This window comes from Lichenostomus cassidix, chromosome 1Aa, assembly GCF_008360975.1.
Source record: "Lichenostomus cassidix isolate B80296 chromosome 1Aa, HeHo_3.0, whole genome shotgun sequence".
Taxonomy (NCBI): domain Eukaryota; kingdom Metazoa; phylum Chordata; class Aves; order Passeriformes; family Meliphagidae; genus Lichenostomus; species Lichenostomus cassidix.
Window position 1 is genome coordinate 5961100 of NC_139480.1, and position 61299 is coordinate 6022398.

The window sequence follows — 61299 nt, forward strand, 5'->3', positions numbered from 1 at the left end:
CCTGCACAAGAGCAGAGAATCCACAGGATCTTCAGGCTTCACAACACAAACTTCATTACCGTGGAACATTTCCTGCCTCCTAAATGGATTTTAGTTTGCCTGATCAGGTTTAATTTTTATTTATGGCATGAGATTTGCAGTGAGCTCAAGCCCAGGAAATAGGCATCGTGTGCCCAGCATGGCAATTCCTGGTGCTTCCTGTAACAAACCCCTTGGCTCCATGCTGGCCATGCCAAGAGCAGAGACTTTCCTATGCAGTTTGTCACCCTGCAGCACCAGGGAGGCCTCCTCTGAACCCAAAAGCTGCTCTGATTTTATGTTAGCTAAGACTCAAAACCCCTGGTTTTCATGGGTGTGGGATTTGGGAGCAACGTGAAAAATGAACCTCAGACAATTGCACCTCTCAGGCATTACAGTTTCTGCTGCGTCCATCTTTCTACTCAAAAAGAAAGTCTGCCACAGGAGGGATGAGGAACCAGAGTCTGCCTGGAAGAGCTCAGCTGAATTCCCGGAGAGAAGTGGACTGAAGCTGTGTCTTCCTCCCAGGAAAAGGCTCTTCCTGCCCTGAGCCCAAGGAGGAAGCCAGAGCTCCCCTCACCACTTGAAAAGCTGCTCAGAGCAGTGAAAAGAACAGCCACAGCTGCCTCTGAGCTCCCTCTCACTGCTTGGTTATCTTCATTTCCATCACTCCAGGGATGCAACTTCCAGCAATTTGTAGCAATTTAATAACCATTTATGGGATTAATCTCCCTCCAGGTGGGTTCTGAAAGCCTCACTGACACATCCAAGTCTTGCTTCTCAGAAGAGAACTGACCTTTAGCTCAGCATGAACAGATACATGTGTGTGCATATGTATATAATGCATATAGTGTTAATAATTAAAAAATTTTAAAAACCATCCCCAAAACAATTAAGGGGTAAACACAGCAAAGTTTTCAAGCTCTTGGGCTGTAAACTATGACTTTCAGCAGCAAACATCACTCCCCTTTATTCCCTGCACAACAGAAGTATTTTTCCTGCAGGTAAATGTCAAAGAACAAATAAACATCAGCAATAGCTAAATGTTTTCCTCCTTCCTAAGTGTCTCAACCACTTTTTTATTTGCCTGATGGCTTGGATCCAGCTAATGGAGGGAAAAAAGGAAGGGGGAAGGGATGAAGAAAAGCTCTTTTACAGAGCGCTGTTTGCTCTTCTAATGAGGATCATAAACACCAAGTGTTTGAATGGCACAATCACACCCCGACAATAATGATTTAAAAGCAAAGTTTATAGTTCAAACAATGCAAGTAAATATTTTGACATTTGCTCATTTGTTTGATTCCTGCTGAAGTAGTTTCCTACTCCCAGTGCACTGGGATTTCCTTAGGAGTAGCTGGAAAAAACCTATTTATCGTGGACTTCTGAGAAGAGACAGCAAAGTGTCATCTCAGAGGAGTACCTTCAGCAGGGCAGAGCAGTGTGTGGCTGAGGAAAACCTCAGCGTGGAGCAAATTAGTGATGAAGCTCAAAGAAGGGAAAAAATAAGGGAAAAAAGATCTATCAAGGGGCAACAGCAGGCTCCTGGCATCATTACTGATGGATTGATTTTGAAAATATTCACTCACTTGGCAACGACACACAGTCCATATACTACAGCACCACTTTTGGGGGACAACAGTAATTAGTTCGTTTGTTAACTCAGTTTTTTATTTATCCACCTTCATTTATACTTCCTGACCCACCTGGTCCTGCCAGGTCGAACACACAGGCAGTGTCCATTGCTCATCCTTGGCACTGTGGATCCCACGTGGATCTGCTGGGTTGGGAATGCCCAGCCAGGGCTGTTCCCCACTTCTGCACAGCTCTGCATTTACTGGAGTCAAATACTCCCCCCATAAAGCAGAGACAACAGCGTCAGCAAAGTCCCCAAGCAGGACACGGCAGCTCCTCACAGCTCATCCTGCAGCCCTGCCAAGCACAGTGACTGCTCTGCTGGAACAGGCAAAGGGAAAAATGCTGAGAGCTTGAGGAAATCAGGCAGACTCCACAATAGAGGTGGTTTTCTAAGTCTGCATATACATAAAATTATGTGCACTGTGGCACATGTGCAGCAATGTGCTTTATTTGTATCTACAGAACAGACACAGCCCAATGGATTTCTCTCTCTGAAGGCCTGGGAAGTTGAGATTACAGCAGGTCTGCAGACTCAGCAATTCACTGAAGAAAGATTTATACCTTTTTTTTCTTTTATCACATTATATCTTTGTGGGTAGAGAAAGATGCCTGATAGTGCCAGGTGGAGTTCAAGGTGCTGCCTGTGAGCACTGCTATTCCTGGGTCAAATTCCAATTTCAGAGCTTCCCAGCCACTTTGGCTCCATCCTGGAGCAATAGCCAACACAGCACCTCAGCTCCAGCAGGCTGTAAAGTGCTGCACCATAATCATGGGATGGTTTGGGTCAGAAGGGACCTTAAAGCTCATCCAGTTCCATCCCTTGCCCTGGGCAGGGACTCCTTCCACTAGACCAGCTTGCTCAGAGCTCCCTCACAGGAGCCTGGGATGGCCTCAGACCCCTCTGGTTGGGTCACAGGGACTCAGGCACATTCAGGTTCCTCAGGTGGTCACAAACTTGTCTCCTGTGATGGGAAGGACTTCTCTCAAGTCCCTACAACTCAAGGCAAGGACTTGGGAGAATGATGTGGAAATTACCATCAAAAACTGAGGCACAGTTGTTGAGTACAAACTTACAACACACTTTCTGAGCTCGAGGAGCCTCACATCAGTGAAGACAACTCTGAATGCCAAGGTCTGACTTTAGCCCAAATTCTTTCCACAGTGATAACAGAAATCTTTTACGTAATCAAGGACATGAAACAGTTTCTCCTTCATCTACATATGTTTTCCCAGATTTAACTCCTTCCTTGTAGGCTCAGGAACACTGCTGCAGAAATGCTCTTTGCAAGGGCACCTTCAACCAGCATGCCATGAGAAAGGCTCCTCAGGGAGCCATCCAGCAGTGCCACAGGTTGAATTTGGAATGGCTTCCCTAGTGACCTGAAACACCTGTGGGCCACTGCACTGCAGGGAAAGAGAAGCAATGACATTGAATATATTTTCATTACTTAAAATAAACATCATGTAATCTGGATAAAGCAGCAATATTCATAGGTAACAGACACTGACCAAAACAGAGGCTATTCCCCTGTTCCTGTACCAATGCCAGGCTGCACACCCAACCATTTTAAACACCTTTCAAGGGAAGGCAAAGGATTCTAATGATATGAGAGGGAGCCAAGCAATCCCTGCAGCAACAACTTGCATGTGGATCAGGTGGTGAAACTGCTGTGCAAGAAGCATCCAGCCACACAAGATGTGGGGTCAGCAAATGGGAAGGCAAAGAATAAATAGGATGCAAATTAGGTTTTTTTCTGTATATCAAGGAATGGTTTGCGTTGGAAGTAACTTCTGAAAGTCACCCAGTTCAACACCCCTGCACCGAGCAGGGACAGCTTCAACTGCATCAGGTTGAAATCCTACATGTTTGCAGGTATGGGGTACCCACCACCTCTCTGGGAAACCTGTGCCAGTGTCTCATCACCCTCACTGTAAAAATTTTCTTCCTTATACCTCCTCAATCCTCTTTTAGTTTACAACCATCACCCCTTGCCCTGCTGCAACAGGCCCTACAAAGTTTGTTCCCATACATTGAACCTTGATTATTTCACTCACAATGATATTTGAGGTTTTTATCCAGCACAATATTAGAAGAATTATATTTAAAATTAAACTTCAGAAGGTTTCACTGAACTGTGTTTTGATTTCAGCCTGAAGTCAGGAAAATCCCCAGGTGACCTGAAACTATTTTTAGCAAATAATTTTATAAAGACATTTCCATTGATCCCAATTCCATCCAAGGCATTGGATTGACACATACAAAATAGAACTAATGTTTTATTTCTATGCAGTTACTCAACCTGGGTAAATTAAACGCTTTGGAAACTAAGCAGCATGTTGAGAAAAGGAAGCTGACTCTAGGCTGAACCACAATTAGATGCTTAATTTGCTATTAGGAATTGCTAGACATTGTTCTTCAGGGAAGTGGGAATTACATCTGACCAGTGGATATGTTCATACTGGTGTAGGAGACATTCCTGGAGGAGCTCAGAGTTACAAATGTGATTAATAAATGAACCCATTAATTTCATGTGGAAAGAAAACAGTATGAAAAAAAATGACAGAAGACTTGAATCAAAGACCTGGAATTCCTGTCCAAACTGCAGCCCACAATACACCACAAACCCTTCAAAACATAATTTCCAAAGAAAAAACTGAATGTCAAGAGGCAGACACCAACTCTAAATTACAACACTTTATTGCAGCATTGGCAAAGGTCAGATTTCTGAAGCTGGTGAAGATCGGGCGGCATTTCTGTATGAAATGTTACAATTTTACAAGTCTCTCTTCCTACATGCAGAAACCAAAACCAGTGGTAAAAAGGATTTTAAAAGAGCTAGAAAAAAGAATTAGTAGTAACATACAGATGGGATCCTTAACTCAATGAACTACCTCTACCTGAAAGCAAACAAAATCCTATGCTAATAAATAACAGATTGTCAGAAACAGACCAAGAAACCTCATTTCTACTTAGAAAAAAATAAAAATTCTACTTGTTTCCAGACTTAAATTTATTTTTTTTTAATTTTTATTTGTTTCAATAGACATAGAGGCTTATCAACCCATGAAGATCAACAAAATATTTGGATCCACTCCTTGACATCCTCCTGTTATGCTGACTGGCACGTTTTGGTTTTCAATGATACATACAATGGGCTCAACTATATCCCTGTCCTTAGGCTGGTGTCAGGCTGTTCCAAGCACTACGAGTCAACACCCTGTGTTCATCCACTTCACTTTCTATTTTAAACCTTAACAGACATTTTACCTCCTTGGCTCTTCAGTTTTTCACCCCTCCCCACCCCCTTTCTGGCACATCTGGCAGCAAAAGGCTCTTCTTTAACCAAGAACATCCTCACTGAGGAGTGTTCGAGAAGTTATCCTACTCGGCAGGGTTTTCTTCTGGATTTTGCTGTTTGCTCTATGTTTTCCTACTGTAGATTTGCAGCCCCCAAAGCACATCCTTCCAACACCAAGTGCTCCAGTCGGAGACGACGTAACTTGAGTTCAGAGCTTTGTTTCCCTGCACGCTGTGCTGCCAAAGGCCTTTCCCTTTCCAGTGTCATCGTCTGAACTCCAGGCTGATCGCGGCTCTCACCGAGCTGCTCGCCGCTCAAGTTCCCCATCTCGTTCGTTTGCTTCTGCTCCCATGAGAAGATTAACCCTCAACGCCGTTCCCATAACAAAAAGCTTTTTTTTGGGGGGTGGGGGGGGAGAGGGGAGGCTGCTCTTCATGCCCCACGGCCCCAGCCTGTCCCAGGTTTCGGTTCTGAACGCTCTAGACTGACATGCTGAGATGTGTCCACTGCTCTCGTTTAATCGCTGGAGGACTCCACAACACCAGAGATACAGGACCTAATGAAATGACACTGGCGGCTGGATCAACGTCTCCTGTGGGAAGAGAGCAGTGGGGAATCAGTTCAGTCTGAGGTACATGAAGTTCTGCAGGTGAGCAGCCCCTGAAAGCAGCTGCTGCTCATTCTGATACTCTTTCACCCTCTAACAGAAAGTCACATATTTCTGTTTTCTGCAAGACATTTCAAAAGGCCACATCAGACAAAAGGGGGATAATCTGCACCCTATCATCCCAGATGAGACGCTGAACTACTGAAGCACAGAGCTGAGCTGCAAATGTGTTGAAAAAACAAGTTATGGTAAACAGTTTTTATCTTTCTGTGCAGTTTCTTAATGCTTAGAAGTTCTGCAGAAATGTTACAAAGGGCTTTCTACAGGCAAATTATTAGTTAGAACCTTTTTTAGAATCAACAGTTGCATAAAAATCTTCCACCATCCCTTGTTCATTAAACACATCCCTACCCACAAAAAGTCACATTTCAGTCTCTTAAGAACATACAAATGCATTGAAGAATGACACCAGTTTGCAAGCAGGGGATTTAACAAGACCAGGGCAATTCAGAGTAATGCTCCCCCAGTGTCACTAACTTCAGAACAACTGCAGTTACTGTACCTGGGCTTGTTTTCAGCTGATTACTAGGCTGCAAATTAAAATTAATAATACACAGCAAAATAAAACTTCAACATTTACAATTCCAAGAAAGCTCCAGGGCTAAACACTCAGGTTTTTTTTACCATATAAACACAACAGCTCATGTTTCTTTACATCAGTACATAAACCTCCAGTGTTTGTTGGACAGTCATTTCATCTAAACCTGTTTTTACTGAAGATCTTCTGAGAATAATGTTACAGACATGTTAACTGGACATGGTAACTTCTGCATCTCTTGTACCAGATGAAGCTTTCACACTAATTTTGTGTGTGTTGCTTTGTTTTGATATCCAGCATTTCTGTGTTTTAAACACACTGTGTATTTTTGCCAGGAAGTCACAGGCTGATGCTTCACTAGAACTCACTGCAGCTCTGTTCTGTTATTCAGTTTTAACCACCTTTTCATGTTCCATAATGTAATATTCTTTGTGGCACACTTGATATCAGGAACACTGGCAATGTGTTTTCAATAGAAAGGAACTTAAATTTTGATTTATTTAGTAGACTTACATCTCACTTGCAGAATGTTACAACTGAAGAGAGACATCACTGAATTGCAGGATCATGCTTTTATCTGTCCATCTTCCCTTAAAAATAATTCTACTGCTGACTGGGGAGGGAAGGAATAGGGCTGGGACTGGCTGCACATCTCTAACTTGGTCAAAATGACTCTCACCCAAACCAGCAGCTGCCAGGGGATCTGGTGGCAGATCCCTGTTTCAGTAGACTACAGCAAGGTGCTGCTGCCAAAACTAGTAGTAGCAGTTTTCCCAAACCAGGCATTTCACACTTGTGTCCAAACTAGTAAACTTGATCCAAACCTGTATTTAGCAAGGTCAAACTCAGTACACAGATGTAATTAAAACCATCTTGAGCTCTATGTGTAAAATGAATCAGTTCTTTGCAGTCTCCTCCCTCACTCCCCTTCCTGCCACTTCCTGACACAGTTACTAATTTGTGTAACATTCATAGTTGGCTTCTCAGACCACTGCTGAACATTAACACTGCCTACCTATGATGGGGAAATACACAGAACCTCTGCCACCAAACCATGGCTGGAGTAGAAAACTGGAAGCCATGAAAACACAGAAACCTCACTGCATTGACTATGAAATAATCACAGATCCATGGCACTTGTGAAACTGGGAGAGCTCAATCAGCAAGACAACATTACAGCTTAAACTGAGAAGTGCCCAGGAGAATATCAATAATCAACTCCTTGCTGCATGTTGCTGACCTCACAAGATCACAAAAATCACTTTATTTCTTAATATGTGAGACCTTTGAAGTTGGATTTCACACTTCTCCCTAATCCCCTTGTGTCCTCCACTCCACAACACTGCATTTCTGCAGTGCTGCTTTTCTTCATAAGTCTCACAAACTTCCAGTTCCAAACACCTCCTCTCCCAACTCACTTGCTGATTTGCTTTTCTCAACCAACTGCAGCTTCAATGCTCTTTGTTCTCTCTCCCCCCTAATCACATTAACCAAAACTAGGAACATGGAACAGAAAACACCAAGGTGCCCATTAAAAACCAATCAACTCTGACTTATTACCTTCCATACTGTAAACATGACAAATTCAAATAAACCACAAAAGCTGGACTCACTTAAGTAAGAGAATCTTAACTTCTACAAGTTGTATTATAGTCTCATCTATTCATCAAAACTAAAATGCTCTGACAAAGTGAAATCAAAGTCAGTGTGCAGAGTGGGCTGGGAGCAGGAAGGTGTTTTGGGGATTGACCTGTCCATAAGGCCAGGAAGCTGCAGGGGTTTTTGGTAGGTAATTGTTACTATTTATATTAAAAGAAGTTTTTCAAACACAGGAATCTAATAGACATGGCTAATAAATATAATTTTGCCTTCCATTCCCTCTAAACTAAACTGTGATCAGGTTCTCTCCAACTTTGCTGTCTGATTAGACTCACACCTAGCTTGCAGAGCTCAACAAGCACCCTCCTGCCAAGGCAAACGCCTTGAGGCTTTTCTTATTCCTTTCTGTTGAGCTCCAGTGCAGTCCACCAGAAGCAGCTGCAGGATTTGGGCTCCCTTCCCATATTCCTCCTTTTGCTTTCCTCCCATGAAACAGCTGAAAAGGGGGGTAGGAATTCCTTTGCTGCGTTTCAAAGGCTCATCTCAATAAGAGGTGAATTCAAAGCTTCATAAAACAGTATTGTCAATGCATCAATTTCAAGACAGGTGATGTATGAATTGTGTGAGTCCAGTAGCTGAAACAGGAAATCATGTTAAATTCACATTTTTCCTTATTATACAAACTCTGATTTTTCAGCATTAATGCAGTATTCTTTATGACAAGAATATTTAGCTAATAAAATCCCAGCATCCTGTTATTACTGTTATGCTTCATTTTTCTTTATTAAATGGATTAAAGAGAAATAAGAGTCAGATGTAAACAGGAGACCTAAAATCACAATTTAACTTAAATATGATTTGGTTTGCCAGCCTATACCTGCATCCCCAGGGGAACTGTGGACACAGGCAGGCTCCACTTTACTATACTTTCAAAACAGCAACGAATTTTGAGGTTACTGCTTTTAATAAGGAGAGGTTTAACAAGATAAAATCCTTGTTAAGGCCCTGCTTCTCAATTGAAGAAATAATTACAGGAAGAAATTTTACTTTCTTGGTAATCAATGTTTTAAAATAGATTTTATATAATGTGGTTATTTTCATTTCACTTTTAAAACCAAGACATTTAATGGACCTCAATCCTCTTAAACAAAGGAAAGCCACTTTATTTTTAAGAAGCTGTTCATAACTGTAAAAGTCTATTTTTATGATAATCCCATCACCAAAAAAATTACTTTAGTAAATTTTGTGTTTCCTGAAGGTAGCAGTTTAATAGCCTGAGAGCCTAAGGCATCTCCTAACACACAAATGCTACAGAACTGGAGGCAAGAGAGAAAATTGTTTTCTTCCCAGTTCTGCTGAAGCAAATCAAGAAACCCTACTTTTACTGGAGTCACAGTAAATTATCTTTAAGGCCAGTCAGTCTTAAATGTACAAGTCCCAGAAAGAATCTCCTCCTCACAGGATCTGCAGGTCTCAAAACCTGAGGCAATACAAGCAGTCAATTCCAAACAAATGAGAATAAACTCAAATTTTTGAACCAGCACTTTGCACCTACTAAATAATTTGAAATCTGGCAAAGCTTGTGCATCTCACTGCATTTACTTTAGTACAGAACAATGACATTAATAGAGGAGAAATAAAGTAAAAACTGAAGAATTGCAAAATACTCCTCTGTTTTAAAAAACATATATAGGGCTAATTGCTTAGTGAGATCCAGCTGTTCAAGGCCAACAACATATGGAAGAACCCAATGCTGCCTTCACTAATTTCTGAAATTAACTGTTACAATATGTAGAATTGGATTTAACTTCCTAAAAGGTGTCTGAAACAGTGCCTAGAACATGTTTAGCAACACAAAAGCAAAGGTAAAAACAACAATTCAATTTACCTATTCTTAACACTACCTGAGATGTAAGAAAGGCCTCATCCCTACCTCAGCTATCAGAACCTGTCACCTTGTGCATTCCAGTGGAATCAGCCAGGAGATTTATTTGCTCCCATTATCCCTAACCTCAAGAAATTTAAAATAAAAAGTTGCATACCTTAGAGAAAGCAGCAAACTATTGTTTCCAGTAAATGTGAGATATTTTGCAAGAAAATAACTTACCAGTCATGTTCATGCACAAGAGAAGCAGCAACACAACACAGTGTACTCATGGAAGTGATAACATCTGTGTTATACACGTTGGTTCTGCCATGGAGGAATGTGAAATCTTCTCTAAACAGATATTAAATTTAGCAGCTCGGTTCCTATCTGCTCTCAGCAGGATATTCTAGTGTCCTCAGAATCCACAGGGTAACCTCTTAACAAAGCACCAGGGGGGTCTGGGCAGAGACTGCAGTCACCCTTCAAAGTCACAAGACAGTTTTCATCACATCCTATAAATCAGAGGCTCTAAAAACGCAGGCAACAGACAATCTGTGCCAGTGGCAAGTCATTGGTGGACCCACAGTCTCCAATAAATAAATGGAGTTAAGAAAAATACTATTCCCTTACTGCAGGCTGAGATGGCTCAACCAATGCAAGACTGCCAGGCAGAGCATTGCAGTACACAACAAATAAAATGTATCTGCTAAAACAAACTTCCTGGTCTCTGTTCCAAAAAGCTTATGGATTAAAAGGAACAAAGAGTAAATTTCATCATACAAAACTACATCAGAATTGCAAGTGCATGGCACTTGAACAAGCAAACAGTACTCAAGCTTCCCAGTGAAGTCCTAAATTATATTTTCCCTATAACGTCTGAATATAAAAGGTTTTCTAAAGAAATGCATTTAAAAGAAATCTACAGATATCACATCTACTGGTCTGGCTGCTGTATTTGAAGAATAACTGCAGCATGCTCCTCGTGCCTGCAAGAACAGAAGACTGCAGCCATTTATGAAACACCTGCAAGTATTGTGGCAATTCAGTGTAACTGAACACTTTGTATTCCTAAAACAGCATGAGGTCACAGTGATGTGAAAAAACTAAATGGAAAGCACTGCTCATTTTATTGAGTTATATCTGGTTCATTTTTTAAATGCATTTATTTGAAACCTCCATATTTTAAAAAAATTTTTCAAGCAGTGTCTGGATGAGGTCTCATCGGAGTAAGTGATCATCAGGACATTATAAAATGATCATAAATATGTACCACGAAGAAATTGGAAATGCTACTGGAACACAAGAATAGTACATTACATTAACTTATTTGCAAAGTACAAAGACATTAGGAGGCAAACTGTCGCTTCCCAGCTGCTGCTCCTATCAAACCACCTTCAAAATGAACTTGCAAAAAAAAAGAGAAACATGAAAGCAAGTCTGCATCTCACCCGAAACTCTGTCTATCCAAATCTGTGCTGCAGGGCTAATTTAATGGTTTATTTGCCAGCTCACTCTGAGTGAGAAAAGACATACTAAAGCCTCAGAACATCTATTAAGCAATCGGGAATGACTCTTTTCATGTTAATGCTGGTTTTGGTATGCTCTTGCATACCATAAATTAAAAGTTCTCCTCCCCCTTCCCCACCTTTACTATATTTACTTTCCATTCAGAATGTCAAATACAGAGGAACAGGTGACAAATTCACCACATAGTAGGAGCATAATGGGAATTTCTGCACATGCTAAAAAAGAAAACCCTCTCCCCCTCTCACTGAGAAAGCAAACTTGCATCTTTTCCCCTACAAAAAGAGGCTCAGATTCTACCAGCCATTTCACAACTGAAAAATAATCGTTTGGCTTCCAAGCTGTCAAGGAGGTACAGACACTGTGTTAGAAGCAAAAAACACTGCTTGGCGTTTTAAGAGAATGCTTCAGAATGAAAACAACTGCCCAGCACACTCACTAAAGAGATCATTATCTGTTTCCATTATGAAGGTAATTACTTGCCTAGAACCAGAATTACCACATTTAAAGGAAGATTGTCCTACCTCCCACCGGTTTTAAAGATTAGATCTGCATTAGGTGCTCCCTTCGGATGCTGGTAACGAGGCCGCCGCTCACGATTAGTATTTGCTGGAGCTGGACGCTGTGCCAGAGACTGCAACATTTCTGGGATTTTAGGCAAAAGAAAGTTAAATAGAAGAAAGTTAAATACATTTTCTATGCATCATTTTACATAGGAATTTACACAAGCATATTTCACTGCCATTTATACTTACACTTTGCTACAGAGTTAACACTCCTTAAGTTATTCCACAAGTTAATTACAAAAAGTTACTAAATTGCATCGACAGCTTTGATAAACCCAAGCTACCCCACAATATGAACTTGCATTTCCAGATGTTCCTGCAGAAGGAACTGCCAGCAATGGTTCTCATCACAGGTGCTCAAGAAAGGGCCCGTGACCTTTTCTTTCTGAACACATCAGCCACCACCTTCTTCATCAATGATCGGGAAAACAAAGACTCGCAGCAGCATGAGGGGCCTCAATATTAAACCTCCCGGGAATAGTAACAACTGGACAATGCTGCTGCCAATTAAAGACTCAGCAAGAAACCTGATCTAAAATTAGGCATTGCCAGTCAGGTATTTAAACCTAAGCTTGGCATAATTGGATCCTTTTCCAGGGAAGACAGAGACCTGAAGAAGGTGACTCAGCTGACCTACATTGCACCAGCTGTCCCATGGAATAATTTGGTGGGTACAGAAAGCAGTCCACATCACCTAGTTTAAACCCTGGACAGGCAACTTTTGGACAATTTAAACTAGGATAGTATTGTATTTTGACATTTGGTAAAACTTAATTGCTAACATTTTATTTCATTTCTTTCATGATAAAAAAGTCTCTTTACCAGGCTAAATTAATAGTTACTAAGTAGTCAATATGATTACAGCTATATCACAGGAACTGCCAGGTAACCTCTGCCCATCTGTTAATGCATCTAATGGAAAGTATTCCTGACAGTCCACCTGAGCAAGGATCTACATTACTCAGCAAACAGACATATGGGATAAATGAAGGGGAAAAGTGGAATAAGCTGTTAAACAGATTATGTTTGAAAGTCCACTCTGTCTGGTTCTCTAATCTCTGGTAATCTCATTGGAGACACACACCCATCACCTGCTACACACACACTTCCACTGCTCAGTGACTTGCACAGGGCAAAAACCTGACACTCTAAGGAGATTCCTTCACCATTTACAAAATGCGGGTGAAGCTTTCAGTGAAGTTAGCCAAAAGTCCTTGAGAAACTGGGAAACTGTGACTGATTTAATATACAATATCTGTGTCAACTGAATAAACCCCTGTGTTCATGTTCTGTACACGAATTCAGCACCTGGCAAAGGCAGCCACTGAACACACTGACAGTCCATGTTTGTAAACACCATGAAACATCATCCTTCCCAACACTCCTGTGTGTCAAGAGAGATCTCTGGGGGCAATGAGGAGACCCAGGAGGAAAACCAGATTAGGGTAGGCTGCCAGCCAGGTGTGAGCAGCAAGCAGTGAGTGAACAAATATGTGCACATCTGCCTCTTCTCTTTTCCACACAGCAGGTGAAAGGAAAAACAGGACTGGGAAGTTCAGTACTGGAGAAGGTAACAGAAGGCAGAGATGGCAGGAGAGCACACAGTGTGTTTTCTAGGCTGAAGGCACATCATCAAACCTCCTTAGTTTTTTAGTGAAGGAAAAAAATAATCTGCACAGGAAAGTACCAATCTAAACTAGAGAGCCATCCAAGTTCCTAATAGTTCTTTAAATAAAAAAATGTTTGTAATATAATAAGGTTTGCTGAAACATTGAATCATTATCTGATACTACTTTGAAGTACATTGGTGAATTTCCATCTTTAGCTACCCTGTGCAGATGAAAAGAACAAGTACATGGGCGAACGTTGGGACAGCCCTGAGGCATTCTTCCAGAAACTGAGAATTCTTCCTCCCTCGGTAACTTCAAAGCTTGAAACAGAAATTTAAACCCAACACTTTTGCTCAATGGGTAGGTACCAACTTGTTACAGACAGGATGACTCTTCAAAAGTAACAATCAACTGCAGAAAATCTAAATAAAAAGTAGTTCCAAAGGCAAATGTAATTTGGCATGTTTAATTTAACCCAATTAAAAGGCCCTTTTTAGTTTGGTTTTACTTTGTATATTACCCAGGTTAATAAGATGGATCAACAGCTATTTTAAAAAGGGATGTCAATTATGAAAAAACATTTTTCTCTTGTGTTGATTTCCTTCCTGTATTAAAGCTTTATACATAGCAACTAAATAAAAATCTATGAGAAAATTATTTTTAAAAAATGCCTATTACCAGCTATCAGTTGGTGTCAGTTGTCCAATTTTATCCAATAGAAGTTAATCAATGTGATCCTTTTTTTGGATACAATTGCTCACAATAAAATCCTCAATTAAACGGGTTAATCTTAAAGATATCAACATAGTCTTACAATAGGGCATAAAACCCAAATGCCTTGACCAGAAGAAATATCAGAAGTATCTAATGAGGAAAAACCCAGAAAAACTCTGAGGCAAGCACTAAAATGTCTTATTCTAGGGTCTACTCTTTCTCTTCCTTTTTCACAAGCAGGCTTTTTAAGAGCAGTGTCACAGAAAATAAGTTTTTGAGCCAATTACTTAACACCAAGAATATATTCTGTTACCATTTCAGAGCTCTGCAGACACTCACTTTGGAAGATACTCCTTTTTGCAAGTACCAGTTTGGTTCTGGTACTATCAAAGTTCTGCAAGGAGCACTGGATTCCATAGTGTTATAAAATTAGAACTGCTTTAATTTAATTATTTCCCACTTTTTGATGAACAATGACCTTTCACTAAATACCTTAAATGAGATTTCCTGCTAATTAACTACTTACACAGTGATTAGCACCAAACTAGAAAATCTTTACCAAAAAAATAGAGCAAAAACTTTTGAGATGTTTAATGGAAACACTAACATAACACATCGGTTTTACTGGGCTGGCTTTGTTTACTATCTGAGTAAGCCAAGGGAAGTTGATTCTGGAAAAAAAAAAAACCAACCCAAAACAAACCATGCAACACCTAAACACCATCACATGTACCTGTCTGGGGACTGCAGGATCTGCTGTATTAACTGTTTGCTTCAATCTGTCCAGGCTGCAAATTGACTGACTTGCATGTCCTCAAAAAACAAATTAATTACGAAATCTGTATGAAACCTTCATTTTGTTAATATATGCTTATGTTCCAGATTTGAGGACTCCTAGAACCTTTACAATATGAAGCTGAGGTAACATTTTGTATTTCTCTGGTGAAGGTTATCTGAGTATTTGCAACTCTCAGCAAGACTAATGAAGAGTCTAAATACTATTGATATCTAAAACATCTATTAATAGCTTAAAAGCAGAGTTTAAATTGAACAGAATTCATCTTGTACCCAACTCAACTGTCTTGCAGTAAACATCAGATTAACCTGGTATTACCTTAATTTTAAAAGAACAATCTCAGTTCTTCCCCTTTCCCAAAATAAAAGGAAAAGCTGAAATTTGAGACCCACTTGAAAACTCCCATTCATGGAACAGCTACAAAAACTTCTTCAAGTGTAAAGATCAGGGAGTAAAATGAATGTAGAATGACTAAAAGTAGAATGACTAAAACCCCAAATACAGGTTCCCTTTAAGTAATGCAAATTAATATTTAGAACTTCAGCTGCTAACTATCACAAATACTACTTTCTGCAGATTTTCTTACCCTGATAGTCCTCTTGTTCCTGCCGTTCATTGATATCCAAAGTGAGCTTTTTCATCCTCATTCTCTCTTCCTGTTCTGCTTGCTGTTGGTTCCAATGGTTTGCAGCAAGTTGGGAAGACATCGGTACATTTAGGATCTTAAACTGCAAAAGAAAATAAGACTTTAGGTGTCCATCAGAGAAAAAACCCCCAACAATACAAAACAATTCAAAATACAGAAATGCCATGGTTATTTCTAGGTCATTTCAGTAAGATACTTTCTACAGAAGTTTCTACTGTGAAGTGTGGTGTTGCTTTGTTTTTAAGCACTTTTTCACATGAAGCAGCAAAGGAAAATGCAAGACCTGCTAAAGACACAGAACACACAAAAAGGGCTGAGGCCAAAACCTATTACACACAGTATTCATGGGGACAAAACTGACTGACTTTCCCTAAGAAGGCACATCCATAGGTATTATTTCTTATTTTCATACCAGCTGATATGCCCACAGAGAATTGCACTGGTCTTGAGATAAAAGCACCACAGCTGGCTCAGAAAGCTGCATCTCCCTCTTCAGGTCTCTTCCTTCCAAAGAGATGAAGCCCCCTGAGCAGAATTTCTCCTACTATCCCTTGTGATAACAGAGGAAAAACATTTCAAGCATTTCAGATACTCCCTGGCATTCCTTGGCCAGTACTTTTTAAGAATAATTCTGGCTTCCTAGTGCTTCTTATTAGTCTGGAGACAACCATGGTGTCAAATCAATCTTTTCCTCCCACACCACAACCAAACATGCCCACCACACATTCAACCCATTATCTGATTTGCCACAAGGTATACCAGGTAAGCTTGGCACTCCTACAGAAGCACCCTCTCTCTGGAAATCCAGCTTGTACTTTCAGGAAGGTGTAGGGAAGGTGATTTCTTTCTCCCCAGACTCAGAAAATCCAAGTTGCTACTTCTACATATTTATTTTTTTTTTACAATTGTTCCAGAACACAGAAGTAATTCTTAAACTTATGCACAACAGAAAAAAATAGTTCTCAGAAAACCCTTAATTCTAAAGTTTGCAAACATTTAGAAAAATCTCACTTGCTCCTTCAACTCTATGCCCATTAGAAATAACTATTTCTGTGCCTTAAGAAGGGTAATGCATTCAAGGATAATCACGCTCAATATTCCATGAAGTACCCTGAATCCTGCTGCTTGTTCTCCTCATGGGAGTTCTATTTCCAAATAAACAGAAGTAAATTTCTAAGTGTTCTTTTCTGTTACACTGTCAAAAGCTGCGGAGAGATAAATTATCAAAACCTCTTTTGAGAAGGTTTAGAGTAAAAGCAAAATCCCCACCACCTGCAGTTCACATTTAATGCAATAATCACTAAACAATCTCAAGGTATCTCAGACACTAATGCCCCACTAGCAGCAGAGTGATCAATGTGAGAAAACTCTGTGTACTCAAACAAAGCATTTGAAAAGTATGTGTTTGAAACAGCTAAGACAGACTCTTGAAAAGACCTGAGGAAAATCTGGGTACAGTAAATCCTTTATCCCTACAAACTTGAAGATGTATTTAGGTGAGATCTTTTGGGGATGGGAGGGAGGGTAATAGCATATTATATTGATTATAAATATGAGTTTGTTATGAAGGTGTGCAGGGAAGAATAAAAATTGAAGTTGAAATTCCAAAAGCAATGTAAGCTCTGGTTACTAATTGCTGAGCAAGCTGCACGTGTTCCCAGGTATCATCAAATGAACTTTATGTAAACTACGCAAATAACTAATCCATTAGCAGCATTTCATGATAAAAATCATTCCTCAGCTTCACCATTAAGCTCCTCATCCATTTTAATATGTCCTTTATATTTTTTCTGCTCTAAGGATTTATCAGCTTAATGGGATTGGTGTTTTCAGACAGGATGCTTAAAGTAGAAAAAGAAAACTGAATTATAGAAGGGTGTAAATGAGAGAAACAGATACAGAAAAACAACAGCCTGGCAATTAACAAAACATCACTGAGTCACTACCTGAAGGCAATCAGCTGCCACCTGAAATCAAGTCACTGATGACAATTATTACAGGATATGATGATTACTGAGCAACTGAAACATTTCCGATTTGCAAAGAGTGAAGAGGTGTATCAAAAACCTCTTATCAAATCTGTGAGGTGGGGGCAGAACAAAAGATTTCACTTAAAAGATGGTAAACTGAAGGAGGATCAAAAATGACTATTCAGAAGACTAGACTACACATTTTATAAAAATGCCATGAGATAAAGATATGATGATATAAATGAGATACAGAATTTCACATTCAAGGAGAGATTTTACCATTCCATGAATATTATCATTCTTTTATGGAGCCTTGCTAAAATTCTTTCAAAGGAAAGGAAATCTTTTGTCTTGGGTATTAACCTAATTTCTTGACTTTCTTTTTACTGTCTATATCTCATTTTAGTTCACACCTACCTAGCATAAAACTTCTTGGCTCAGAAACACCAAACAGTATTACGTAAGCTCAGCTCTGATCCCTTATGATGACAACATTATTTCCCCTTGCCCTCTCATGGCTTATGGATAAATCACAAGGCCATCATCTAATTACAAATAATCATGCTAGGTTCTACTGCTACTAGTTTTCTAAGTTTTGAGGATAAAATATGGTCACTATCAGCCTGCAAGGACTATTAATTCAGGTATATGCAGCTGGTAAATGCCAGTCAGTTGTTCTTGCATGACTTCAAAAAAACTACTTGTCAATGCTGCACTAAAATCTGGGTGGACACTGACATGTGAGCAGAGTATTTGGCAACTGGATCTCCACTACCAGTGTTACCCTGGGAAGGGAAGCACAGCACAATCCATTTTTCTAACAGATTTCCAGTTTAAGCTGCACTGCTGACAAAGAACACAGAGACTGAAACCTTTACTAACAGAGTAAGCAATTAGGCTGATGTCATTTATCACTTGGGTGACTGTGCAGATGAAGTTACTTACAGCCTCCCAGGCTGCTGCAAACTTCTTTTGGCTGTTTTTAAAAGCTGAAAGTTTACAGCTCTAACAAAGTGAAGTACACATCCATCACTTCAAACTGCACATGCACATTCTGCTCACACAGATTTAAAATAAAGCACCATAAGAAGGAATAATTATTTTCTTTTCAACTCCACCTCTTCTTTCCTGCTTGTTTTTCTATTAAAACTGACTATTAAAACACTTTTTTTTTTTCTGAATACAGAACTATGGACAAAGAAGCCTTTCACTAACTCAGGAGCTGAAGTAGTCTATAAAGCAACTGTTTTCTACATTTCTAGAAACACCGAGAGGAGTTTTGGCAGGAAGAGCCTACTCCCAAAACCAAATATTGGGGGAGGAGCAGGGGAAACTCCTGAACAAGTTCTGCTTTCTTTTTGAGCCACATATCTGCAATATTTTCCCTTTTACATGGAATATGAAGATCCCAAAATTCCCTGTAACTACAGATATTCCTAGTAGATTATCCTGAAAAAGTTAAACATTGTTTGAAAAATGGAGTTCTCTTAAACCCCTTCTCAGACCAATGACCCCAGTTAAAAATCTCCCACTCAAAGCTTTTGTAGAACTTTGAATACCACATTCAAGTTCCAGGAAAACAGAATAACCACTTCCTACACAGATTTTTGAAGTGTGTTTCTTGTGAAGGAAGAGAAAGAGCCTACTTCAGGTTTATACACATCAACTGCTACACTACTGTCACAATTCAGGTAACGAAAAACAAGTAATGACACAGATCTAAACACTTGAAAGGCTTGGATATATGGCATGAAACAATTCCTTGGGTTTGCTTTCCATAGAAAATCAGTACAATTTTTCATCATCAAATTACACAACCAAAATGAAAAGGTTTCTTTAAAAGACCTAAACCATTACAAGAAATACATGTGGAATGTGTTAGGTACAGATTTGTGTACTATGCATTTGCTGAGCTAGGAAAATTCAAACATACACTGGAAAAAAGAGCCAAGACTAACATACAGCTTTAGCTGCATGAAGCAAGGAGTTTGTTTTATCAACCTGATTTCCATTTAAGTTTCTCCATGAGATTCACTCAGTGCATTCTGGAATAGTCCCCTAAAAATGTCTTCAGAGACAATGACCTATTTTTTTCTTTTTTGCAAGTTGAATAAATTCAGCCAAGTGGCAGCTACTTAGGAAATGGAATTTAGCAATGACCATATATCTCAATTTGAAGCAGAAAGTGTTTTCAGAAAAACTTGTTGAATCTTGAAGATTCTGGAATATTCTTTTTTTTTGCCTATTCCTTTCAATGTTCAGTGGCAGTCCACCAACCACATCTCTTATCTTCCACAACTGTATCTAAAATACACACAAGACATACCACTGTCCTACTGGTATAATCACCAAATGTAATTAGTAAAGGTACACTCTGACCATAGAATTTTTCTTCATCATTTCTAGTAACAAACAGGAATTTCAATGAATTATAAATGGAATTTTCTATTTGTCAAAATTAAGTTGTCTGTATCCGATTTAGAGAAATGAAAGAAGAAATAAAAAATTCTGTGTCAGTTTTTTTGAAGTGAAAGGCCTTTCTTTATTTAAATAGTATCTATACCTTACATAAAATCTTACCTGCTGTTTGTTGCCTTTCCGTGTTAACATGACAAATGGCATTGTGTCCCCAGACTCTGACTCTCCTTCCCCACCTCCAAGAGGGGGACCCTTCTTCAGCTGACTTTTGAGATGCAGAGGAATAGCAACATCCAACTGATGTACTTTAACAGATTCACCACTCCGTTGCTATTGAAAAAAAAGTGAATTCTATAAATGATCAGATGCTGACATGGTGAGTCAGGCTGGCAACAATCAGATTTTTATGACTGAGAAAAGGTTTAACCTTCCAGGAAAGTGAAGTAATATATAAATACATTAATTAGGCTTTATTACATTATCCTTTGGTTTTCTGTGCTTGTGAAGAAGAAAGTTACAGGGACAGAACAATGCAAATTATAAAGGAATTTGGATAATCTCTCTCAGAAAGAAATCTAGGGACCTGATGATACACTGTAGAATGTCCATTCTTCAAGATTTTTTGGTTTTGGTACTTCTTAATATATTTATTATACAGGGCTTGCTATACTCAATACTTAAATACTTACCAGCTGTGACTCGAAAAAAAAGGTACTCAAAGGTTTTGTAAATTTAAACACACCTCCATTTTAAGCTATTGAAACCTAGGATAAAGTCAGAAGCATTGCACAGTATTGCTGCAGTTATTAATTCTGTAAAATATATGTCAGCATGTCATATATTCATGGGGCAAACAACACAATTAACAGCTATTTTACTAAAAGCCAAACATGTCAACTGCAGAGAAGAGGCCAAAAGGAAAAAAAAAAAATCTTCATGTCCTTTAGTATGGTAAGCTAAGCATGAATCATTATTTACTTTAAGAAAAAAATTACAGTTAACTGTACATTAAATTAAGAAAATGACTGTTTATACCTGAAGATTTTCCAGCATCATTTTATCCAAGGCCTGAATGAAGTCCTCATCCTCTGCACAGGGGACATGCTTCAGTCCTCCTCCTTTAATCATTACTTCCTATTGCAATGGGAAAAATAATTTATTAAATTCGTTTCAGAAATATGAATATTCAGTCTAGAAATGAGTGAAAAATATCCTTATTGCTGCTATATCATACACAGCCAAAAGGTTTAAAAAACCAAACTGCTCAAGAAAGTAGTTTTCAGCCTTGATTATTTTCTTGAAAGGCATATTTCCTGATTTATGGTCATTCATAATATTCTGACCAAGTTGTATGTGTGTGTGTGTGCAGGTGGATACATTCAAGATGGCCACAAAGAAAAGTCTCTATCCTTAACACACCTGTTTTAACTCAATTTTCCATTAAGTCCATGAAGTTAGATGGTATTTTCAAGACAAAGGCTACCCTTCAATTATTTGGAAAACACAACATGACAACAAAAATGTCTGAAGTTAATATCCCATCACATTGTTCTATAATGTTCTTTATTTCCTTACTGTGTAACTGCAATTCAGGCTCAACCAGGTATGTTCTTTAGCTGCAAATGTTATAATCTAACATCAAATTTGTATTTTAGGAATTTTGCACTTCTTAGCTTGTATCTTTTTCTGTTTTGAGATCTAGTAGGGTGTAATTAGTTTACCTTTTTGTATTCTATCAGTTTGCTACTATTGCTGGCATTGCAAAACTATCATTTACACAGTGTTTTCCAGTCTAGCTACCTGTGAAAGTTCAGAGTCTTGTGAAAACAGCTTGTAATAAAGTTGACAGCATAATATTTTCAGAAGGTAATAACCAAAGTTTGCAAATATGCAAATAAGCTGCAAAATGTATTTGAAAGAATAACAGGAAGTGTCCTTGCTGTATTCTCCCAGGTATGTTATGTGCAGCATTAGCAAAAAACATTCAGTAAAGAAAACCAAAGATGCAAATTCAATTCACTTATTTACAGCTCAATACATACTGTATTCTCCTCATCAGTTTCATTTTCCTTATTGGAGTCTGTAAGATAATCTGTGTTTTCTTCCTCCTCTTCTTCACCCTCTTCTTCCTCATTGTCAGAGCCCTCCTGAAATATTTATAATATATATTTTATAACTGCTGACTATTTTAAAACAAGAAGGACAGCTGGCTCTTCAAACATTTTCCACATCATTTCTAAACTCTTCCAATCCAAGCTTATTTAGTTCAGTTCAGTTTTGGTAAATTTGTTTGTTATGGTTTTTATTTAATGTTTCAGTCTGAACTCACTCAGCTTTACCTGCCAATTTCAGGAATGTGCACCAGAAAATGGGGTGGTGGCTGATACATCAGATGGTTGTGCTGCTACTCAGAGGGAATCCCATGAGATGGAGGAACGGATTGGCAAGAAATGATGAAGTTCAAAGAAGGGAAATACAAATATCTCCAGAGGTGCCCTCCACACCCCTCAACTGTTTATGATTCTAATGGTACTAATTTATGGGTGAAGGCACAAACCCAGCCAAACTTCAGGACCTTTAATGCTGAGAGACATCTACTGAAAGAATGCTTACTAGTAAACCAACCAATCCAAGCATATGAAGAAAAAGCGTTCCCTATTTCCTTGATGAAGTAATTTTCTTGTAACAATACCATTATCATGTCAACTTTGCTGTGTCATAGTGACAAACCAGAATTTCTGTGTACTTGTGGTTTTTTTATTGGCTCCACCATTTTTTATTCAAAATATTATTAGCACAGTAAACAAGGAAGTTTTTTATGTTCCATAAATCTTTAATTTATTCATATTGCACAGGCATACCCTGAACACCTGTTATTTTTCCTAATGACTGCTTTGACATTTAGTCAATACTTTTGCTTCTACAACAGATAAAGAAAGTCGTCTGAAAGTGGTTTGTTTTTTTTTTAATGGGAAAAGCTGAAGGTATCTTTTTGTTGAGAAGCAGCACATACCCTGAGCAAAGTTGTCAGGTTCAAGTTTCTGCCAAAATAAGGAGTAAGTCTCAGATACTCAGTTTTCTACATACACAACACTGGGATGGGAATATCCTCACAGTACTAACTGGGTTATGCACACCCACATTTCACCTGCTAACTGTGACTTAAAGGGCTTCAGAAAGCAATAAGCAATCAAAATCACTTCTTTTACATGAGGCAAGGTAAATTATTAAGTTCACCTCTTCTTCTGGCTCATTTACTTCACTTTCATTTCCAGATTGTTCCTCTGTCTCTGCTCCACCTTCCTCCTCTTCTTCATCCTCTTCCAGATTTTCTCCTTCTGTAATGGAATCCTTGGAATCTTTGTCATTCACAATTCCTGAAATTTGGAAAAAGAGAAAGATTTAAAACATTGGGACACATAACCACTTAAGTTATATGTGGAAGATCACTTCAAAAGTCCACTCTTACTGAGCACTAAAACTTCCCCTTGGTCGTGATATTTGACTTCTGAATGAAATATCTCTTACCTAGTTAACTTACTCAAAAAGGGATGTAATGTCCTGTCAGAAAAGGAGGAAACACTAGAGAGAAATTTAAAGTCTCCCAGAGAACAGAAGAAGCTGTGCAAATTGCTTCAAACTAAATGTGGACCCTACTGAAACACACACCAAAACCTGAATACCAAACTACAGAGACTTTCCAAAACCAGCAGAACCCAGAGACATGAAGCCCCTGCAGTCTTCTCTGCCGTACTTCCCACAACTGTCAATTAACAGTTTTGAAACAATTTTCTCAGCCTGTAATAAACCTTTATGACTCTCTCCTAATGCTCTGGGGCTGCACTTGAGACTATGAGGATGTAGGTGCCTATATAAATTCTCTGGGAAAGCAGAGTCTCTTCCACAAGTACTATCTGGTGTGTTCATCCTCCTTGTCAGACAGGCCTGACAATTCTTACAGTGTTTTTAGCTCATCTTGCAGTTTTTCTTGCTGACCTGCTTGCCCTTCTGTCCCTCCAAATGTTTTAGGTTATTCTGTGTGTAAAATATCAAACATAAATACCTCCTTTTTTTCAGCAAGGCATCCTTCAATGTAATACCATTGCCTGTATCATTTCCACAGAAATGAAAAATAAGCTTTAGCTTTTTTCACTGTTTTAGTGCCCAATTTAGTCTTAGATAGAGATTTCAGTCAGAATGCTTTTAAGAATTGAGCATGGTTATGATTCAGGAAAAAAATGAAGGTCTGATTTTAGAATAGGATCATTGCAATATTTAAATCATCCAGTGCAAAAACCCCAAATTTCCAGCATATACTATTGTTCTCATACATTCTTTTCTTGTCTTTCATTAATTTACAAAGCCACTTAATCCTCCAGAGGATCATGGTTACTGATGCCAGCCTTCTACGCCAGTAATTTTTCTAGGAATTTACTAAGGATAGTAAATTAGTTACTATGCAGTTTGTCATTCCTTTTTTGACATTTCACCAACCACACTTAGGGTCATCTGTCAGTGTAAAGTTTTGTGAAGCTCCTATTATTTGTAGGAAGGAAGTGCTGAGTAACTTTCAATAGAATATTACAGTTTATATAACTAGTTGTATATTTCTTCTTGGTTATCATTTTGAGAGCATAAAAGTCATGAATTTAGATCATACCATAGGGGAATTCTAATCTGCTTTTCCCTACATAAGGAATTTCAAGGCATGTCAATTAAATGAACAGCACATTAAAAAAAAAGTTCCTCCTAAAACAGAAGTTGCAACATTTTACATGTCCATTAGACATATTAGTCCCATTGAATTAAAGGATTATTCTTAAAAATTGAATTTGTCCAAGTAGATGAAGCGTTACTAAGGCTCTAATTAACACTTAAAAAGTGTAAAATTTACATATAAAATCTTTCCATGAACAAGCTTGTTTTCAAATAAAAATGGAAAACTGGAAAACAACTCCATTTAACAAGTAATGAGCACAATAGTATCCAGTATTTTCTATGAACGGATATGTACAAGAGGTTTAAACAAGGGGTTAATATGATAACAGTTTTAGATACTCACTAATCAGTATATTTTCAATTGAGCTGTGCTGCCAGCCCAACTTTTTCTCCTGAAATTAGTGTGCTTCCTACATTTTTCTGATTAAATTAATAATTTTCTTCCTGATCATTTGCACCACGTGACTCCATGAATTAATACACACACACACACACACTTCTGCTCTCCAAATACTATTACAGTAAGAGTATGCATACTGACTATATTTTACAGTATCTATTACATTAGAGTTATGGAGATTCTGTATATCTATGGTGATTAGAAACACACAAAGAAGCTACAAAAATATTTCTATCAGGAGAATAAAACGATCATAATAACAATAGTTACCTATTACCTTCGTAAAGACACAATTTTAACAACTAGAGGAATTCTCAAAAATACCTAACTTCCCTTGCACATTTTCTTACCCAATTTTATTAAGAATTCTCGTTCCAAGTCTTGCACCTGTCTGACAGCTTCTTCCAGAGAATTGCAGAGTTTTATCTTTGGTCTCAGCAGTTCCAGAGTATCACTGATCATATAGTCTATGTCTATAGGAAATGGGTGGTCTTTTGTCCACACATCCAGACTTTTTTTCCACCACACATACCGCTAGAATACAAAATATTCAAATCAGTTATATGCACACTGACATTTATAAACCATTTAAGCTATGAAGTTTAAAATGCCATGTTTGTACAGTAAAAATTACAACAGATTTACATCACTCTTCCCATATTTCCTGCAATTAATTAGATATTCTGGTATCACAAAAACTGTTTGGTAACACTGGATACCACAAACATTAAGAATATGCTCCTTCTGTCATAACTACTACAAATATGAAGACTGAGCAAAAAAAGCCCTGACAAGAAAGTGCCTTCTCAGAGTAGATTCTTTCTAAAAGAGATGAGCACTTAACCAGCCAGCTTTCAATTCCCTCCCCAAGTATTTTCAAGAAAATTAATTCCCCCCAGAGCATATTATTGGGAGAAGGGGGGGGGGAAACACCACCAAAAAAAAAAAAAATCTTTAGACTGCAGCCAGCTTCAGGTGACTTATCCAGTTTACTTTACAACAAATTCACATATACTTCTTATAGTGACATCCCAAAAAACAAATGCTGATTTTAAGTGAACCTAACAGTAGAACCTGAGAACAAACGTACTGCAAAAACTGCATCTGAAAATGAAGTATGAGGACAGAATCTTACCTAAAAGGTAACATGGTCAAAAGGAGGGCTAGCTGAAATTATTAGGTGTAACAGAAATATAAAGATTTCTTCCCCAAAACATTTTATTTTTGCATTTAAAAATCAGACCATATCATACTGTGAGCAGCCTAGTCTAGTGGGAGGTGTCCCTGCCCATGGCAGGGGGTTTGAACAAGATGATTCTTGAGGTCCCTTCCAGCCCAAACCATTCTGAGATTCTATACTTCAAAACATTTTACACCTTGCATACAGATGAAGGATTTGATTCCTGAAGGTATGAAATATGTCATTATCATCTTAATTTTTAATAACCTTATTTTAGTATAAATTATGGAAAAAAGCAGAAAAAGAAATTAAATCCAATGTACTTTAGCATGAATTCCACGGTTTGGAATTCCCCATTTCAGTGTTTAAACACTCTTATAATGAAATCTTTTTCTTACTTCATTGCATCTATTGAGTCAGAACCTTCTTTGCTGCAACTTGCACCCATTACCTCTCATCCTTCCACCATGCATGCCTGAGAAGTATCTGACTCCTCTTTCTCTACAAAAGCCATTAGCTGAGGACAGCAACCTAAGTAATTTTCTCTTCAAGTTCAGCAAACTCACAATGTGAGCACTGAGAGCCTCCTGATCATTTTGGTATAACTCAACATACACATCACTTGAAAATAAAACTGCTACCAGACAGATAAAATTCTAAAAATTATAGCGTTAGAAAACAATGAGAGAAATATGTATCAGACTGACTTACATAAGCTTGCTAAAGAATTCCACAAAACTGTATAAAATTTAGAATACCTGAAAATATACAAGGAAGCAATCAAGTTTTCGTTTGCTGGATCCTCTGTCAAAATACTGCCCACAGGTATCAAGGATAGTACAGACAAGTCTGATTCTGAAAAGATGCTCTGGAGGGTCCAGTGGACTAGGACTACCATCAGGGTTCACACCAAATGAGGTGAAGGAATACAGAGTTCTAAATATTACAGCTGACTCCACCATTCGATAATTGTAAAGCTCCCCCAAAAACTTGGCACTGCTGATCCGCCGTTGGTTAAACTTTGGTTGATTAACCTTTATCAAAAAAGAACAAGAAAATTCACTCAATCACACAGACACAAGAGAATGTTAAAAAACCCAAACCCAACCAACCTTTTACAGAGAAAAAAGGTGTATAAAAGATTGATGGAATTTCTTATAGTAAAACATGGTTATTTATTGCTACATACATTACACAAAGGTAAACATAGAAAAGTAATTATGAAAGCCGGTCAGCTTGTACTAAAGTTCCAATACGTTTAGCATATATTCCATATAAAATCTATGATGACTTTTCATCACCCAGAGAATTCTTGTAATTATAACATCTATTAAAATATGGACTCGTCTCCAAAGTTACTTGAAGTTGCATAAATCTGTCTACACTGTAAAAGACTAAATTCTATGCCCTTACTATGACAAGGGGACCAAAATAACTGTCTTAAGCAATGTTGTGAGTTTGGTTTCGTCAGGTTTTTTTTGAGGGGGGTATTCTATTAATTTAAAGAAACCTATATAAAGCAAATAACGGAGGTAGAAATGTCATCAGACAAAAAAAAAAAAAAGCCATGTTATTTTAGTTTTCCTTTCAACATGGGTAGGTGAGTATAGCTTAACAAGAGTACTGATTGCTTACCTCCATTCCTAGTCGAATATCCTCTAGCACTCCATCCACAACATGAATTCCGACATCTTCCTGGTAAAGGACCAACCCTGCTAAGAGGTTGGCTACACAGTGAATACTATTATATTTCACATTCCAGATGTTGATCATACAGCATATAACATAGTCCTTAACTTCTGCATCCTGCCAAGGCAGCTTGCGCATCTGTCTCAGGACCTAAACCAAATTTTAAGACAAGCTTCACATTTTAGCATGTAAAATATCAAGGTGCTCCCTGTCATCCCTGTCTCTCCTGGTTGGGATGAAATCCCTGTAAGCACCTGCAAATAACCTCGTTCTCCTACAAACAACATCCTCTAGACCTACAGTGGCCATGGAAGACTTTATGTGCATAACCCAACTGCTGTCCTCAAGCCACTATCAAGCTGTCCAAGGGTATTCCACAATTTCCTTGCTCTTACAGTCTGTATTTAACTTGAAGCCTTTTGTCTCTTACTCTCCCAACACAATGTATAGAACCCAATGATTCTCATCTCACTCTCCCTTTGTTCAGCACTTGATGCTGTTGAGAACACAAGTCCACAACTGGAGCTTCTGTGTGTTCCAGCAAAAGATGTGAAACTATCCCAATCAGGGATACAAAAATCTCTTCCTTTCAACTGAAAAACCTATAACCCTCCCCAAACCTTTTGGAAGTTACTACTACACCATTTTCAGTAAAAACTACATTAAAGATTTTGAAAGGATTTACCTTCTCGGTGGTGACCTTGGAGAGGTCCTTGTAAAGAAGCTTACGGATATATTCCTGCAAAGGAGGACGTTTTTTCTTCACAGTTTTTTCAGCTGGAGGGGGATTACAGTAGTAATAGGCATTTTCTACCATTGTAACATAGCGTGCATCAAGATGCATTGCTTGTTTTTTCCTCATCATTTGTTCCTGGAAACAAATGTAAATGACCAGTTAGAGATGCTGACATACTACATTTTCAAGCCAAAGGCTTTTAGAGTTACATTTGGGATACAGTAAACATGAAAGGTTGCAGAAAAGGAAGTTAAAAGCTTGGGTAGAGAGAAAACGGACAAAGTACATATATACGGTTTTGTGTTGCTCTTTCTGTGGTCATTTTCTTTTATGATCCCTATTTTTATAATGGTTCACCTGTGGCAAAAAAGGTTTCAGAAAGGTATTTAAATTTTAATTCAAAATCTAAATGCTACTGTTCAGATAAATGGTTGATAAGATTACTAGCAACTCTGTTCAAAACATTATTTAACTAGATTTTATTAGCTGAAATACTGATGTCTTGGCACAAACACAATGAATCACCATAAGCCTGGCAATCTACTTTTTACATCAGCATGTAACGCCAGAGAGTTTTTGATGGTTTCATGTGAATTTCCAAAGGTTTAGACAACAGAATTTTCCTTATTCCATGCTCCATTGCTGGTGTTTACCCAAGCAGAATCAACTGCAAGAAAAACAGTATCTATCACAAAGTAAATACTTCAGGAAAAATCAGACAAGGAAGAGTCAACACTAATTACTGTGCTTAATTGTCAGGATTGTCCTGATATTCCTCATTGAATACAATCTCTTCTCCATACTTCATTTTAGATATGTAAGTTAAGGTTTATTTTGTGGGGTTTAAAATTTTCTTTTATCTAAAAATTCTGTACAAGAACTAAAATAGCAGTTCTAAGCTGCTGATTTTTACAGTTGTGGATGAGCTTAATTCCATTATTAAATACTTTTTAATATGCATCTGTGTATTAATATGTATATAGGTGTAATGCTACAAGTGATCCTATATATTCTAAATCACTCTATGGTGGTTCACCAGGAAACTGGACTTGTGTAAACTTTATTATTTATTAGAGGTTGGCTACACAGTAATTTACAACTTTAAGCAGACAAACAAAATTAACATGTAAGTACTGTTTTGGTCCCACACAAATGTCAGTATATACATTTATGCAGTTCAGTAAACCACCCAAGAGTTTAAACCTTTTTTGAATATTGGTGAAGAAGCATTATTGTTCATGCTGGTGGCCTTTCCACTAAACCTGAATAATTTAAAATTTCTTTTACAAGGCAGTGATTCAGTTCAGCTGAAATGTCAATGTACTCAAACAGCTCCTTAACCTCGAGTTTCAGCGGCTAATTCAATGAGAAAGAGTAGCTTTGTGTAACGTAGTAACCCAACAAATAATGTAATTTTCCTCCTGGATTTTAGTCATCTATCACCAGGAAGGTCTCCAACTGACACCAACCCTAAGGCATTTCATTCTTAACCTTTTCCACGACACAAATGGTCTTTCCTTTGATTCCCTGAGACTGTTCCTTTCCAAAAGGGAATTTCTGTCAAGTAGCAGCACATTTTCCTACAGGCACCTAACAGATGCACAGCACTTAACAACTGAGTACATAAATTGTTTTACGTGGGGAAAAACACTTAGAGTAGAAAATTCCCAAACCTTACCATGTCATATATGTTAATGTTACCATTGAAAATTTTTCACCTTTTCTAGATATATCTGGAGAAAATACACCTTTGCTACCTTAAAGGCATTTTTCATGCTATGCTTTAAACTGAAAAATTAAGTGGGGCAAAATGAAGCATAACAGAGAAAATGGCAGAAAGGCTTGAAAATAACATTTTAAAACCCCTAAACCCACATAATTTGCATATTTTGCTGTTTTAAGAAGTCACACATTATACTGTAAATAATAGATTATAATTAAAATGCTTCTTCCCAGAAGAGACAATATGCACTACCCAAAGTCCCAAAATCACTGTAATTTATTGGTTTTGGAGCAGTCCTGAGTATGCATTCTAACTGTAGGTGGACTGTATTAGTCTTAATCTCTACTCTACTAAAGATGTTTAGCATTTCAAGAAACTGTTTCAGTCACTTTTCAGTAAAGGCATCAGATGGACAGGCAGGCAAGAGAAATCATAACACCCCACTGTTTGTAGTAACAAAAATCTTGACATAATTCAGAAGTAAAAAGCAAGGTCTGCAGTCTAAAGTGTTTTAAGCTCATCAGCTACTTTGGGTCTTCATTTTACTAGGCTAAATGAAGAGCTACACAGGTAAAGCATTACATTTGAAGATCAGGTTTCTGTTTTTCCTTTGATAAAAACAGACCACAAACAACATCAAAGTATCCAGATTAAAATATTTAAACTGTTTGGGTTTTTCTTCTTGGTGAGTAATAAAATCTCTCTGCATGTAGCATATATTGCAGATGCATTTCAAAAGAAAATCTGGTGACCATTAGGAAGAAAAAAAAAAGGAAGAAGTAACTAATCAAAACCTAAGCATCAAGAAAATTCCAATTTAGGAAAGTATTTCAGCAGGACTGACATTTAAACATCAGATTATAGTAAGATACTGAAACTGTTCTGCTTGTCCTTCCCTTTATTGCCTGCACTGCTCTTCCCTGCTACTCATTCTGATAGTTCAAAATGAAAAATTTTAATTTCCTGAAACCCATTATTGTTACAGTGAATTAACACAGTCTACGTGACTGCATCTACTTTGCCACAGCCTCTGCATGTACAAACATCTCTCACAGTTTTAACACCACCTATAAAAGGAGTCCCACCAAGAAAGAAGCCACCATGTAGCTTAAGTTCTGTACATTTATCAACACAAGTTCTCTTGCTCTAAAGTTTAAGAGCATTGTCTAAGTTAAATGATTAAAAATGCATGAGGAGGCTTTTAATACCAAAATTTCAAATATTCTTTTAGCAAGACCACAACAGCATGATACAAGACTTTGTCATTTTAACTTGATTATGTTATATAAACATAGATTAAGATGAAGCTGATCTTCCTTTCAAAGCTCCAATTCAAATAATCCAATTTAAATAATTCATTTATCAACAGACCAATCCTAAAGCCAATCTAGTTTTACATTAGTATTTTAAATTACATAAAGGACACTGAATTTGAAAGATTTGCCCAGAAGACAATTACCAGAAATAAACACTGTCCTAATAAAAGAATCTCTAAATAATTTGCAGAACAGGAAGCAGTTCCACAAAACCAGGATATGATCATTAAATGCTTCTCTAGAGTAAGTTACTTAGTGCCACTAAGTTTGCGACTCTCTTACAGAACACCTTACTTCTCAATAATTAATCTTCCCTTAATTACTTTTAAAATCCATTCCTAACTATGACTTTCTTCCACACCAGGACAAAGCCACATTGTCTTTAATGAGACATGCAGCCATTTGGAATCTTATTACAAAATACATCGTCAGCAGTAAAGATTAAGACCAATAATTATTTGGAGGATCAACAGGACTTAATTCTACCCATAAGAGTCATTGAGAAGATCAGCTTTACAATTGCTTATATTTTTTACCACAAGATTGTAATCAGCTTGCTTTGGGAGAAATCTTTTCCACAGTTCACACTAACTTGTATCATAAGACTAGGATCCAATTTGTATAAGACTATTTACATCAAAATTAATCCCTGTAGTTTTTTTAGGGGATTGTTAGAAGGTGCAGCCATTAAGATGGATGCAGAACATAAATCTATTTAGCCTATTTTACATCTTAAGTACATATTCCAAACTTATTTGCCATCTTCCACCTTCCACCTTTTCCTGGCTCCTCAATGCATAAGGAAAGACTACTTATCCAAAACCTTGTGAGGCCTTAAGCCTCAGTAATTCAAGCAGTGTTTGTGGTTTGTCTTGCACTTCACAGTTAAGCCATGCTTAGCATTCATCCAGCAGATTCCAGCAATCCAGCTAACAATCAGCATTTTTGTAGTGCATAATACTAAAAGCAGTCAGTTACAAAAGCCAGCTCTGGTAAAAGTATTTAATTTTTCCTGACTTCTAAAATTTTTATTAACTTCCACAAGGTGATAGTAATGAGTAAAATGTCTTTTAAAGATAATGGAACAGTGTTTTCAGGGTAAAAATACTTGATTATAGAAAAGAATGTGTTTAACAACAGAACACATCAGCTGGCAAACCTTTAGAAAATTGACATTCAAACCTTTCAAGATACAAAGTACACTGCTACAAAAAGCAAGAGCCAAGGAACTGGCAGTTAATTTGCCCATCTCTTTCCTCTCATGATTGTACCACCTCAACAGATACTCTGATACTCAAAGAGGTTCAGAAAGAAATAGTATTTTGTGGAAAAGAAATTGTACAACAATATATCAAATTATGCAACTGTTTCTCCATTAACTATAGCACAAGAAGAGAGACTACTGGTTTAAGAGAAGGTGAACCTTTCTTTGAAGGTCTCATTCAACAATGTCTGTCTCTGTCTCTTGCCTTGGACACAGAGTTTTAGGATTATCTCTCAAATCAGTACATACATTATTCAGTTCTTGCTGTTTTTAAGTCTTTGCTAGTACTTCTCGAGACTTACAGATCCCAATTCTAATCTTACCATAATTCCCAATCCCTAATTCTAAAACTGCTTCTCCTAGAGTCTTCATAAACTTTTTCTCCAAATTTAGAACCTCAGATCATTACATGGGGCATAGAAACCACCTCTTTCACTGCTTTCTTCACCACCACCTGAAATCATGTCTGGTTCCATTCACTGCTATTTTCCCCCTCAAACAGTATCTCAGTCATGTTCTGGTACAGCTACAATATTCTCTCAACCTCATCCTCTGGGTTTGCCCTATCTCTAAATTACTAGCAGTTCAAAAGCAATAGTTTTTAACTTCAGAAATCGAAATCTTTTCTTTACGTTTTCTTTCAAGTCATGAAGAGATTTTTAAGGCAACTGGACTTCTCCAGAATGGTTTCAAAAATTGCTTCAAAGTAATTGCTTTAAGTCAGGGTGTCACACCCTCCCCCATAAAGACAACAAGTTTCCTCTTACCAAAAGAACGCTGGTTCTTAAGTGAGATTCTGGTGATCTGAAGAGGAATCTTCCACAGGTTTCCAGCAAGGTACAAGCCATTTCAATATGGTGATGAGAGAAGTCTGACAGAAGCATCTGGTGTGTATTTATAGAAAAGCACAGCTCGTTAAACATCGTTTTCAGCTGCAGAAAATTTTAAGTTGTATCTACCAGCCTGGAAACTACGATGGTATTGTAAATTCTTTATGGAAAATATACAAATTGATTTCACTGATCAGATGTTAGGATTGGTGAGGCCCTGGCAGAGGCTGCCCACAGAAGTTGTAGGTGCCCCATCCTTGGAAGTGTTCAAGGCCAGGCTGGATGGAGCTCTGAGTAACCTGGTCTAGGAGGAAGGTGTCCCCTGCACAAGGCAGGAGGTTGGAATCAGATGACCTTTAAGATCCCATTCAAACCCAAAAAATTCTATGAACATTCAAAATATTAATCTCACTTTAAAATTCTTACAAGAATAGTCTAAAGACCCCAGTTTTCAGCTTCAGAAGAACAGGATGCTTCAAAAAACCCCACTGTAACTACCAAATAATACTGCACAAGGGCACAGTAACCTCAGAGCACACCCAACTGAACTGTTTTAAGTTAAGCAATAACTCTAATTAATACAGCTTTGCATTTTACAGTATTTTACAGACAAAAGAAGAGAAATTATGAATGATTTTAATTTTTTTAGGAATTCAGCTTTGATATCTAACATGTCCATGAATAGAACCTATTCACACAGAAGGTGATCTTAAGCTGTGAGTCTCAAGCACCCTTTATTAAAGGCACTTTTATTTTTTAAAACCTATTTTTAATTTGGGACGTGACATCAAAGTTTGAATGTTTATCAGCACGCAAAGTGAGATGATGTGCCTAGAGATGAATGCTTTCCAAAGATGTTTTGCTCCTCAACAAACAAAAGTATCTGCTAACATGGCATAAAAGCCTCTCCTTGCACCACTGAAAAGCTTTTTGCCTCTAGTCCCTCTCTCTTACTGTTATTTTCTCTGTAAAAGTATTAATTGAAATCAACATACCAAAATTTTGCAATGTACAGCATGAAATGAAATGGAAATGAATTCAGGTAACATCAGCAGCAGGTAAGTGAAGAGGAATAGGATGAGGACACATTATCAGCATATGCAGTACAGGACTATCACAACACCAACCTTTAAACAGTGGAGAGTATCGTTTTTGGAGAACATCTTAAACTTGGTAAGCTCACCAATAAATCTCACAGTCTTATTCTTTGTTTCAATGTTGATCTGGTCCTTTTTTCTTACCTAAAAACCAAAAAAAATTGATTTTAGGACCTCAAAAATACTCATCTCTTCTAAATTGCTTTGATCAGAACATGCACAAAATACACTTGGGAATTCAGGAGTGTTTGGTATTGGTTTGTTTCCTCAACCTCCACCTTTACTTCTCACTGGGTTTCCTAAAACTCTCTCTACAACCTTTTTTCTTCAGAAGATTTTGAATTCCTTTCCCCATCTCCCCACCACCCAAAACAATTAATTCCTCTAACATACCTACAGTTATAGATCCTCCTCTTTTGCCACAGTGAAGCAGTGATTAAGTATTCTAGATTCTATATTTTCAGAATCAATAAAAATGCCCTATGTGAATAGGGCCACTTGTACTGTTCTCAAGGAAATACTAAATATTGACACCTTTTTCAAGTCAGATTTTTCAGTAATGTGCAGACTTTTTCTTTTAAAATTACTGACATTCAGCATAAATTTAGTGACAAAGAACTTTATCTATGTGAAAACATAATCCACAAAATACAAAACTGTATTTCCCCAACAGAAAGAGGTTTTTCTGAGAATAGTTAACTTCACATAGCTAAGTTTCAAGTAAGTCTGAGCAACTTATACACAATTTTAATGTCAATATTAGATTAAAAATTGAAATCTGTGCCATAAAAATTGAGAAAATGGTCAAGGAATCATCACTGTGCATCATAACCAGTTTGATTACAACAAGTTAAAGAAACAACACTGAAAAGTACATTTGTGGGGAAAATTTTGATACATGAAAATTGTAAAATCTAATTTGAATGAAATACTATATGACAATAGTAACCACTACAGTAGTAGCCTTATCGTGGGAAGTTCTGTTAATACAGGTCAGATCTCATTTTAAAAGCAAGTTATTAATTTACAGAAAACTCTTAACAGATGAAACACAATTTCTAATTTTTGTAACTTTTGTTGTAACTGTTATACAGTTCATGTATATAAATATGCAAGTATACATGGAAATTTGCAAAAACTTCTCTTTTACAAATCTAGTATTCTAGAACTGCTGAGCTGACAGAAAAAATATTCACTGAATCTTAGAAGTACACAGCATAAAATGTTAATTTTTTCCCTGAAGGATGATTTATGAGATTGGTTAATCTGAATGTAAAAAACTAAACCACCAAAACATACATGGAATCTGAAATCCCCCTTCAGCATGGAACAGAGATCCTCTGCTACATCAGACATACAGGGATGCAGTGTGGCAACCAATCTTGCATAAAATGGTAGCAAATCCAATCTGCAAACAAAAGAGAGGATAAAATAGACAATTTATAAACAAAAATGTATTTATGTGTACAAATATGGATACCACTTTACTTGTGAAAAGAAGTGCACATCCTGACAGAACTACATACATGCAATTTTTGGGCCCACTTCAGATTGCAATATCATTTAAAAATAATACAAGAAGGTAGAACTACCACACCCTGTTGGAATTCTTCACAGCTCATCTCCTTCTAAACTACTGTAGTAGGTAAAATGCCAAATACCATCAACTACAGAATGTGACCTTCAACAAATTACTGAACAGAAACAAAATTCAGACCCAGCTCAACAGGCAAAAAAACCTTACAGACAAGGCCATGGATTATTGCAAGGTATTAATATTCTTTCTGAAAAGTAGCAGACATAACCAGAAAGGTAGGAACATGTTTATTTTTACAGTAGGAAACTTCTAAATTAATGTAGTAGTTATTACATAGAACAAAGCTCAGCAGATGTGATGCGGCCACTCTTTTCCCTAAAACTCTGCTAGTACTCCCACAAATGGTAATATTTCCAAATTTTCTACAGAATTTCCTTATTTCCTTTTCTCTTTCCTTAATTACATGCTTTCACACCCATTTCCTCTGCACATTTATGCAAACCAGCTGTGTGTATATAGCAGTTTTAAATGCAGAGAAACCAACTGCACTCTGAGGCCTCATAATATCATGTAACAAGCTGAAGGAAGTATTTTAGGTTTATTTTCAGAGTGTTAAGTTAATGCAGTAAACAGATGAACTCTAGAACAAGCCAAAGTTTTTAAGTGGAGAGAAACATCCTAAATTTGCATGCTTCCAGTGAGAAATTGCCTGTAAGGGAAAAATGCATCTTGAGTTTACACTTTATGAAGGATTAAGGTTTTGCCTACTGCTAAGGAAAGGAAAAGTAAAAGAAAAAAAAATGCTGACAGAAAAAACCCAAAAGCACAGTCGATACACAGAGCTTGTCCTGGTACAAAGCATCAAGACAAAAACCCCAAAACAAAGCATCCCCAACTGCCTCCCTTCTGCTTTTTGCTTCTATGTCACTGGAGCACATTTCCAAGACATTTAATGCCCACTTTCAGAAAAAGAGACTATTATGTATTTAAATTGTGGATTAGAAGCATCAGAATATACTCCCTCCAAAAAGCATAACTAGGCAGCCTCCTGATAACACACAAGACTCCTGGTGAAACATTGCAGCTATCTCAGTTAGCTATTTAACAGTTTTTATCTCTTTTGTTAATCAGTAACTGAAGCAGTATTTACATTTTTCAAGCTTGTTGGAACACACAGTCAAGGCTGACTACCCACAGAAAATTACTATCATGTTATTAAGCATTTAGCCATTAACTCTGAGAGAAGTGAAAGTCTCACTACCTCACACACACCTACAAAAGTTAAACTAAGAGAGGACTGTGGCTGAACTAAGGGGGTGTATTTAACTGAGGGGATTTCTGCATGGCAACTCTTTAGACAAATACCACAAAGTTTTATTCTGGTCTGAACAAGTATCTGCACGCTGAGAGCTAATAATTTCATCTCTGTAAACTGAGCATACCTGGGGGAAAATTAAAGTCTTAGAGAACATTGTTGTTATTCCCTTGCAGGACACAAAAGGTTTCTTCATAGGGAAGAATACTAAGACTGGGTATTTCTAAATAGGTGAAATATAATAAGGAAAAGCCTTGGGTTAATTACGCTGAAATTGGCAATCAGAGATTCAGTTAGTTACCTCTCAGGGGAGACAAAAATTCATGTTCAGTAGTGGAGACATTCCAGTATCAGTGGCACCATCTACTGGTACCTGCAGTGCTTTGTTTCCTCCAAAGGCATTTCTTTCTCTTAAGAAAGGGGGAAAATTTTAACTAAACCCCCATTAACCCCACAGTATTGCTTTTTCTTCCTGCTCTTCTGCACTATGAAGCAGGACTTGGCATCAGGGATGAGTCAGTTACTCTCTGAAGTCCATGTTAACCACTCTGAATAGATACCACCACAGCAAAAAGCACCACTTCTGACCATTGTCACTTAGACCACATACCATGGACCGAAATCTAGTCAACTCTGGATCTCAGGATCACGTGAACTGCACATCAGTAAAATATCTAAGAGCATTTCTTTTTTCTACTGTTTCAAATGTCAATTTATTAAAAAAACCCAAACAGACAAAACCAATCAAAGAACAACCCACACAAAAGTTTTTTCTCAAATCTCTCCAAAACAGATGCATCTGAAATTTTATGCCCAGGAAGAGTGAAGGGGACATTTCTTACATTTCCTAATTTCTGTGATTCTACCAGAAAGACAGCTTAAAGAATGAAGCAATGGAGCCAGAACTCCCACCTCACAAGCATAATCATAATGGATAAAAGCAGTGTATTCATAGGGGCTGAACAGGTACCAAATGCCACCCACACTGCACAGTGGGAACAGAAGGATGCTGTGGAATTGGAATGTTTCCAGGGAAGCACTTTTTGCTTTTATTTCTTCGCCAGGACATAAAACTCCTTGATCTCAAGCACATCCCTCAATTTTATCTTCAACTGAAACACTGACAAATCAAGTTCAACTGAACAAAAAGGACCTTGCTACTGAGATGTGTCAGGATGAAAAGTTGATGGTAAATACACAGGAGCCTTACAACTTTGTTTAATGTGCAGAACTATTCAACACCTAAGAAGCAGCTAACTTATGAATTAAGAACAACCAATAGCAACACTAAAAATTTCCATATGAACAACTGATCTTTTTCTTAGTAAACTTGCAATTTCATAGATCACCAGATGGGAACATCAAAAAATATCAGAAGCCACAGCAGTCCCTATATACTACTTAGCATTTGCCTAGAATTGTTTAGAATTTAAAGCCTAAGAAAAGATTTCAGACTTCTCACGTTGAAGTAAAAAAAATAAAATAAAAAAATTACAGCATGGCAGTGTTCCAGTAAACCTAAAAAAATTCTTTGTACAGGAAGATAATTCAGTTAGACAGCAAAGAACCACACGAAAGTCCTAAAGCTGTCAGCAGTACGGGTTAAACCACTGTCTGCAGCCCTGGATTAAAAGGCTAATATTTAGTTTTAAAATCAATCCTCTAATGCAAATGTGAAAGCCACTCGTATAGTAGCATTGAAAAATCTTTTTAAAAGGCCTTCTGTTCTGCTGGGTTGGAGGTTCAAATGACAGCTGAAAATGTAAATGTGATGCATTCATCAGCAACAGAGCAGGGCAAAGATGTTGTATTCTAACACTGATCTACAGTGAGCTGAGGAAGAAATGGCCTTTTTTGTCAAATTAAGTTTTCTGTCTTGAAGAATCCTAATTTGTCCCAATCAATACAACCCTAGTGGTAGCAAGAAAGCTCCCTGGCAACACTACTTAATGACTTTGTTTTCACAGTGTCTGTGTTATGCTTTGAACACAAAACCAGTTTTACACTTTCTGGGTAAAAGTGTCATGCCTGCACATTTCCCAAAACTGATCTCAAGAGAAGAAACAGAACTTATTCTACTACTGAAATACCTCATTATGGCTGCAAATAAAGCAGCTAAACTTAGACAGCATTAGCTGATATGCTTGGAAACTAAATGCTTTTGGAAAACATACTGCTTTATCAGCATCCTCAAGGACACTGCTCCTCTGAAGCTTTTACAAAACCCCTCCTCAAAAACGTAACTATAGCAAGCTTCCTTCTCCCAAAATATCCTGGAGAGATATTGCAAAAATTCCTGCAAAAACAAGTATGGAACAACAACAATGGAAGGTAAAGCTATATCATTATGGCTCAGTGAAGAGATACCAGAGCAAAATCATGGTTAATACACAGTACACAATGCCTCAAAGGAGTGTGTTACAGAACATACAGAATTTTCTATGACAGAATTATAAATGTTGATTTGAAGACACACAGTGGTACTGCTCTTTTACCAACTGCAGCAATACAGCTTACTTAAATATTGGGAGAGGTTGCCCTTTCAAATCATCTGCATCTATGTGCAGTTCAGCTGGTATTTACATTCCAAATGCTTGTGTTCAAAACAAGCAGCTCAGTCAACATCCTGCTCAGTAGCCCAGAGATGGGATCACCAATGCAGGCAGATAAACACAACTGAACTTAAGATCTTACAGTTAGCTTGAGTGTTCATTAGCCAAGTAGGTCCCTGAGAAGACAGCAGGAAAAGGAAATAAAGAACTGTATATCAAATGTTAATACTTCTTAATATTAAGAATAATTAATATTTATTATTAAAGATCAATAGTGAGAAGATCAGCTGAGCCATTCACTTCAGTGTTAGCTCCAACTACTGGAGACCAGAACTGTCACAAAGGTAGCAGCTCCTCAAACCAACCCCAACACCAATCTTAGTCCAAGTTAATATTTTTTAAATCGTTATTATCAAAACAAATTTATAGGATAATGGAATTACCACTGGGAAGACAATAAATCAATGGCAATGTAGAAGCTATACACATTTCTAGGAGTTCCTTAACTGTGTTCATAGTAAAGCTTGATCACAGACTCTAATTTTTTAATAATGCAATACATCAGGAATTTAATTTTTGCTTTCATGACAGCTATGAAATCACACTGCTGAACTAAGAACCTGTTCCTGTTTGAAAGTACCTCCTTTTGCTGTGCACATTTACAAGTTCCTCCAGACCATTGTCACCTAGCACAATTTAGCAGATTATGTGAAGAGAATAATGGATTTTCAAAGAGGTTCCAAGAGTTAACAATCAATTTGAGCAATCTGGAACCTACGGAACCAGGAAAATATACAGGGCAGTGATACCAACATGTATGGACACAGACCAGACACAAAACCACTTCCACTTTGCAAACTTGGAAAATTCACTACTATGGCAGAGCTGCAGACAAAAGTCTAAGTGGTCCTGCTGACTGCTTTAGATGTTCTAAACCGTGAAAAAGAAATTCTTCTCACACGGTGTTTTGATGCATTTCACTATTACCAGCAGGCTGATAAACAGAAATGTTACTTCCTTTGCAACTTAAGTTTGGGCTGAAGAGCATCTTATTATATCTAACACAAAAGATCATCAATTGCCTGCCTCCTCTCTTACTAATTCATACATCAGGCACAATCAAGCCTCTATCAAAGTCTCCAAAAACAGACGTGTCAAACTCATAATTTTAGAGACAAGAATACACAAGAGAATGAAAGATTATGTGCACTGTTTCAATGTGGAGTCAGGTTAATGCCTCAGTCAGCAAACAAACCATTGGTTTGCAAACAGCTAAGAGAACAGGGTTATTAGCACAGCAGATGCTTATTACAGATGGGATGCAGGAACAGGCTGGAATTAAGGTTGAAAATACAGTGCAAGCCATAACTGAACACAAAGAAAACAAAGCACCACAGTCTGTTTATTCAAAGCCAGTCTACACATGTGTTGAGACAAAACAGACACTCAAGATACATTTTTTCCCCCCTCAGTATTAAAAGATGATGAAATCAAAGCAGAGCAAACTCTTAACAAGAATTCCAAGATGATCATGATCACTTTAAATTAAATTCAGCATCAAAACAGCTTAGGAGAAACAGGACAAGGTGAAGTAAGAAAAGCAACTTCTTCGTAATTTCACCTATTTAAGGCTCAGATTTACCAGAGAATAGAGAAATGTATAATTCCTTCAATTAATTCAATGTTTTCATTTGAGTATTTGCAACCATTTTTGGAAGTAGGGCTGTTCCTGCAAGCACAAGAAACCTGCTTACACACAGACAAGGAGAAACAGCAAAAGCTCTACACAGGCAGATGGACACAGACAAAAGAGGCCAGGCTCAAAGTAGTTGGCCTAGAACTGGCTGTTGCAGAAGACACGAGGCTGTTATAATGGTCATATACTGTGTCAGAATTAACATATCACAAGAAATCCTCCTTCCAAAACTATACTGTACTCTAACTGTCCACAGCGTCTAACACAAAAAAGTGCAACTTGTCCTGAATTAAATAAATCCTCCCTTTTGGTAAAAGTTAGGTTTTGCTGTTGTTTTCAGAGTTAAAAAACAAAAAAAAGCAATTAAAAGAGTTCTGCTATAAACACCAAGTGCCAAAAAAAAAAAATTCCTTTTTAAAAACCTTAATTTTTGGCAAAATATCATGGTGTGGATCATTGATCCTAAATATTTCTTTGGTGCTTCAGTATAAGCCACTCCAAAAGTGCACATCAGGAATAAACAAATGCAACTTGGAATATATTTAAAAATACATGCATATGCTAAATCAAATAACAAATGGGTGGATCCAGCTGTTTCTCCTTTAGCTCTTACCTTTGTCTAGGAACTATGAAAAGTGCTCGTACCAATTTTCTTCTGTTGGCTTTTGTATTCATATTCATGCAAAAATCCATTGCTGCCTATAAAGAGGAAAGTTAATGGAATACTTCACTTTAATGCAATGGGTTTTAATTAGAGCAACAGAAAATGGTTTTTAAACAGAGCTTTTACAGAGCTATTCCTACTACATGCAGCTGCTTTAAAAATAACCATAAAGAAAAATCTTCAGTTTTGGCTGGAACCAATATAGTCAGCAAACATGTCCACTGAGAGGAATACAGACTGATTAAAAATTAATTCAGCTACTGCCAGACTCCAAAGCTTCAAATCTTTATTTGCTATCTATCTGATCTAGCATTATGGCTTTTAAGAGTGAAAAAAAAAATTAGAACTATGACTGTACCTTGTCTATGAGGTCTCTGTTGACACAATTTGGAAGCTGCTGAAGAAAAGCATCTACTATGAGTTTTAAATGAGATCCAGTACTGGCTTCTTCATCCTCTTGTTCTAACAGAGGGAAATAAACAAGCAGCAGACATCTTTAAACTATGAGATATAATCATTTATGCACACATTCCCCAAATGGTGCATTTATAACATTTAGCTGCTAAGTATTCATCTACACATCATAAAAATGAATATAAAATTCTGATTTCCTATCATCAACTTTGAAGATCTCACCAGATCAATACCCCTACTGTTACCTTTTAATTGCAAAATTTGTGGTATGCTTCAGAAATTTTCCAGATTTTATTAAGCCCTAGAGAAGAGTTTAGTTTGCCCCATGGCACAATAATGAGTTGTAACACCAGCACTTGGAAAGGATCCCCCCTTGGCCAAAGCAACACAAAAGAACGTTGCTTCCTGGAAAAGGATCATGATTAAGTTTGGTTTTCTTTCAGTTGGAGAATGCTCAGCAGTAACAAGAAAACCTAGGAGGTATCTGAAAGGAAAATGGAGACAGACAGACTTCAAAGAGGAGAATATGGCAGTGAAAATCACACCCAAGTAAACTACAAAATACCCAACACCTGGTAAAGTCACAGTGTATTTACAGTAAGACAAACTCTTGGAAGACTCAAGTTCCATTTTCAAGTTACTGCAAGGCATAGATAACAAAGATGCTACATGGAAAGACTTTTTTTGGTTTTGGAACCTGCTAGGGGCAGAGGCTGAGCTTAGGTAGAGAAAACACTAAGAACTCCTCCAAGGAACATTGTCAGCTCTGCCAGCCATCCAGTCTTGAAGGTGCCAGAGATATGAGCAGACAACATCACCTCCTCTCTTGCACAGGCAACAAAAAGTCAGAAGAACACGGTCTCATTAAGGAAGGAGTAAAAAGTAGAAGAGGAAAATGTTCCAGATGCTCAAATAAGAGAGGACCGTGAAGTTTTAAATGTTTAATGGAACCCTGACTCTCTCATCACCCACACACTGAGTTCACTAACATGCAAGCAACAGCCCAAACACTGCAATTTGCAAATTTTGGTTTAATGCATTTTTCCATTTATATATTTATAGCCACACCTTCCTGTCTCCTTCCTTTTCCCTTACTGCAATTAGTTGTCTCAGTATTCTATTGAAACTAACTCAATGCTCTTGAAATAAATTAAAAAATAAGTCTTTGATAATTCGGTCACATTTCCAGAGGCACTGCTATCACATTCTATTTCAACAGTTCCCCAAATACATCTCTTCTTTCACTGGTCCTCTCCTCCACTGGAGAGCTACAGATATTCTCACATTATATTTTCTCATCATGGTATGTGGATCCTATTTCCAAGTGGAAAGGCATTTTTGTAGTACCTGAAGCAAGTCTGGAACTTAAGACAGAAAATTAAGCATTTTACATTGACAGGAAATTAAACTGGTCAGGGCTTCCTTCCCTAAGGCAAGCAACAAAGTATGCAATTCATGTAACAAATTAGTTAATTTGTTGCTTTTCATATTGATCCTCTTGAGTTCCAGTCTTTCATCATCACCATGTTTTAAAACTGCATGAATCCGTTTTAAAAATTTACTACAAGTAGTAGTGTGGAACAACTATGGTTAGACTATTTGTAATAGTATATCTGGATAAAAAACAAATCATGCAGTATGAACATTGTAGAGACTGAAAGAAAAATTATTTTTTATTTCTAAGCACCTTTATATTTAACCAGAAAGGTTAAAAGGCAACTGCCTTTTACATTTGCTTACTTTTAAAAGTTGTCTAAAGTAATCAGTAACTTTCACTACATAAACATCTTTAAAACAATTTTCACTTGTATCTGCATGATTTGTTACAAAAACATTTATCACAATCCTAGCTGTTTCTAGCTACTCGTTTCACAAATAAATAAATAATTTCCCCTGAATGCACTCTACAAATCTACAAACTAAAACAAAGTAGAAAGCTCAAAAAAAAAAACAAATCAGAAGAAACAAACAAAAAGGAAGAAAAAGAATTCTTCAACCCAATTCTTTTTACCTTGCTCATCAAGAAGCTTCTTTGTAAGATCTTCTGTCTCATCTCCACAGTCTAACTCCAGTGCATCATCATTAATATCCAGGTTCTCCAACTCCAATTCCAGATCCTCGTTTCCAGCTGCTTCCTTATTATCTTTGGTATCTTTTGAATCTATTTATGAGTTAAGTAGAAATACCAAATAAATACTAATAAATTGTTAAATATACACAGTTGTGATTAGAATACAGGAAGATCAATGCTGCTAAACCTCCTTCTCTTTAATGTCTTAAAAATCTTTTACACAGATGAAAAAAAGCAGAACAGGAGGAAGGTGTTGCTGAAATAACTTGAGAAATAAAAGGTCAAATAAACAGTATTCGTTTCCTTGAAAACAATACCTGAATCTGATAAAGACTCAGAACAGAATAGTTAATATTTTTCTTGGACCACAACACTGGTCCAACACTGAGCACTTTTCCAAGAGATTGCTACCTACAGAATTTTACTGTTTTTTCAGGCCTCCTCCCAATCTCATTTGCAAACTATGCTTCATTTAAAAGTAAATAAACTTCAAGGCAGAAAACCTTATTAAAATTCTATATTTTTTCAAAGCAAAGTGTGATAACTTCTAAACACCAGATTTTGCAGGTATTTTTCCAGTTGTTTCAAAATATTAAGAGAGAGATTCCAGTCCCCCTGAGCAAGCTGCTCCAACATCTAATGATGCTTAGGGAAATTTCAGAATTATCCAAACATGCATCTTCTGTTACACTTTGAGCCAGTGATGGTGAATTTTTATCCAAACTAAAGTCTGCAATGGCCTGATTGTGCACTGAGGGCTGTGTCAGAAGTGACGAACCACCCCAGGCCTTCTTATCTACTGAAATTTTATGCTGACAAAGTCAACTACCATTAATAATTTAATATGAAAATAACAGTGAAAAAACCCCCAAACACTAACATCTTTAAAAAAAGGAAAACTCTTTCCATTTCTCACAGAAAATATTGTATTTACTCACACTGCTTAACCTTCAATTTCTTGAAATTTACAATTCTAATATGAAAATGCATTTACTTTTTTTGTTCCTTAACACCCACATATAATCCCTACGCACATAGTTTATTCCCTGAAAATTCATCCAAACTGGTGTACTGATTACAACAAATTATTTCAGTACCAACTCATTACTTCCATCAAGTTTGTTTATTGGTTGGACAAGGTATGTTAAAAAAAAATACTCATCTAAGCATCCTACCTCTTGATTCGTCTTTGCTGGAATCCTTGTTCTGGGAATATTTTTCATTATCTTTAAACAAAATTGCTGGCACAAAAGCCTTCAAGTCAATGAGATTCTCATAGAAATTTCTAGCATCTTCATCTTCCCAGATACCTCCCTCCAGGTCATATTCTCCAGGCTTTCCTGGTGTGAAAATATCAATACCAGGTCCATGTTCTGCAAAAACAGTGAAACCATAGAAAGTTATTTACATAAATTTACAATCTTCTAGGGGGAGGTGCCTTAGAGATTAAGAGTCCTTTTAGAAAAGTGTTAATCTATGTATTACTACCACTGTTTTCACCTAAAGATTGCAACGCATACTTTAAAGTGTTTTAACAATTCAATCCTAATATTAGATATATCAAGATGTTATCTTAAAATTGTAAATTTGATTTTGATTGAAAATACAGAAAGAATCAGAGAGGAAGTCAAATCAACTAAAACCAAGCAGCACATGATATCATGTTAGGAAAGAAAGTTGTAACAGATTTTAATAGCATTAGCATTAGAAGTAATCCCTTTGAGTATTATGAACTATACCCCACTGAGTTTTCAGAACGAAGTTTATAAAGAACCATTTAAAATTTACAGGCATTAAAGAAATACAGCTTTTTTAAGTTCAAGATCATTTAAACCAAAAGATACACTCATGATTTAAACAACCTCTCAACGAATCTCAAAGTTTAGATTCAAAGACACTGCATAGCTGTACCAGCAAAAAGCCGCACTTCTGCTCAGGAGGTCAGACAGCCACACCTAGTGACTTATCTGGCCTAACAATATGTTCCTGCCCATAACATCATGGCCCAAAATAGACTTCTAATGTATTTTTTAACATGTTTTAAAGATCAGCTTTTAAAACACTAGCAGTTTTTAAATACGATAAACTGCATAATATTAAGTGGAAAGGATCAGGGTAAAAATATTTTTAATTTTCCATTTATTGCTCTATTACTAGAAACAAACCTAAAGAGATATTACTTTATATCCTGTTATTTTATAACAGGATATAAAATAGTTATGGTTACATCTTAGGCTTAATTACTTTAATTTAAAAAAAGTGTTATTCATTATCTGATATCCTTCAGGGGGAAAGGCTGAATGAAATGAAACCAGCAAAAAGAACACATTGTTAAGAGGGTTTGGTCAGTTTTCCCACCACATCCAAGCCAAGACCAGCATTCTGTTAACTTACTTTACAATCTGGCTTACCCTCAGGTGTTGGTTTCTCTTGGGGGAGGTCAGGCATGTTTTCATCCAGAAGATCAGCCAGAGACTGAGAATTTGCCAACAGCTTCTGATATGACATTGCAAATTCCTCATATTGTTTGTGTCGATCTTCACTCAGCTCTCCTTTAGAGTGCAGAATGCGTCTACAAAAATCAAACTTACAATAAGACAATCTTTCTCCTTAGAATATATTTGAGCTATGCTGAACCATTATGAATTTCTCTGAGCAAAGCTAACCTGCCCTCTCTGAGGGAACTATATGAATTCTAGTTCACACTGCAATAGCAAAGATTTAAGTGACACTATTATTTTTCCAAACCACACTGAATTTCCAACTTCAATGCCACTGAGGACAGTACAGTCACAGAAGCTCCAGCTTCTATGTCAAAAGGCCCAGTTACTGTTTTCCATTATTAGGCTCTAATAGTCCTGAAAAGATTTGCATAGTAAAACTAAAACATTCAACTTAGATCACAGCTGGATAAAAGTTGCTTTGCACCTGTAACAATCCATTTCCATATTTTTTAAATTATTAGATGAGCTATTACCACTAGGAGGCTCAAAAATTTGCAAGCAGCCCACTGACTTTCCAACAAACCAAGTTATTTCAAGGCTATTGGTCTAAATTATGAGCAGTTATGTTTGTTTCTTTTGTTGCTCGTAATTTTCTTTAACAAAACTATTCATACTTGCTTCAAACAAGAATTTTTAAAATTGAAATCTGTTGTCAAAAGCAACTTTCATTTGAAGGAACATAATCACTGATTACAAGTGCACTGCTTGCAAGTGCTGGAACCACTGACCAGGCCCCCTGCACTGAGATGAAAGCATCAGAAGTCTGAAAAAAGGTGCAAATGCCACAATTCCCAAAGCAGGTTGTATCATTACATTATCATCTGTAGGATTCCATTACCATGAGGCTTTTATTATGCAATAGGCACAAAGTCATAGTCTTGCCAAAAGACACATTTTGTGGCATAAAAATTCTGAAATAGTTTAGGCAATGTAAGTTGAGCAAATATCAATCTTCTCATTCCAAGTTAATTGTAAAACGAGCCACCTTTGTACACATTCACAGGGTGAGCAACAAAATCCCTTCTACCGACTCAGAACCAGAAGTGCACACATGTGTGTGGCTAGAGGGCAAGAAGCACTGATGCTGGCAAAAGTTCTATTTTTCTGACAAAACACACCTATTTAAAATGTATTGCCTGCTCCTGCAAAGTACAGAAAAGAAAAATTAACAAATTAAATAACCACTGAGAATTTGTGAAGTGCAGTTCAGTTTGGATTCAGGAAACACATTAAGTGTCAATTCATAGCTTTTCCAAGGAGACCACTGTCCATTGCACACATATTTTAAGTTTAAAATATACCAGCAGCTTTATAAACATGAGCACTGGAGCTCTGTGCTATTACAAAAAAAAAAAAAAAATGCAAAGTACTGTGACAATAGTACAAGACTTTCAGTTCTCAATTTCAGTTCCAAGAAGACAAGTGTTAACAAATACAAAGAATCTAAAGCAAATGAAGCAAACCTCAAAAAGCATGGTTCATTTCTGAATACAATTACAAGTACAGCACACAGTACTTGTCTTACTTTATGTCTCTTCAAAACACCACAAGGCAAGTTCAGCACATCTTAAAAAACATCCTTAATTTAGACAAGTTTCTTCCTTAGCTAACACTCATTTCTGAAAACTCTCTAGAATTTGGGAATCAAGTTGTTTCCTTCCCATGACACAGCCTGACAAGTTTTGTTGTGCCCTCAGCTGTGTAAGCAAATGACCACCAGGTTCTGTGTTACATCTATATTAAAGTCAAAGCATAACTCAAAGTACTTTTCCTAATTATTCACTTAACCAGAAACACTTGAGTCTGCTTTAATTATACCTAAATAATTCCGCAGGTAACACGGTACTAAAGCCCTGTTAATTTAGCATAGCAATTTTCAATTAATTCAACCAATTTGTACAGCTTAAATAATTTCACAGTCACTTTCCTGACATAGATAAATTGATGAGTTATTTACCTGACTAAATATCATAACCTAAACATATGACACAGTTGATACACAAAAGGGAACAATTCACTCCCTATTCATTGATTCTAGAATAATAGTGTGAATAAAAACTACAGCAAAACGGATCAGATTTTTAATACACAGAGAACTGTTTTATCCAATAGGATTATTGGTTGTTTTTTTTAAACAAAAAAAAACCCAAAACAACTCAAACGAACAAAAACACTCAAAAAAACTGCTGCCCACCAAAAAAAAAAAATCAAAAGCAAGTAAGGAACAAATTGCACTATCACTTTCCCAAAATCCAGTTTAGGAAGATTTCTAGAGTACAAACAGTCTTCTTACTAGGCAAATTTCTGTCTTGTCCTCCTCATGCCTTGCACTTCCACAGCTTGCAAATGCCAAGAATCTTTTACAGATGGTGTAAACAAAATTTGGTAGGAAAGCTTTTTGATGTCTTCTTTAACAAAACTTATCCCTCAACTTTTATTAAGGAGTTAAAATAAACACCTTAAAGTTCAGAGAGAGAAATAATAGGGTTCTCTTAATCCAGTGATAAATGATAGTTCTTCACATTCCTTCTTAGACCAGGCTGCTCAGCCTCTGTCCAGTCATTTTTATCCAGCTGTAAAAGTAAATAATAAAGTATACCTCCCTCTCCCAGATCACTCACATTCTTTCTTCTTCTTCTTGGTTTCTTAACATATTTTATACCTCTCAGAAACTTTTTTCACTTTATTTTCTATCATATTTTGTAACACCCACTCATTCAAACTCCGGTCAAAACCAATGTGTCCAGAACCATTATAGCTGTGAAACCATAAAGGTTCATATTCATCCACTCTGAAAAAATTACAACTAAGTCAATAATGCACTTGAAACTAGTAAGGTGCTTGTCAAAATAACAGTGCCTCAAAAGTCAGTTTATGATCCTGTGAAATTCAACACCTGGCTGAGACCAGATAGCACTGCAGCACAAAAGCCATCAGCACGATGGATCCTTGCTTTGGAAACATAAAAATTTAATGCATTCCAACCATACATTTGGCTCTGGATGGATGTCCAGCCTTTTAGCTGAAATACGTATCTATACACAGTAACACGTTCATTTCTATCTGACTGAAATGCTTCCAGAAGGAATTAAGAATGAGTGTTTTAAGACCAGGATTTGGGTTTAGGCTGGCTCCAGTAATAAGAATTCAGGGTGCTTTAAAGACAACAACTATTAAACAATGTGAACATGGCAGAAATAAAATTATTTGGATCTCGAGATCTGCATATTCATACCCTACAATATTAGTATTACATATAGACATTTAAGAGGATTTACATCAAATTGCCTATGCCCTCTAACATTTTAATCCATTTATTTAATAGATATTTGCCCACCTTGGAGTGTAACAGATACCTTGTTAATTTAACCTATATTTTCCTTCACACTGGTACACTAAAAAAGTAAACAAGCCAAAGCAATTGTAGCATATGCTTTGCTAGATACATGTAGGTGGAAAGGGAGAAATCAGATTGTGCCAACTGGAAAACGACAGTGCCAGCTGGGAAAGCAGCATTGCTCTCATGCTGATAAGGAAACAGCACCAAACAGAGTAAAGAGAATTACAGCCAAAGGTCAACCTCCCTTTTCTTTAAAAGATCCTCAAAGAGTCTGTTTGGTCTCTGCTTTTACAGTATTCAGAACAAATTTAGAACTTTTTTTAATAAACACTGCAGAACACACTTATTCTACACACTGCTAACAGACTTTGTTTATAAATACTGCAACATATCCAGGCATTTCATAATTAAACTATGTTGTATTCATAAGTAAAAAGCAACATTCAATTGTCACCTGTTTTGTCTTTCAATATTTTGTAGCTCCCTGTGGTCCCTTTTCAGGTGTTTGGTCAAAGATGTAAAGTATTCCTTCAACAAATTCTGGAAGGGCTGCTGTTTCTCTGGGCTAATTATCTCACTAGGAGGAAAGCTCAAGTTAAACTTCTCTGCAACAGTTTTTACTTTCCTTGGTACCAAACCAGCAATGTCATCTCCACAGTGCCGACAAAAGCTGATAACCACAGAAACATGAGTGTGGGATTCTCGATCAGCGTTAATAATATTTTTAAGCTGCTCATAGATTAAAGACAAACCTTCCTTGTCAGTGAAAATCCCAACTATTGTCAATTCTGCAATGAAACGCAAATCAGTTCTTAACTTGGTAATGTTGGGAGTCTTCTCTTCTTTCCTTGCTTCAAAATGTTTTTTCCAAGCCTGAAGTAATGAAGGAGCAAAATCAGCGTATCGCTGGTGAAAGAGGGAACACAAGTGCACAGCGCAGTTCACGTCTGATATTTTCAGTTTGGCCTCCACAATAGAAGCTACTGCTTCTGCAATGTATTTGCTTAGATTCAGGCTATTAAAGTCATGGGACAAGGAGTCCCTTTGTTGCTCTGTAATGGTTTTTAGCTTCTTAACAAAAGCCGTGTTCTTCTTCAGACTGGAGTCCAGCCTGCTGAAGAAGTTTTCCTCAGGACGACTCTCGGGTGCATTCTGGTTTTTGCTGCGGAGCTCTTTTCTTGCCTGATGGCGCTCCCAGGCCTCCTGATGGAGCTGATGTGCTTCCTCTTTTTCCCTAAGAGACATAAAAATTAGTCATTTTCATTATGGAGCCTTACTCTCAGGGTACTAGTTCAAAGGAAAAAAGGTCACAGTTGGAAAAACTTCAGCAGTTTAACAACATTTCCCCTTACTCTTTTCTTAAATATTTATCAAGCTAATCCTAGAAAGCATCTGCCTCAGAAACTCTTGTTTAATTTTTGTGCTGCAAAGGGCAAGTACTACTTGTTACAAAATAAAATTTCTCAAATGTTTCTATGCAGAACAGATTAATCCCAACAGACTTCAAAAATATAAACATAAAACTCCATTTACTACAGAAGAAGATGAAGTTCTTACAGAAGAGGACAAGAGCCTTTCAACAGGTTGCTGTATTACACAGTTAAGGGAAACCTTTTATTCCCACACTACTGAAATTATGCAGAAAATATGGAATAAGTGAAACATATCTACAAGACTGCCTCAATCTTAAAAGTGGCATATTTCAGTAATTGGAATGGCCAGAATTTCATCTTTATTGGTCTAAAGATGCCATCTTCAACACTGTAGTACCTCTGGATAACATACTAAGAAACAGTGTCTTGGTATTATTACATATTAGGCTGCCAAGTTACATTCTGAGCTTGCCATCAGGTATCAATTTACTGTGATTGATTAAAAGAAATGTCAAGTCATTTCTCACAGCATATTTGCTCCTGTTTATTTATGGCCTGCAGACCCATTAAGAGTCTGTAATCCCAATTCCTGGATGTTAACATTTCATCTTAAATGCAACTGTGCTTCTTTATTGTCCTGGTTTGGGCTGGGATATAGTTTTTTTTCAGAGTATCCTGTATGGGGCTGTGGTTTAGATTTGTGTTGGAATCAGAGCTGATAATACAGGGATGTTTTCATTATTGCTGGACTCCGCTTACACACGGCCAAGGTCTTTTCTTCTCCTCACCCCACCCCACCCATGAGGAGTCTGGAGGTGCACAAGGAATTGGGAGTGAACACAGCCAGGACAGCTGACCCCAACTGACCCAAGGGATATCCCAGACCATATGACATCATGGTCAACATATAAATCTGCGGGAAGACAGAAGGGGAGGGATAAGAATGATGGTGTTTGTCTTTCCAAGTCACTGTTACATTTGACAGGGTCCTGCTGTCCTGGGGATTGCACTCCTTGTTTTGGTTTGCTTGCCTGCACAGCTTCTGCTCTACCCATTGAACTTTTTGTCAACCCACGGGCCTCCTCACTTTTACTCTTCTGATCTTCTCCCCCATCCTGTTGAGGGGAGGGAGTGGCTGGGTGAGGCTGATGCCAGCTGGGGTTAAATCACAACGCTTGCTCAAGCCTAATTGTGTACTCCATGGTCATCACACACAGAACACTATCAAACCCCCATAACAGAGACCAAGGTAACAGAGGTTACAAGTAAAAACTCAAAACCTCTTAGAAGTCATAAAGCACAATCAGACAGCCATGTAAAATTCATAACACTACATGCAACTTATTAGAAGTAACTCACACAGTTCATCTTTTATAACTCTGCCCACAATCCTGATAGCAGAACTCCAGCATTTGGGACAATTAAACCTTTAAAAGACAACTTACTTCAGTTGAGCAGCTGCTTCTTCTTGTTTCTTTTTCTCTTCCTCCTCTTGTTTCTTTTTCTCCTCTTCTTCAAGTTTCTTTTTTTCTTCTTCTTCTTTCTTCTTTTGCTCTTCTTCTGCCTTTACTTTATCCTCTTCTTTTTTCTTCCGCTCCTTGTCTTCCTTCTTTCTTTTATCCTCTTCCATTTTTTTCTTTTTATCTTCAGGAACTTTTAAAGTCTCTCTCTTCATGCCAACCTTGACATCTTCTTTTGGCTTCTCCCTGATGCTCACTGGTCTCCTTTCACTAAATTCTTTATTATTTAGCTGAGATTCTTTTTCTTCCATATTTGTTGGCTTTTTGCGCTCAGCTGGCATTGTGTTACCCAGGCAAACCTGCAGAACCACAGGAAAATAAGTAGTTTTAAATTGCTGCTGATATTTTAGTCATTTTTCCCAGCCCACCCATATTCACTTAACTCAAAAATGCATGACTCATCAGAATAAAGGTTTAAGTTTTCTTGAACTAAAGAATGGACCTGACAGGTAAAACCTGATCATTTTATGTGCTGTACTGCAAAGTTGTCTTCAGCATAAATTAGGAAATAAAAGCATCTTGAAGTTTCTACAACCCAAGGAATATAAGATCTTGAACATAAACAGAAGTCCATCTGAAAAAAAATAATTCAAGACTGATGAAAACAAAGTACCCCCAACTTAAAAATAAGTACAGATTTGATACATCAGCATGCACCTGCACCTCACTGACCTCTCTACACATCTCCTAAGAATACTCCCCCTTCCACTACCACTACTTGGGATCAAAGGATAATGCAGGTTAGATGGGACCTCAAGTAATTCAACCTCCTCCTCAAAGCAGGGTCAGCAATGAGTTCAGACAAGACTGCTCCAGGTTCCAGCCTTGAAAACTGCCAGGGAAAGAAACTGCACAACCTCTCCAGTCTATCTGCTCCAATGCTTGATTATTCTCATTGTGAAAAGGCATCAACTTGCTTCCTTCTTTTCTCACCCCTCCCCAGATTTCTCCAGCATCTCCAGTACTCAGCACAAGTAGCAGCTGAAGAGCGAGTGCTGACTAAGCTGTATGCACAAATCTCCCTGCCAGCAGAGCAAACGGAAATAATATCAGAATGGCTGCAATTATCAAGAGTTATCAAAAGCTACAATTCCTCTCTTCTTCTACTCATTCAACATTTTATAGGAGCTTTAGCTTCTTTGGGGTTTCCAGTCCTCTAAGCTTTGGTTTCACTTGGCCAAGTACACAAAAGGTAACACATACTTATCACAAAAGGGTAAAACTACAGGAAAATTTTGGTAAGGAGGAAACTGTGATGAGCACCTAGTTCAGCCCCCTGCTCCAAGCAGATTCCAACAAATCAGAGGCTTGTCTAAGGTTTTAGTATCTTGCTAAAAACAGAGAAGCAATGGTCCCCTCTGGGCACACTGAGAAAAAGCTTTTCCTAATACCAACCTGGAAATTGCCATGCCCCACACTGTGTTTGTTTCTTTTCATCCTATTCCTGCAGAGCTTTGAGAAGAACCCAGCTTCATCTTCTCTGTGCTCTCCCATTAGGTTGTTTTAAGACGGTAATAAGATTTCCCCCTCTCTTCTTACAGATCAAGAACCCAGTTCTCTCTGTTTCTCTTCAGATATCATGTCATCCAGCCTCCCTATGTTCTTGGTGACTTTTTAATAGACTTGCTTGACTGCGTCAATGCCTTTCTTGGGAACAGAGAATCCACACCTGGATGTGGTAAGTACTGAAGAGCGGGGGAAGACTCACCTTCTTCAGCCTCATGGTTAACTTCTGGTACTACAGCCTAGAATGCAAGGGCATTCTGCTGAGTCATGGCAGGGTCAGATGGACCAGGAAGAACCACAAGAAGCAATCAGAATCACCTAAGCTTTGTTTCCTTCAGACTAAATTAATTTCTTAAAACGAAAAATAATTTTCACATATATACAAGGTTCAAGTTAAATGCATATACAGGTGGGACTGATAGGACACCACTGCACGTGACACCTTGTGAAGAGCCATCACTTTGCTTTTATTAGTAACACCAGTTTGATTCCCAATGGCCACCCCTACTTTTGCCTTGCTCACATTTTACTCTGACTGGATGATGAAAACATGCTAGATTCATGAATTCCCTGCATCTACTCAGAGTGGATAATGAGACACTTGCATTCCAATCTAACACAGAGTGCTTCTGCTATTATTTTAACTATTTTGAAATGTGATTATAAAAAAGACTTCACAATCAAGAAAATTTCTTTCCTAGTAAGTATTGCACATTCCCACTGCCATCTCCCAAACAATAAAATGACAGATTCATATGCTGTCTATCCCATCCAGATGAAACTCTGTATTATAATATTTAAAGTGCTTGTCCAGGGCTTCTGAAGAAAAAATGGTTTGCAAAAATTTACAGTATCAGTATTCACATATGGCAGTGTCAACTTACCAATGGGGAACCTATTCAGGACTTGGCCTCTGGCAGCAATTGGCAACAGCACCAACAGAGAAATGTCTCTGACGATGATTTATGGAAATCAAATCAGCATTGCTTAAACAAGCAGTAGCAAATTTGGCTCCCTAATGCATGTCTACCACTATAAGATTTCAGATCTCAAGATCTCAGAACTACTTGATTTCCAAAAACACTGATCTTAAAGCACTATTATTATGAAATCAGTACTTAACCAAAGAGGGAAGGGTTTGCCTTTGTTTAAAGAAATACTGGGAACAGCATGTCACAATTCCAATACTCTGAACAAAATATCCAGCTACATATGTAACTTTTAACAACATGGTCACTCACCACAATCATTATGGTACTCAAGCGCTTACTAAATTTAGGAACTCAGACTTCTGTTTTAAAGACATATCTGATGCTTGCTTGTATAAAAGGAAACCAGAGCAGATGGGGTAAAAAGAAAAGGGGTGGAGTATAATCAGGCACATTATGATTTACCACACAGCAGTATTATCCACTTTTTCCCAGTGAACACTGCTGATCAAAAAAAACCCCAAAAATCTCGTTTTGCAATAGGTTTCTGTTCCGTATCCCAGAACAGGTATGTTACAATACTCCTTACTACCTGCTACGTGTACAGCTCCTTATCTCCCAAACCTTTCCGATGGCTCTGCCAGCTCGTTTGTGCCGACACCAAACACCTGAGGGCAGGAGGAGGCTGTGCTGCTGCTGCCTCTGAGCTACAGCTGGGCTGAGCTCCCAGCCGGCGTGGAGCCTCCACAACAGGCAGTGTAGAACTGTCCCACGAGCAACTTTCCCAAAAGCTGTGGGAGGCAGGGAAAAATGGAAACAGCCAGCAGGCTCACCTGGGCCTCCTTTCCATAGGAAACAAGGGAGACAAATAGTTTGGTCCAGATTAACAGAATGGTATGGAAACATTAGGAGCAACTTAAGAGATAGAGAACTTCTATTTAATACTTCACATTTACATGAATGTACTGATGAAAAGGCACAGTAATGACACAAATTCAACAAGCCAACAGATAGGACAAACCTGACAGCACTCACACCTGAAAATTAGGAAGGACAGAGAAAACAGAGACATGACAAGCATCCCTATGCCCTTGAACTCTAGGCAGCCCATTTCTGTAGCGACACTTACATGCTTTAACACTACTTCTTCTTAAGTTTCAGCATCTATAGATAATATTTTTTCAGAAGGAACTATTTCTCTTAATTTTTCAATATTTGACATACCTTGACTCATTTGCAGGTAAGACAATTTTTATTGTACTTACATTTCTTACAATCTTGGAATTTGAAAGAATGGGACTGGGCTCATGATATTCTGAGCTCAGAAACTTAAGAAGTAACATTTAAGAAAAACTATGTATTTACTCTCAGGGAAAGCAAAGAGTAACACAAGGTATTCAGCATCATTAATCTACTCACAATTCAGAACAAAAGGATAAATGTCAACACCTTGGCCCTCAAAGCAATCCTCTCAAGCCTATTCTCAAAGCCTGCAGTAACATGATCCAGAATCCCAGTCCTTGCAAACACAACTATGATGGAAAGAAATACAGTTCTATTAAACTAAACATATTGAGATTTTTCACTAGAAATTAAATGGATCACATAAACAGTCCTTTTTGCAGCTACTCTATTACAAAAGAGATATGGGAGATAAAGAATGTAGGCAAGATGTGCCACCTCTGAGTGGCTGAAAAATCTCAAAGAGCAACAAACTCCTCCATCACTAGTTACCACAACACTAGAAGGTTGTAAGTTTCAAGAACTGAATCGCAATTAAGGTTCTCCTAACGCGAGGGAAGGTGCATAAGAAAAACACCCAGGTCAGTGAGGAGAAAATAAACTTAGTCACAGGTTTTGGCAGATGAGACACAGGACACAGAAAAAAACATAGCGCAGAGAGAGAAAAGTCCCCCACACAGCGGCAGGGAAAGTTCACAGAATATCCTGACTTGGAAAGGACCCACAAGGATCATCAAAGTCCAACTGCTGGCCCTGCACAGGACACCCCAGGAGTCACACCATGTGCCTGAGAGCATTGTCCAAGCGTTTTTTGAGTTCAGACAGGCTCGGTGCTGTGACCGCTTCCTTGGGGAGCTGTTCCAGTGCCCAACCACCCTGCGGGTGAAGAACCTTTTCCTGATATCCAACCGAAACCTCCCCTGACACAACTTCAGGCCACTGACACATCTTCTGGCCGGCCTGCCGAACAGCCGGGCACTTTTACTTTCGCTTCTATACGTCTGGGAGAGAATGTTTTCCTGCCAGACTTGCAGGAACGCGCTTTCCACCGTGAAACAGAGGCCTGTAGGCAGGGCACTAAAGATAAAGACTCCTTCACTAGCACCCCAGTCCCCGCCCGCAGCTCTCCCGCAGCCCCGGCCCTTTCCCGGATGGGACCAGCAGCTCGGGAACAGCAGCTTCCTGTCCCGTCCTGTCCCGGCCTCCCTCTGCCCGTGCCCTCAGGCACCGCCAGCCGAGCCTTCCCAGCTCCGAGCCCCACGGCCCCTCCGCCTCCGGGACCTCCCTCCCCGTGCCCCGCCGGGCCCCTGTGCCCTCCTCTCGCCTTCCCCGGGACCCCTTCCTCACACGCGCTGCAGCAGCGCCCTCCCGTCCCGTCGGTGCTCGCGGTACCTGTGCCCGGTGCCGACATGGGCCCGCCCGGCGCCGCCGCCGCCGCCTCCTCCTCCGCCCCTCCGAGGCCCCCGAGCGCTTCTCCCCTCACGGCGGCCGGGCCGCCGCCGCGCTGCCTGACCCACGGCACCGCCCCGACCGAGCCCGCCGCGCCCTCCCCGCCACGCCCGGGCGCGAAGGAAGGAGGCGGCGCCGCTTCAAGGTGGCAGAGCCGCGGCGGCGGGCGGAGCGGAGCGGCGCTTCCCGACGGGCGGGGGTCAGGCAGCGCGGAGGGCAGCCCCGCGCGGGGTCCTGGCAGCGGACGGGTTACCGGGAGCGCGGAGGCGGAAGGGGAAGAGGAACGGGAACGGGAATGAGAACGGGAATGAGAATGGAAGCGAGAGTGGGAATGGAAGAGGAAAAGGGTTCGGCCGCGCGTCCGGCACAGCGGCGCGGAAGGGAGAGATAGGCTCTGAATGTCGCTTCCGTGGTGGCCCAGCGCGCGACTCGGCTGTGGCCCCGCGTGACGTCACCGCGGTGACGTGTCCGTGCCGCCGGGCGTCACGGCAGCCTCGTGTGGCGGTGAGGCGCTCCGGTGTCACCGTGATACAGCACGGCGGGGCACAGGCGCTGAACGCCAAATTACTGCCTAAGGTGCTTTCGTGGGCGTCCATTAGTGTGCCCAATTCTGGGGCAGTGCAATCACAGCGTTACTGTGCCCAGTTCTGGGGCAGTGCAATCACAGCAGTGCTGTGCCCAGTTCTGGGGCAGTGCAATCAATCACAGCAGTACTGTGCCCAGTTCTGGGGCAGTGCAATCACAGCAGTGCTGTGCCCAGTTCTGGGGGCAGTGCAATCACAGCAGTGCTGTGCCCAGTTCTGAGCTCCTCAGCACAAGCGAGACAAGAAACTGCAGAGGGTCCATCACAGGCCGCAGAGATGAGAGGAGGGCTCTGGAGCATCTCTCTTATGAGGATAGACTGTGGGAGCTGGGGCTGTTCAGTTCGGAGAAGAGATGACTGGGAGGGAATCTCATTAATGCATATAAATATTTCCAAGGTGGGTGCCAAGAGGATGGTGCCAGGCTTGTTTCAGTGGTGCTGAACAATAGCCATAAAATAAAACATAAGGAGATCACCTCAAATGAGAAAGAACTTCTTTACATTGAGAGTGGCAAAGCACTGGGACTGGCAGCTCATGGGGTCTCCCTGTCTGGAGACATTCCAAACCCACCTGGATGTGTTCCAGTGTCACCTGCTCCAGGTGACCCTGCCTTGGAAGGGGGTTGGACTGGATGATCTCCAGAGGTTCCTTCCAACCCCATCCATTCTGTGATTCTGCCATTGGGTGTGTTTTCTAGTCTAAATTTTGTCTCTCTGCCCTCCTGCCCAGTCACTCTTCCCACCTGGACATCCAAGGATATTTTACAGTGATGAATTTAGTGGCACAAAACTCCCTGATTTGTTGGAAACGCTCCCTGCCTGCATGTCTGGGCACAGCACTGCCTCTTGGGCAACTCTAAGCTGGAAAAAGCTGGCACAGCCCAGAGCTGCAGAGTGAGAATCTGGTGTTTATTTTACATTTTGAATCCAGGTTCTGACACAAGCTATTTCTTTGGGTTGGGAAAGCCTTTACAGCCCTCTAGTCTTAGAACAAGCCCTCAGCAATATTGGACTGTGACAGCAGGCACAGGCCTGGGAGTGAATAATGAGATTATTCAGCTGTTAAAGTCCCTTTTTATTCAGAGGCAAGAGTCGGCCCCAACAGAAGACACTGTTTACTGATGCAGAGTTTTAGGTGTGCTCTGCCAACTGGTACAGGACTGGACAGGTTTTTTTCCAGGGAATAGCTCTCCTCCCTGCTGTTTAACTTCGTTGCTTGTTTTGCAGACATGTCTAAAAATCTCTTTCTGGATAAGTTTGAAAGGATGAAGTTGTGCTTGTTATTGACACAGATCATATGCATGTCCCTGCTCAACAAAGATCTCATTTGCTTGCCAAAATATCTTGAGCTACCAAGTTGATTAAACTGACCCACTGGAGTGGAGAAGATCCATGGGCAAAACACAGTAAAGAGGGGGAGGGAATATCCATGTTAGTGTTGGCACTTTATTTTCCAAAGGCACCAATCCTTTGGCAAGTGAATTGGTGCCTTTGGATTACTCTTTTTGGGGACAAATAGATTATATTTGCCTTAAGTAGCAGTGGCACTGGCATTACATCAAGAGATGTTGGCTTATTTTCTTTTGAAGCATGATGTTGCTGCCCTTTCTAACATGAATAAAAAACCACAATCACTACAGTTTTGAAAGGAAAGCAAAAGCTTCTGTGTTCTCCCACAGGTTGGAACTGTCTCTTGCAAAGGCCATGCAAGCAAATACCATTTTACCTTTGGTAGCTCAGAAAACTTTTCCTCCTAAAGTACCTGTTTCATGTGTGCACATAC

At 38.4% G+C, this 61299-nt stretch overlaps 1 protein-coding gene across 3 annotated transcripts; it reads right to left on the bottom strand.

Annotated features, from left to right (window-relative positions):
• Positions 1–4335: 4335 nt before the first annotated feature.
• Positions 4336–59337, bottom strand: UPF2 (UPF2 regulator of nonsense mediated mRNA decay). 3 transcript variants are annotated; one of them, XM_085082735.1, is made up of 22 exons: positions 58877–59337; positions 53733–54106; positions 51369–52148; positions 47482–47642; positions 46246–46443; positions 45011–45160; positions 42944–43047; positions 42535–42620; positions 36121–36229; positions 34852–34965; positions 33662–33778; positions 28541–28726; positions 27802–28005; positions 26925–27200; positions 25337–25520; positions 23105–23244; positions 21910–22014; positions 20903–21001; positions 20030–20197; positions 15420–15561; positions 11672–11792; positions 4336–5544 (listed from the first exon to the last, which is right to left on the bottom strand). In XM_085082735.1, the coding sequence occupies exons 2-22, from the start codon at positions 54086–54088 to the stop codon at positions 5535–5537; spliced, it is 3810 nt and encodes a 1269-aa protein (XP_084938861.1). In that variant the 5' UTR covers positions 54089–54106; positions 58877–59337; the 3' UTR covers positions 4336–5534. The 3 variants fall into 3 exon arrangements, with proteins under 3 accessions (XP_084938861.1, XP_084938879.1, XP_084938871.1); XM_085082753.1 differs by lacking the exon at positions 58877–59337 and adding an exon at positions 58832–58853; XM_085082745.1 differs by lacking the exon at positions 58877–59337 and adding an exon at positions 56835–56999.
• Between the last annotated feature and the right edge of the window lie 1962 nt (positions 59338–61299).

Coding starts and splice junctions, on each gene's coding strand:
- UPF2 (XM_085082735.1), bottom strand. CDS start 54,088: ATGCCAGCTGAGCGCAAAAAGCCAACAAATATGGAAGAAAAAGAATCT. Junction 46,444..47,481: donor AGAGAAACCAACACCTGAGG/GTAAGCCAGATT, acceptor CTGTTTTTGCAG/AACATGGACCTGGTATTGAT. Junction 25,521..26,924: donor GCTTCCTTGTATATTTTCAG/GTATTCTAAATT, acceptor TTTGTATTCTAG/CGGTATGTGTGGTGGAAAAA.